Source organism: Ambystoma mexicanum, chromosome 5q (genome assembly GCF_040938575.1).
Source record: "Ambystoma mexicanum isolate Mex_15411 chromosome 5q, UKY_AmexF1_1, whole genome shotgun sequence".
Classification (NCBI taxonomy): Eukaryota; Metazoa; Chordata; class Amphibia; order Caudata; family Ambystomatidae; genus Ambystoma; species Ambystoma mexicanum.
The window spans coordinates 855,192,324-855,264,412 of record NC_090933.1 but is presented as its reverse complement, the minus strand read 5'-3'; positions in this window follow the sequence as shown (position 1 = coordinate 855,264,412).

Genomic DNA, 72,089 nt, shown 5'->3' with positions numbered 1-72,089 from the left:
TTATTTGAGAGAAAACATGCAGAGAAACAAAGAAAAAAGTCAGGATTCACAGTGTAGGATTTGTTATTTTCATAGAATAATAGTGGCCATTGATACATTGCACACCACAAAGTCATGTGTTTCTTTGCTGACTAATAGCAATACCACTTGAAAACCATAGCTCCTAACTTATATCCACAATCTCTACATTTTGTATACATGTTAGAGCATTTCTACATTTGAGACTGCTATTTTGAGTCTTCACTCTATGCTTGGGTTTGTGTGCCTTTTTCATACAGATACGTATGTGCCCTGCATCTGAACTGTATCTTTCTCGTGACTGCTGTTGCTAAAGTGTGTCCAGTAAATATGCTTGAAGACACCCTCGTCGTGGACTGAAAATGTTGCCCTTCAAATGCTGCTAGTTTATTATTCTGATTCCAGCAAGTCTGAAGAGGGTATGGGCACTGGTATGGCATACCCATTATTATTTGTATTGCTCCAGGACAGATTATCAAGCTGTTGGTTGTGATCATGATTGGTGGGAGGGCGCGACGAGAGATTCTGGATCCTGTAATTTTTTTGATTTAGAGGGGAGACCTCTCTGTGCCTCAGACAACAACATTAATTAAGACAGCCCTGTGGGCCTGATTCACTAAGTGTTGTCCAATGGGATTTCCCCATTGTAAAACTTTCTGTGAATCAAGTCTGACATGTTTTTGGAAGGTTTTGTGTACATCCGTCCAATGACGCAAAAGCTATAGGCCATCTAAAAAGTGCTCTTACTCTGAGAAGGCCAACTTAACCATAAATAGAGGGTCTCTATCACCATAACTGTAATACATATCCATGAATGTCCTGGAACATCAGTCAAGTTCACGAACATCACAGCTATGTCCCCAAACATCTGAGAAGTTCTTGACCACTGGAAAAGAAACACTGCTGTTTGTTGTCCTTTTCTAGAAATATTGCGCCTAATCCTCCCCACATCTGACCGCCCAGAGGCTGTTTCATTTGTAAGACAAGAATAATATTGTGATTTCAAATATTGTCTTACCCTGCTGTTCACAGACTACAGCTGCAGCTTGCGAATACAACATGACATTTGTTTCGTAACATTTTATTGATCCCCCACTTCTCAATGGACCCATCAGCAAGTTTATGAGATGTCCATGAACATTAAGCGGCTCCCTGATTGGTCAAAATGCTTTGTCAGACATCCAAGACAGAGGTCCAAGCTAAATGCTTGTCCCATTCAAGTCTATACAGAATTTGGATATGTTGGGAAATCCTGTTATGACTTCCCGCCACCTCGATGAAACAGGATCAAACTTTTCAAACTGATTCAGGGTTGGGTCTATATGTTTTGGATAGTTTTGTGCTGATTCATTAAAGAGTGCAAATGTTACGAGTCACTTAAAAAGTGTTCTTCCTCTGGGAAAGCCAACTTTCCCATAACTACAGGGAAGCTGTTGCCATCTATAATACCCATGCATAAAGTCTTCGAAAATGTGTTGCAGCATTGTCTCCGAATTCCTGAAATGTTTATGAACATTTTAAAAGAAACAACACTGTTTTTCTTTCCTTTATCTAGAAATGTTCCACCCTATCCTTACCCCCTAACCTCCCCAGAGGTTGTTTCATTTTTAAAACATGTGTAATATTGTGTTTTTTAAGATTTCCTCATTGCTCTGTTCACAGACTACAGGCGCAGTTTGCAAATCCAACATGGTGTCCATTTCAACATTTTTGATGTACGTCACGTTTCTCAACTGAGCAATCAGCATTCTTACATGAAGTTCACAAATGTTACACAGCTCCTGGAATAGTCCATTAATGCCTGCAGACTAGTCCAAGATATCACAATTTGTTTTTTACCTACTTTTTGGGCATTTTTAATACATCACCTAGATGGATTTCCAGCAAATTTACAAAAGTACTATTTCAGTTCCAGGCCGCTGATCCTCGCGCAAATCAAGTATATTTTCTGTTTTTTTTTAGGGTGGGGTGGTTTGTTTAAGGCACATTTATCAAACAGTGCCAAAGTTATGATCCACCAAAAAACTGCTCTTCCTGTGGGAAAACCAACTTAACCACCATAACTACAAGGTCACTATTGTCAACTCTGTAATATAAATAGATAAACTTGCACAATTTAAATAAAAGGCAAATTGTTTACATTTTTATGTAATTTACATTGCTAGAGACATTCCAAACATGTACTTAAAATGTATCATTATATGCTTAATTTAATACCATTTCTAATTGTTTTAAGAATAATGTTGTACTTACATTTCGAGACCCTCAGCTCGTCCCATCTTCCCGAAAGGGAAATCTAGGGTTTGGCAGTTAATAGCTTGACTGCCCAATGAAGAATACAAAATATATGAGCAAGCCAAACAGCTTTCAGTTCTAGTAGCTCCAGTCAATGCAACAGTACTGCCTTCTCTGAACCACCACACCCTGGGCCCTAGACAAAGTCTGCCATTGCCCTCCTCACTCTGTCTCTTCTTTTGTACTGTATTTGTAGAACCCTGTACAAGGCAAAAAACAGTTACCATTTTTGTAACCCCAGCATGCTCCATACCCACTTTCTATGTCGCCCAAACAAAGTAAAGAAAAGTTGAATAAGTATCATACTAGATCTAATAAATGTAATTAGTAATTACGTGCTTAGTATGAAAAATGCATCATCACCAAAGAATACATCCAGATTCATCACCCAAGTGTAGTCACAAGAGAAATTCTCAAAGTGCAAGTGACATGCTGTCGATTCTGCTTGTTTCCAGCAGTGCATGGCTCACTCGCTTGACCTGTAAGTAATTTGTTTGTGTGCAATTATTTCAGCAAACAGTGCTTTGTGAGATTATTTCTCTGCTCGGACTGGCTGTTTTAGCACACACTTTTCATTGAATTAGGTTACATCTCTTTGCAAAGGAGAAAAAAAACAGATTCTCCTGTGCACCATTTTCCACCCTAACATTAGCATGTTTAGCTACTTAATGACACCTGCAAAGTTCTTTTCAACTTCATGATGTTTGCAAGGTCCTGCAGTATATTTCACAACGCCCTCTTCTACTTCACTCTCTGTGTTATCAAGAACAGTAGTGTGAGTGTCATATTATTGTACTAAGACTTTCTAAAGAACATGGCATCTCTAACATTAATTCCATCTTTTGACAGTGGCCCTGTGCATTATCAAGAAAAGTACTCAAAATGGCTGTGGCCATTACCGGAGCAGAGCTAATTCTTGCTTGGCTAAAGATTAGACAACATTGCTTGAGGGTGTTTACAGAACTGTCATTGATAGGCCTAAAAGAAAACTAACTTCAGTTAGCCACTCAATCTTCAATGTGTATTAGATACAAACTGCAACACCAATGCACGTCATATTATCATATGATCTACTCTCTGCACTGTAGCAACTCAATGACATCTCCATGATTGCTTGCAGCGTATAGTGAAGTACTGGACTTTGCTGTGTTTAAGCTTCTATCCATTTGTTTGTGTTTCATACCCAGGTATTGGTAATGTTAAGGAATGGACAGGGACTTTGAAAAAAGGAATCAACCTTGTGAGCAAGGTGTGAACCTTTCCACCTGTGCTCTTCTTTTCTTTTTTTAATTGTAAACCTAAAATGGTAGAGTACACAGAAGCAAAACATATCAAATAAGCTATCTTATACAGTGCAAGAGATAAACGGATGCAGCTGTAGGAGCCATGCCAGGACCAAAGGTTTAGTGCCTCGAAGAATCATGAAGTGCAGCACTCCAAATAAAACATGGGTCATTTTTAAATCAGAGAAATGAGTGAGTTTGGGAATTATCAATAGAATTGATTTGAATGTATCTTTGCATTATCAAGTCAATTGCCCAGTGAGTCTGTTTATGATTAATATCAGTGCTTTAATATATTCAGAGGGTTACCTGAATCAGGACCCTCATTTACTCTAGGTATGACTTAGAATAGTGTCCTGATTAAAACTATGAGCAGTGACAGCCTTGAGTGACTCTGGGTAGTAACGAGAGCCAAGCTTTCAGTGATTCTGGTTTATACCGGGACCAGTGGAATGAGTGACATTAGGTAGTATTACAATCAGAGCACAGATTGCCTATATATATTATTGAGCACAGAGCTCAGAGTAAGCATCAGTCATATGAAGATGTAAGCTTTGAGAAACTCTCTAATTTGCCCTAGGCATAAACATCATCAATCATCTATATCTCCCTCAATCAGGTCACTTTCAACTCAACCCTCAAGACCAAACAAATCCTTCTGCTTATCAAAAAAACAACAATGGACGCCAGCAACCTCAGCAACTACTGCCCCATCACCCATATTCCCTTCCTAGCTAGGATCCTTGAGAAAGCAGTAGCCAAGCAATTTTTTGAACACATCGAAACCAATAACCTCCATCCATCCAGTAAAACTGGCTGCAGACTAAGATGCAGCATGGAAATGTCTAACATCTAGGTCCTCACCGATTTCCTTAAAATCTTTGATGATGGTCATCCTTGCCTCCTGATTCTCCTTGACCTGCCAGCAGCATTTGACACAGTAGACCAACTGTCACTCACCGACATTCAACATTGCCACATAGAGATCAGCAAAAGCATCCTCATCTGGTTCAAATCTTACCTGGTTAACCGCAACCAATGTTCTAAATGTTTCCAGATCACCTACTCTACCCATCAGCAGGGGGGTGCCCCCTCATAATCTTTAACCTTTACATTGATTTTGTCTCCACCATCCTGGCTCCACACAACATCCACAACATCGACATCCACCAAAATGCAGATGTCAGGCAGCTCTACCTCATAATATCCTCCATTAAAGACATCTACAGCCTCAAGGCCTGCCTCACATGGATCCATTCATTCCTGGATGTCCAGTGCTTACCTGAAGCTCAACCTCTCCAAGACCACATTTCTACTGCTGAACAACAACACTGAAGACCCTGACAACTGGAGGCTTGCTGCTATGAACCACCCGGGATTCACACCCCAGCTGGCCAGCTGTGGCAAGTCTGTTGGGTTTGACATTCACAGACATCTTTTCTCTAAGCAGAACATATCAAGGAAGATGCAAACAGTGGGGTACCAACTTTTCTGCAGAAAATCATGCCCTCCATCACAGAAAACAACTTCAGATCTTCTGTTCAAGCATTGGTCTTCTCCCATCTAGATGCCCTTCTGGAAGACCATGGGTGAATATCCTGGCACCCTGAGATATGTGTTACATGCTGCAGCATGGCTCACCAATGGACTCCGCAAATTCGACCACATCATCCTAATCCTTATCAAACTGCACTGGCTCCTGCTGAAAGCAGGTATCACCTTCAAATCCTGCCACATTATCTACAAGGCTGTTGCCCTGAAGTCCCTAAGCTACCTCACTGAGAAACTCAGTATCTCCGGAGGCCTACGTTTCACCAGAAATAAGGGCATGTGCAGACTTGAACTCTGTCGCTGTGGGAAGAAATTAACCAGAAGACCTGCCTTCCCTCTCTACTCCCCAGACTCTGGAAACTCTTGCCTATATATCACCAAAAAAGTGATGGGTGGTAGGTTTTGAATACATCTGAACCAGTGCCACTGTTCTGGGCAACCTTGCACACCACCATTTTTAGCCCGTCTGCCCCATTGCAAAAGGGGTCCAGCCATATGCAAATCAGTCAGCTACTGCCACCAATGGGAGCAGCCCAGCCCAAACTGCTAGGCCAGGTTCCCTCTGCATTGACCCTAGACATGTTTTGCCCTTGTTGGGCCTTCTCAGTAAGGTGCCGCATGGTTCCATAGGGTTCAGCCAATAAGGGACCCAGGTCTGGTCATACCCTCTCTCACATAGGGAGATAAACTATCAACAAAAAAGTGATGGGTGGAAGGTTTTGAATAAATCTGAACGACAAACACTGCTCTGGGCAACCTTCAACACTACTGATGTTTAGCCTGTGTGTGTCACTGCAAAAGGGCTTCAGTCATAAGCAAATCAGTAAGGTAATGCCACCAATAGGAACAACCCAACCCGAACTGCTTTGTAATGGCTTGGAAGCCAAAGAAATGATGGGCTGGAGAGTTGCCCAGAGCAATGCCAGAGGTTAAGATAAATTCTAAACCTTCCAGCCAGCACCTCTTTTGTTTTGCCATAGTCATCCCAATTGGGACAGGTATTCCCAGATGTGGGTCCCATGCATGCTGGACCTAGAGACCCAAGCTACTCCTTATTGAGGAGGCCCAACGAGACAAGAAACTTGTTTGGGGATGCTTGTGGTCTGGTGCAGCAGGGATGCGTTTCACCAACGCTATATAACATATTCACTAAGCCTCTGTTTGATGATTTGGACCTTCTGGGTATCACGTATACCAACTACGCTGACGATACCCAGATCCTCCTCCCACTCACAGGGGTTTACGAAAAAGATCTAGCAATGGTGAACAAAATATACAGCATCGTTCAGGCATGGATGGCAACCCATGGCCTATGCCTGAACGATGATAAAACTGAGCTTCTTATCCTAGGCACCGCACCCCTCATCAAAAAACTAAGCACAAACTACTCTTCCTTTATCACAGATGGGAACTGCATACAAGTTGCCAAAGAAGTTAAAACATTAGGGATCTACCTTGATTCTACCCTATCATTTTCCAAACAGGTAAACTCCCTAGCTTCCTCGACAGCCTACACATGTAAGCTCATTAGAGCAGGAAAACAATTCCTTTCCCAGCACAGCTGTCTAACTTTAGCCAGAGCCCTTATCATCTCCAAACTAGATTATTGTAACGCACTGTACATAGGAGCCAATAAATCTATCATAAACAAAATCCAGATACAGCAAAACAAGGCCCTCCGAGCGGCATTGAACATCCCCAGGAGAGAACACATTACAGTAATAAGAAGGAAACACAAATGGCTCTCCACCCACGAGAAAATTAGACTCAAAACGGCATCTCTCACATACAAATCTCTACACAACAAAGCCCCCCAATACCTTAAGGACAGATTCACCAGAACACACCCCACAAGACAAACCAGACTTGCCTACACCAATCGCCTACAAGTACCACGCTTTAAACTGACCACCATAGGCGGAGCTAGCTTCCCAGTCAAAGCTGCTCAACTGTGGAACGAATTACCCACTACTGCGAGGCTAGAACACTCCTTTTCCAAATTCAGGCAAATTGTAATTAACTGGCTAACGACAGCAACTGCTAATTGAACCCATGATAATGCTCACGCCTGTTTGCTACACAGTATCTGCATCATACGATTGTAAACCTGTATTGTAAACTTGCACCTGTAACTGGTAATTTCTGTAACTGGTAATGTCTGTAACTTGTAACTGTAACCTGTAACCTATGCTCTAAGCTGTACATATTCTTACTTTTTGCGCCCTTATACTTCAGGGTCCGGTGCGCACAATAAATTCTAAACAAACAAACAAACATGTGACCAAGCAGTTCGGGCTCGATGGCCTCTTTTTTGATATTGCATAAGGTCTTTCCCCTTTTGTAATGGCTTGGCAGGCAAAGAACAATGGTCTGGAGGGTTGCCCAGAGCAACTCCAGAGTTTAAGATGAGTTCTAAACTTTCTAGTCATCACCTCTTTTATTTTGCTGTAACCTACTTATCAACACCAAACGTTCCCCCTCACTTCTACATTTCAGTAAGGAGCTCAAGACCCCTGCTACAAGGAATGGCTCTGCCCTAACATCGAGGTCCACACACCCTCCACTCCCCACCTAACTTAAGATGGGGTCAACTGCTTCCCCCTGTTTTCACCCCTGGTTGCTTGCAGAGCCTTTGCTGCCAAATTGCCATCCCCCTCCCCAGTTGTTAGCCCCCCTTTTGTCTCTGCTTCCCTCACTGTGGTCTTCTCTCCATGACTTGTAAAGCTCTCCATTGCTCCCCAAAGCTAATCCCGTGCTTAAATACATCTCTGATAATAATAATAATAATATTGAACAAGAGTAGAGCTCACATTAGCCAAAGTCATGTGTAGACAAATATAATTCTATGTTTTAAAAAAGCAGTGGGTCTGTGTAATACAGCAACTGAGATTCTTGAGGTGCCCAGCATAGTTTTCTAAATAATGATAGGTATAACACATAGGGAGTTCTTGAAGATTCAGGATAAAACCAGTCCCAGAGATCTGCCCGACCATGGGTATTAATCTAACAGAACTCTCATTGATAATTGGTAATAACTGGAATTTTGAGGGAGGCTGCATAATAGCAAGGATCTTGGCAGCCTGTGTGCATTAGAAAAAATGTGCAATGGTTTCTTTTTATCTTTTGGAAACCATTGTGGTGTCCTGTGGTGGGATACTTGAGCCATGGACTCAACTGCTAGAGGGATCTGCCACGTATGCGTTCGGGACTAAAATTCCCAGCATTCAGATACACTATTACTCTGCCTCTAACCATACGGGGGAAGTATGCTGGCTGATAAGGCACTTTCGGATCACGGTGTCCTATGTTGTTCCTGCATCATCTCATACATAGACACGGTATAGAGATTTAGAATTCTATCTGCAATGCCCTTTAGGGGTGGACCAGCAAGGGAGACAGACCTCTCCTTCTTTAATGCTGCAGATTTTCAGCCTTTGGTGTGGCATCCTGGGAGTAGAGAAGGGAGTGAAGGGGGGAAGTGAAGGGGTGAGTTGTTTTCTGAATCACTACTATTCAATCTCCAAATCTAAAGTGTTATTGTATAGTAATACATACATTTACAATGTTAAGGTTGTCATACCTTTAAACAGTTCCCAATGTAAAATGTCCCCTTATGCAAACACTGTAAATCTATACAGATGACATATTGCATGGTGTTGCAAATGACAGACTGCACAATACTTATACAGATCGCTGCCTTGATAGGAATTACATTAGACTATCCTGAGAATAACAATTTCAGAAACCTCTCATCAATTGATCTATGATCTATGACTCCAGGTATTAGTAATTAATCTGCAAAACAATCTGTGTCAACTTGAAACATACTTTACTGAATGCCCTTGATTTTCTAGATGACTAGACTACCTCACATACTGATGAAATCCTATACTAGTTGGGAGACTAGAGTATAATTGTAATGAGCATTTCTTTTTTCTTTTTTATTGTGAATTTGGTTAAAAGAAAAACCTTTTAGCAGACATTAAAATACCAACAATCTAAACAATAAAATTAATATAAACAGACAATTGATAGCTAGATGTCTAAAATGTGTATCTTTTAAAAAATATAGCTCATGCAACCATACGTAAAATCCAGTCTTTACAATTTCATTCATAAATCAGTCTCTAAGTCATGTTAACAAAGTTTTTGGGCTTCCTTCCAAACAACAAAGGAAGCGGCAGTAAAAACCACTGATTCTGCACCATAGAAATTACTTCAGAACTGTTCTTTCTCAATAAGATCAAAGTGAGAGGTGAGTTCTTTATAAACCTTCCTATAGATTTATTTTAGTTTAGAGCAGATAGTTAATATATGTCGGGAAGGCTCTACTGTCAGAGCACATAACGAAATCTGTCAGTGTTTCGTTGTTTAGCCCCGTGTGTGGTTTCTTAATAAGCATTTATCCAATGTATGTGTATCATTTCACCTCTTAAAGGAGTTCCAAATATAGTCATGGAACGTAGAACCCATTCTCTGTGTTTCTTTAAGTGAGAAAAGCTTAGATGTTTGCTAAAAAACATGATATCCTCTACATGTTCTTGAAACGCACTTCGAGATAATGGGGGTCATTACGAGTATGGTGGTAGGGGCTTAAGGGCACCGTTAAGGATGGCGGTGCCCTTAAGCCCCTAGCGCCACATTCTGAGGTCCCTTAGCGGGTCCCAGCAGGAACGGCTGGTCTGACCAGCCGTTCTTTGCAGGACCTGTTAAGGGACCTTGGAGCTAATAACGGGCCCGCAATTTGCGGGCCCGTTATTAGTGCCTTCCCCATTCCCATTGAGCCCTATTGGGGCTCAATGGGAATGGGGAATGGTTTACTGAATGGGGACTTACCGGGTCCACATAGGATGGAATGTCCCAGTAAGTCCCCACTCAGTGACACCGGACCTGGACCCGGACCCGGGTTTGGAGGCAGCCATGACGCTAATAGCGCCATGGCTACCTCCAAACTCGTAATGTCCCCCAATGTGTTGCCTGTTCTATAAAGTTTGATGTAAACATTATAAACTGAGCTAGCCATCACCAAGTCAAATCTCCACAAGATTGCATGGCTGGATGGATTGTTCATATATTTCAGTAATCAATACGCTACTCAAGAAATACCAAACTGCATCACTTTGGGTTGATATGCCACAATCAACGATTTATGGGAATACCCCAATATTGTTTAACAAATCTATTTTGAAGCTTAAATGTGAATATACCTGCAAAAATGAAAATGTAATTCACACACGTAGAATAACCAACATATTGGCCTCATTACAAGTTGGGTGGTATTCCTGCAGTAAATCCGCTGAAATACTGTCCAACTGAATTACTGTTACCCTCCCTCTGCCCAGCAGAATTACCACCAGATTACAAGTGGTGGTGGTGGAGTTAATCCCCATTTATATAGAGTCCTTTGGAGTCAATGGGGCATTTTTGGTGGAATTAGCGCTGCAGGAATTTACTCAGATTCTGCCAATTTTCTGATGCTGGAGGTAAATCCCCCACTCCAGGACCATACTCATAGTATGCCAGTGAGGGAAAAGTGGCTGTAATTCCGTTACCAGCAACTTTTTTCCACATAGCCATACTTGTAATTAGGCACCATTAATGTTTACAATCTCCTCCTGTGGTGATTCCAGCATTGCACCATTTTTTAAAAATGATTTGTTAATATAAACAGCAGCAAGCCTCTCTTTTCTCCATGATAACCGTCTTTACAGCAGAGTTTTTCAAAGCATGAGTACTGTATGACCGCTTTCTACCATCTCTCTATCACATGGATCGCACGCAGAGCTGTAACTCAAATGGACAAAATGGGTACCCTTTTGATGCAATATCTGCCCATGGTGTAGGGAAAGATTGGGGTGTTCCCTCATTTAATCTTATTCAACTGTACAAAGAAAGCAACTCGAGAATCCCTGTGTCTTTATGCCATATAGATATGCAATATGTAAAGTTATACTGGAAATTATTTTGAGTTTGTTCTCCTTCATAAATGGTGTCAATGGGCCTCATTAAGAGTAGGACGGTAAGGGATACCGGGCACCGGTAAGGAGATTGGTGACGGTAATCCCTTACCGCCCTACTGCGAGTTCCCTTAGTGGGTCCCTCCTTTAACGCCTGGTCTGACCAAGCCTTATGGACGGGGCCCGTTAATGGAAATCAGAGCCAATAACGGCACCGCAATTTGTGGTACCGTTATTAGCGCCTTCCCCATTCCAATTGAGCCCTATGGGACTCAAATGGGAATGGGGAATGGTTTGGTGAATGGGGACTTACCGGTCCCGCCAAGGTCGGACTGGACCGGTAAGTCCCCATCTCACCAAACCGGACACAGTACCGTTATTGGTGGTAGTCATGGCGCAAATAGCGCCATGACTACCACCAACCTCGTAATGAGGTCCATTGTCGATGGTGGGGAAAACCTCAATGTAGAATACAAAAAACACTAAAACAGTATAATGTTCAAATGTGGGCCTCATTACCAGTTTGACAGTGCATGAGAAAAGTGGTGGTCATTCAATTACTACCACTTTTTCCACAATTACCGTGCAGTTATTCCACCAATGGTAAATCAGCCAAAACTCCCCATGGAGCACTATGAACTGAGCAAAAGGGGATTTGCCACCACTTGCAATACCATGGTAACTCCGTGGGAACAAGTGGCAGTAACGGTAATGGAGTTTTACTGTATCTCAGTAGATTTACCACCGGAATACTCCCAAATTCAAAATGAGGCCCAACAAGTGGTCTTTGGTTTGTATCATTGCACGTTTGGCAGTATTTCCTGAGGAATCACTGATAAACTTGAGTAATGGTATTGCCACGTGCAATTGTGCTAAATAGCCCTGATTAAGAACGCATTTTGTAGGAATTGCGAAGGGCAATAATATTCTCGTAAAAAAAATGTCTCTGTTCTTTGGAGGTAAACTGGCAGAGGTACCTCCACCTTCCTGCTGGCCGTAACTCCTGCACTCTTCCTTTAAATCTTGGAATTTGATGCTGACAAAAGTGGCAGTAAATCCCTAAGCTCCCGAAATGTTGCCACTGGTGGTTTTACCACTACTTTTGTATGTCACTGCCAAACTCGGAATGAGGCCCCTTGTCTTAACTTACCTTAGAATAGCGCGAGCCATGAGTACGATCATAAATTAAAATCCATTCACCAAGTGAGGTCTTAGGATTGCCTCTTCTCCACTGTACTATATTTAGGCAACACGCCAGAAGCAGGGTGGGGGGTCGGGGAGCATTACTGCTTCAGGTAATTCCCCGGGGCCCATAGTTACAGACCCAAGCGACCCGGTTTTGACGTCTAGGGGATCATGAAATGACCCTGTTTGTATCCTGGCACATTCTCACCACCTTTAATCATCCCCCTTACATAAATGATGCCCTTTAGAAAGACATATCAATATAAAATCTTGCATAGTGGTGGTGTCTGTGCCCCAATAGGGAATTAAAGGGAAAGGAACCGTCTGCTATAGTGGATGGTTATTACTATGTTAACGTTTACCATAAGAGAAAGGGTCCTGTCTGTTGCAAATGTTAATGTGGCTGATGCCGATTCAGCAGACGGTCTCCGAAAGCCTTCTCCGCAGACCTTATATGGTATGCAATGCATGAAACAACAGTGCATGTGGCTTCCAAGAATTGTAAACCGTTCTACTGATCATTATCCCACAAGGTAACACATATTGCTATTCATGTTCAGCATTGCACTCATTGCATTTGTTGTATGCCTTTCTAATCACTGCCAGGTGGCATATCACGTCTGATAAGGTTAAGTCAGACAAATTGAAAAATCCTTTCACAACAGCCCCGAAAAAATGAAATTAAACACATTTTGATTAAATATAGGTCATTGCCTCTGCAAGAGACGTGTGTCTACATTTTACAAAGCTTCGCCCTGGGAGACCATCATTACTCAAGCATCAGTATTTAAGAGAATACGAAAAATTATATATTAAGGAAATGGCCGGAGGCTCCCCTGCCCCTGTGTTCTGTAATATTTCCACAAAATAACCCAAACCCCATCGATTACATAAGACAGAGGATGCTCTAACATCCTTCATTTTTAATTTGCAAAAATGTCTCGTTTGCTTTTCAATAGTCACAAAATAAAGGACCCCATCACATTTCACCTCATGCACCATGGCTCGTAGGTCAGACATGCTGCCCCAGTGCAAGTCTACATTCTCGCAGTATTAGCACTCAAGTACCATTTGTCCTAGTGCGAATCCCTAATGTTTCAATGCATTTTTCACCCAGTGCATCGTTTGCCCTTGTGCTAATACTGTTCCTTTATAGAATCAGGGAACGCATTAAAACCTCGGCCTGGAGCAAGCATGCATTGAAAGAAAACCTTTGGCACCACTGCAACATTTCTGCAAGACTGGAGCAGGTGTGATTTCATATAAAACATGACTATAATAATGTGCAAATAAACACCAGAAAGGACAGAAATGAAATGTACAGAGTAGCTAATATGTCCTGTACATCTCTTAGACTTCTGGGTCTTCATTTGCAGAACCTTTGCAGCAGTGCATAGTCACACTAGCACAAACATGGTCTGGCTGCAAAAAATATATTCCTTTAATAGATCTTTGCATTAAGGCAAGGTTTACCCAAGTGCTATTACTGGGTGAAATCACACTTTCGCAAGTGTAAGGTCCCATGGTCTCCTACTAAACTAATAATGCCTCCATTTAGGCTTCGCAGGACAATTAGCATCTGGCTTACTAGTCACTTCAGCTATGTCTATAATCACAGGATCCTTCTGGCAAGCTTTTAACAGGGCGGTGTCAACCCTAGAGGGCATCAATACTTTGCATAGCTCATTCTACATAACATACTTCATTCTATTACTTTATGTAGGTTAGGCAAATGTTTCACCTACCTTGTTATGTTATGTTAATATGATTTATAACGTGCACCACTGCTATTTTCATAATGTCCAGCCGCTCTGGCACACCTGAAAAGAAAGACAGGGAGAGTTTTGGGTTTATTAGTTGGAGGAGAGGGAGTGCTGAAGAGTGTTTTTGCTGGTATTTTCTGTTCTGAAAAACTGGTTACTGTGTGTTGGGGTTGCTTCCAGATGGTATGGGTTGGTGGATGTTCAGGTGTGTGAGTCTGCATAGGCTGTCCTCAGTGAGGCACAGCTCCACCCGAGTAGGCTGAAAAACGTGTCTGAGGTTGCTGTTGGTACTCTTGTTCAAAGGAGGATTGTCTAGCATTTTGGTGCTGCACTGCTCAAGTGGGCGAGACAAATACTGGTATTCTTCCTTTGTGAAAGGTACAGTGAGCAAAAATGTGGATGCATACTCTCAAGTGTGTACGTTCCAATAGAACAAGTCGCTAGGCCGTGTTTGTTCAGGTGTGCGAGTCTGCATAGGTTGTCCTCAGATAGGCACAGCTGCACCTCACTAATGAGGCCCGAGTAGGCCGTAAAACGTGTCTGAGGTTGCTGTTGGTACTCTTGTTCAAAGGAGGATTGTCTAGCATTTCGGTGCTGAACTGCTTAAGTGGGTGAGACAAATACTGCTATTCCTCCTTTGTGAAAGGTACACTGAGCTAAAATGTGGATGCAGACTCTCAAGTGGGTACATTCCATAGAACAAGTCACTATGCCATGTTTGTTCTCGCAGAGGGGCACCCGTACCCTTTATTTCTATGATTAAGGAACCTTGGCCTTGTCACCCTAAGTTACCTAGGGTTATCCAGACGTGGACCCCTTGCTCCCTGTGCTCAGAGAGGCCCAGCTCCAACTCACTGATGAGGCCCGACTAGATCAAAGCATGTGATTGAAGTTGCTGTTGGTACTCTTGTTCAAATGAGGATTTCCTAATATTTTGTTGCTGGACTGCTCAAGTGGACGGGACAAAGACTGATATGCAAATGGCTATTCCTCCTTTGTGAAAGGTACAGTGAGCTAAAATGTGGCTGCAGACTCTCGAGTGGGTACCTTCCCATAGAACAGGTTATTAGGCTGTGCATGTTCTCAGAGAGGGGCGCCTGTACCTCTTTTTTCTTTTTGGTATGTAGACGGAGAATTTTGTTGTAGGTATTCTGCTCATTGGCCATGAATTGCTCTGTAGATAATGCAGAGTTGATTGGAAAGAAATCTTGATAGGTAACCAGTGTAGGGATCTTAGTGCTGATGTGATATGCTCGCTTTCATTGAGGCCGAGGAGTAGTTTTGCTGTTGCATTCTATATCCATTGAAATTATTTGGTATGGTAGTCAGGCATTCCATGTTAGGTACTGTTGGCATAGTGCATTCTTTACATGACAATAGAGATGATGGCGAGTGCTCAGTGCAGGAATGTGAGAAAGGTAGTATCTGTTTGATTGTGCATAGATGGAAGAAGCATTTATTCTTTACTTCATTGAATTTGGTTTCTAGTTTTACGTCATTGTCCATCAAAATACTGAGATGTTTAGCTACTTTGGATGATCCCAGTCGGTTTCCCATTTCAGTAGGCCATGATATGTGCTCTTGAAAGGAGGGGATGTTGATTTTTTGATGTAATATCAATTTCTGTTCTGAACAGATTGATTTTAAGGCTGTTGCTGCTTATCCATCCTTTGATTTGTGAGAGCAGTTGGTCAGGGGTTGGTCTATTTCTCCTCTGGTGTTGATTTCGTAGATGATTTACATGTCATCTGCATAGTTGTAGCAAGTGAGACCATGTCCTTTGATCAGTTTCATGGTGGGGATAATTAAAATGTTGAAGAGTAGTGCATGCCTTGTTAAACCAGACAGGTGGGTGTGCAAGGTTTTGAACTGAAGGGTGGCAACCAGGTGGCTTCCATTATTTCTGACAGGAAGGATTTTATCCAGAGCGGTGTTGCATATCCCTATTTCTTGGATTCTTTTCATGAGGGTTGCATAGCCAACTGTGTCAAAGGCCATGGACATGTCTAGTAAAATAAGTGCAGAAGTAATTTAACAGTTAGAGTTCATTATTAGGTCATACCAGATGGTGAGTAATGTCAATTCCATTCTTCTCACAGGCTTGAAGCCAACTTGTGCCTGGTCCAGCAGATGGTTGGTTTCTACGTATGTCAAGATTTGTCCATATATGTGTGTATCTAGGAGTTTTGCTGGGTAGGGAATGCTTGATTTCGGCCGGTGGTTGGCAGGGCTGGCTGTGTTTCCTGAGGGATCTTTGAGACGTGGTTTAATGTTTTCCGATTTAAAACTCCTCAGTACGGTTCCTGTTCCCAGAAAGTAGTTCATGAGGTTTTGGAAATGTTCTGCAGTTGTTTCTTTGCTGAGTATGTTCTTGTCCTTGGGCACCTAGGTATCCTAGTCAGATCACCATCTTATCTCCACAAAGCACACTAGACAGGGCAACACCTGAAGCCTTTATCAGGATCAGTTAGTGATGTCCCATTTGATTGCTGCCTCTTTTAAGTTAATTTCCATGGTGGATGTACGGCTAATGCATGCTGGCTGACGCTGACTTCCTGGGCTGCGTGCATTAATAAGACCTAGAACAATATGGCATATCATGGCCGCTTCAGTGACTGTAGCTACACTTGGTCAGTTTGCACCTCACTGTGATGGCAAACATACATAGTGATGTCTGGACAGTCAACCTCCTGTGCTTACCATGGTACTCAGAATTGTGAATGGAGTGTCGGGGGGAAATTCTGCCAGGGTCGGCTGGGCCGTCCGCAGACCTCCGGGCAGGGAGGCCCCAACTCCTCCCGTATATCCCAAAAGAGATAGAGTATGAGACACACGCAAGAAGCAAGGTGACTCTGCTGTTTATTAGACAAACGGCAGGGATGGGTCAAGGAGCGTACGCGTCCGTCCTGACACACACACAATCGTGGGGCTCGCAGGCCCTTTTTACCTTAGTATGACGCGCTACTTGCGTCACTTGGAAAGTTTAGCAAAAAACCTATCTCCACTCTGGATTGGTTACACGAGTGGTAGGGTTAGTATAGCATACATATAGAGAACGATGTTAGTGGTTGAGGGTTAGTCAGGTGATATACTTGGGCTGTTCCTTCAATTTGATACATGAAATTTGTTACATGAAGACCTCTGAGGATTGGTCAATGTTAATGGCGTCAGTGATAGGAGCCCCATGTTCTGATTGGTCGGCTCGCGAGCCTCCCAGTCTGGGACTATCGCTGTTCCCAGCTCGCGGTGCACCTGTAATTTGCAACAATGTTTTACTACGGGTAGGTGTAAACAATGCGAGGATTTATTTATATGTTGGGAGGTCGACTACTCCCACTGCTGCAGATGTCCAATGAGTCTTTTAATTGTGTCTGCCTGTGTCTTGAAACGTGGGATTCAGGCGTCTCCTTCCTCCTGGGCTTGGCATCTTGTCAGGTTTGGCTTTGTCACGTGAGGTGGGACCGTGTTTGAGGCAAAATTCAACACAATTAATATTGTTTTTCCTACTGTGTGCCTGGTTTATCTTGCAGGTGCGACCTTGGCGTTGGCTTGCAGCGTGCGAGATTGCAACATCGTGCCCTTGGCGGTGTGCTTTCGCCGGGCTCATTTTGCAGGGTCAGCAACCCAGTTCTTGCTCATTCAATGTTCATGGAAGCTTTTGCTTGCGGCCTACTTGGGCCTAGTGCATAGGTGGAACCGTTTGATGCAGAGCGCTTTAGGTTACGGTATCATATTGCTCTATCCTCAGTATCGTGTCTCCGTTATATTCTCCATTATGGTACATGGTTCTTAGAAGAAGCATGAGCAAGCCTTTTTAGATAAGTTCATGATGCGTCTTGCGTTTCTGCATTTTGAGAGCCTATGTGGAAAATAATAAAGATGCACGTCCGTGAGTATGTCTGTCGCCTACGTCATAGCACTGAGTATATTCTTCGTGTGGATTGGTGTGGGAGTGTCCGGTGTGCATGTTTGCACAGGTGTGCTGACCGTTGGCTAGGTCGTCATGGCATCTCTAACGACATGTTGATTTAGTGCTGGATGGTTCAGTCGAGTCCATCCATGCCGCAGGTGTCGGCATGGACAGGGCGGGCTGCTGGGCAGGTAGATGGGCACATCCGTATGTTCCTGTACCAGGGTATTTGGTCGTCTGGTAGATAGGCAAACTCCTCTCGTGGAGGGTGTCTAGGCCGTGATCCTCTGGGCCACGCGCGAGAGGGGAAGGGCGGGAGCCTGTTCTTCCATTCTCCCACTTCAGGAGGATAGCACAGGTGCAACGTGCTGGTCTTGGAAGCAAGACCATGCAGAGAAACAGAGGTTTGAATCCCAGATCCACGCTCAGAAACCAAACTCAGTTATGGTATTAGGTGCGTTATAAAAAAACAATTAAATATATAAATACTCACAGTTCAGGGTGTGTCATGTTTCAATTCAAGTGAGTGAGCCTGACAAGCAGCCACCACATTCAGGGAAGGCAGCAGGCATGCTAATTTGCCACTCCCAATTTGGGTAGGTGGTGACTTGAATCGTTGTCACTGCATTCTTTTGCGATTCTCTGTGAATGGAATGTGCTCAGTTCACATCCTTTAAGAGGGAATCATTGGGGGCAAGTCTGGTGGCAGCAGTCATGGTGAGTCTGGATCCACATGCATATGTTACAGATGCTGCACTTGTCATTGGCCCAAGTTGGATCTTGTGATTGGCTGGTGGTCTTGCACATAGCAAACATATGTGTGTTGCAGCCCCGGCAACCATCACCATGTGAAGGGCCATCATGCTGCCACAGAGGACCCCAAGCAGACTAAGAGAAAGTGCACCAGGAACACTTTTATTGTGTGCCACGATGTTCTTGTTGGACTCCATGCTGTGGATGCTGAAAAGGGCATGCGCCCGTCTCACCATGCGGGTACAAAGTCTTATGCTGCCTCTCCTGCACCAGCAGGTTCTGTCCAATATCTGAATGGAGGAAAGTTCTCTGTGACTTTTGTTGATGGATCCCTCAGCTCACACATCAATGAAGAATTTAGCTAGCTGCAATTTGAATGTGTGATTTGTAGTAAACTTTGATTATCGCCACTTCAATCTCACCTTGCAGCTCTGGGTTCCTCCTGAGGCTACGCTGGTCTGAGGGTCAACCAAAGTGCAAATGGGCCTGTCACTGGGTCCCAGTTTCCTTTCATCCCACTAAGCTGAGACCCTGATCAGCACTGTCACCGGATCCATGGGCCTGGTGCAGTCACTTCTTTCTGGGGCCTCCTGATCTCCCACATTGTACACCTTATGGGGTCAGATGAGCTAAACCCAAAACATTCACTTGGTGGTGGTGGTAGTAGGCTGATCCCCCCAATGTACATGCTCCTACCAAGGGCAGCTGGCTTTGCCACCTGTTGCTGTCTGTGGTGTTACACAGCTGCCAGAATGGGTTCACAACCATGGGCAAGGACTCCGCAGGTTGTGTTTGTAGCAGTTCAAGACAGCACCCACTTGACAATGAAAGGGATAGCATGCTGGGGCAACACCCCACCGGGCCAAGGCTTCGGCCCAGCCACCCAAGTTTCTGTTCACCCAGTATGTCCTCAGAACAGATGTGGGGAGATGCGGAATGTGACCATGTCACTGGGCAGGAATGAAGTAGCTGACCAGGATTCCCTCAGTAACAGCAGGTGGAGAGTGAAGAAACCAGCACTGCATACACATCTAGCGGTGGGTGCAGAGAATGTGGTGTACACTAAACCACCTTCCCAACATCACTCAGGGGGCCCTTGTCATTCAGTTCAGGGCACACCACATGGATGGTGTTAGACTGGTAGCATCCATCGGCACAGTGGGATCAGGTAAACTCTGAGTTGGGTACTTGGGAATGCAACACAAAGCGGGTGGTTGACTCCATCTAAGGGTGAGTATGGTTGTGGGACCAATATCCAACAGGTACCATGAGTGACAGATGAAGTATACTTTGATGAGTGAGTTGAAGGGGCATCATTCCATCTAGAGATTTACATGAAGGGCATTGACACGGTGCACAGCCTGCTTACCCAACAGAGCAGATCATCTTGCAGGACCACCACCTGGGTGCATCCAGCCAACACAGGGCAAATTACCTCTGTTTTGGCACACTGCAACTGACTCCAGCTTTGCTGAGGAAGATCTGGGGGCAGGTGGCTATCCACTCTGATGAAGGGGGTTACTGACCCCTGTGCACATGGCCAAGGGTGATGACCACCAGGACTCACTCCCCTGGCTACCATCCCAGCATCTTTCCAGGGTCAACAAGGCAGAGACAGGGCAAAGAGGCCATAAGCTCACAAGTGCGACTGTCAATTGTGGTGGACTGTGCCCTCAGTGACCACAGAGCACTGTCAGGTGGGGAGGCCCGCAAAGGGTGTCAGGGGCCTGCAGGATGTATTTTACCCACCCTACTCATCTTGTGACACAGACCAACATGTACAAGTTAGTGAGCCAAATCAAAGCCTGTGGCACTGTGTAGATGAGGGCCAGTGTACACCAGCTTAAGTATGGTCACATTGCACTGTGCATGCTACCTGCACCTCTCATCCACTCTGTTGTGGAGCCGTTGCATGAGCATCTGTGACAGGACCCGAGACATGGTGCACTATGCCTAGACAGAGTGATGGCAGAGGATCCCCGCTCCTCTTCCCCGCACTTGTGCGATCTGAATGACACAAGGCCTAGTAAGATCGTTATTATGTCCTCCCTTGTTTCCCCCTTCTTGTCTTGTCATCCGTATAAACACTTGTGTACAGGTGCGTTATAAATGCAACATCATATAATTTCATACTGTGGTGGTGGTCCATATCAGTATTTGGGCCAGATGAACATTCTGACCATCTGATGCCTGGTTCCCTTTGGCGTTTCACTCAGAATAGCTGACACTTTGATACTCCTGTTTAAACTGGTGAGGCAAATGATTAAATGTTACATGGCACTCAGGGTGCCCACAATGGTTGTGTTGTGGGCAGGTATGGAGTCACTGTGTGGGGTGTTTTTCAGTGCATTGGCCTGAGTAGAGCAGATCCAGCTGCATGGGTGCAGAGAGAGACATGTAGATTTGAGGTTTGTGAATCATTACTTGCAGTTGTTGCATGGCATTCAGGGGGGCACAGGGCACAGTGTTATCGGGTGAAGGGTTGTGTTACCTTGCATTTTACTTTCTTCTGAGGCATTCTGCTGGGGGAGATCTTATAGGCGACAGGTGAGATTTTATCTACGATTTCAAAGGCGCTGCGCATTATGGAAGGAACTTCCACTCTTTGGTTTGGTTCCTTTGAAAATTGTACAGGTAGACCCTGTCTCCTACTCGGTAGTCATTCTTGGTGGTCTTTAAGTGGAAGTGGAAGTGGGTTTTCATCCCCTCTGCTGACTTTTCTAGATTTCGCTGAGCGTAAGTAAAAGCATGCTGAAGGTGTTTTCATAAATTCTAAATACACTCATGGGTCATGGATGTGTTGATGAGGGTCTGCTCTTGAGTTCTGTCGAGCATATGCTGAGGTAGGACCATTTTTCATCCAGTCATGAACTCGAATTCTGACATTTTTGTCACAGAAGATGGTGTAGACATGATGGCCATCAGAACAAGCGGTAATTGGATGTACCAACTAAGCCCAGAGTCTGCGATGCCCACAGTCATTTTATTGTACCTTTCAGCTCTCCCACTCGAGGCTCGGTGGTAGACAATGTGGAGTTTTCTCTTCACCCAGAGTATCTCCCACATCTATGTCATCATCTCACTGGTAAAATGACTTCCTCGGTCCGACTCAATCCTTTTGGGAAGGGCGAATCGTGAGAAGGTGTGATTGATCATTAGGACAGCAGCTGTGTTTGCCTTGCAATTTGGGCCGAGAGACATTCCACCCGCTTGGTAAACAAGCATGTCACCGTCAACATGTACTTGTTTCCTCTAGAGGAGCGAATCACGGGCTTGATGAACTCTACTTGCAAATCAGACCAAGGCAGTGTCATTGCCCTTTTCTGTAGGGAAGCTCAGTGTGTGAGGGTACTTGGCTGAAACTGAGCACACAAAAGACACCCCTTCAAGTATAGGTCGAGGTCCTGACCCATGTGTGGCCAGTATGCAACCTCTCACAAGATTTCCAAAGTTGCATGAAATCCCCTATGACCAGCAGTGGCCGCGTTATGGGTATCACTTAATATCAGGCTTCAGAATGAGGCAGGTACAACCCACTGGTCACATCCAGAGATGAATCTCCGTACCAACAAACCATCTTGGATTCGGAACATTTTGGAGAACTTCATCAACACCCGGATATCCTCTTTCCTGATATAATCAGATTTGGTCAGAGGAAAAGTCACGTGTTCTTCAATATGTTGATAACATTTCCCAATAATCGGGTGCCCTTTTTGTGCTGTAATCAAATCAGCATCTGGGGCTTCTTTACACCACTGGGCAGTTGAGAATTCATTTTGGGCATGTGTTTGGGACCTGGTGACAGCAGCAACCTGGATTTCCCCCAACAGGGATTCGGTTTCTACGAGATCCCTGTGGATGGCTCCGGTTTTAGCCAATTGGCCAACCAAGTAATTTCCTGTTTTTTCTGGTCCCTCTATTTTGGAGTAACCCTTGATCGTTTTCCAGTAAATAGTCGTGTCATTAGAGGTGACCAGATGATCAATGGCTTGGATTAACTTTTCTCAGTCTGTATTACTGTTTCTATGTATATGTGTTTTATGAGCTGTATTGTTGGCAGGGAATGGAATAGACACTTCACCTGTATATTGGAGTTTAGATATGCTTAGGGTGGCCAGAGCAGTCCTCACAAGTGTTTGTTTCTGATCAAATTACATGTTGTGCCTTTCTACTTGTGTTCTCCTGTGTGTTGTTGGGTGTCTGAGTTCACAATTGTTGGTGGTGAGCATGTGGAAGTGATTACAGTTTTCATTGATTGTGTTGTGTGCTTTTGTGTGAGCGACACTGATACTGTTTCCACTTGCTATGACTGTGTCCATGGTTTATGCAGTTGATGTAATGGATATGGACGCACCCAGTTTACCTCTCCCAGACACACATTCTCAGGGTGTTGTTATGGGCAAGGTGGATTAGCCCCATTTTATCAATGACGACCAACCTGATGGTTTCTCGGGAGCATGGAAAAAGTGCACAGCCAACCAGTCGGGATGCACTTCACTAGTAGCGTTTAACCACACGGATTGCTTCCCCCACTACAGGACACACCTTCTATCAGCAACTTGAAGGGTAGAATAAAGGAGCTGTAGAGAATGACAGGGGAGTAGGGTGAGTCAGAGAATGGCAAATAGCATAGGCAATAAGGATATTGATAGATCAACATATGAATATGTGCAACATTGAAAAGGACATCAATGAAGTGAAAGAAAAGTTTTGATCCTGTCTTTATCATGTACAATCCACATAGAAAAACAAAGCCTTGAAAGGACCTAATTAAATACCCAAGTAAATGTATTAACAAAGAAAAACGGAATACATGACTTCCTGGGTCCAAAAGCGAGCGGGAACCATTGCGAGAACACTACTGCTCCATCTCGTAGAGCCATATTTACTATTCTTTTGAAAACACAGTGATCAGGTGATGCCCATTGCTGCTTTGGAAAAATGGACCATAGCGTGTCGTATGGGTCGGCATGGTCACCACAGAAATGGCACATCATGTCCAACAATGTATAACACAGCAGGAAGGCATGGATGCTGCGGCATTAAACCGCAACGATCAGCCTCGCCGTGAGAGCAGCCTCCATGGCAGCCGGTGAGCCTGAACATAGTAGACTAGGTAACACTGTTTCCTAACATTCCTATTCATCATTGAAGGAAAGCAAGGATGTGGCTTCACTGTGTCTGCTCCACAGGGGCTATTGAGGTGAAGTAGGTTTGCACAACCTTATTGTGTGTATCCTGCCCCTGTGTCCTTTGGCCTTCCAAGGGCATGGGTAGCGCCTTTGGCTGAGGGCAATGTCCTTCCTGCAGCTCTACTGGTATGCTACACCATGTGGCAACATAGTGCAGGACACAACACTCCATGATGATCTTGCATACTACTGATGGAGCATATAGCAATACCCCTCCAAAGTGGTCAAGGGAGCGAAAGTGTGACTTAAGCACCCCAAAAATGAGCTCCACTATGCCCCTAGTGGCTGTGTGTGATGCATTATACCTTACCCCAGCTGGAGTGGCAGCATTCCTGCATGGCATGAGCAGGAATGGTGAGAGCGGGTAGGCACTGTCCCCTACAAATGTGGAAATGGTTGCTGTCAGCATTGATTTTCATGGTCTGTTATTCTGTGTATACTATTATGGGGTGGGGAATCCCAAAAATCACTAAATCAATAGTGATATCCCTATCTTTTTTGTGGTGAAAGAATCAGAACAATTACTTAGAAGATAGATGGATAGTACAACAGTTCACCTTAGCAGGAGTTGAGAAAATATATCAATTTTATTCAAACATAATAATTAAAACATGATTAAACTCTGCAATTTGATATACATCATACCATACATTTAAAACAATAATAAAACAATAGTCTTGTGACAAAAAATAGTTCCAGTAGAATTTGCTGTTTTCCATTTATAAGGTGGTTTATAAACTGACCTCCAAGGTGTGTTAATATAGATTGTCCAATGGTGGTTATCTATATCAGATTCTGATCACAGTCTAGTATACTAAATTCTAGAAGGTGAAGCTCAACATGTTTCTGTTCTCTTGTTGATTAAGGATCATTCTTCAGGAGCGGTGAATTGGGTCACTTTGACTATGAGGGTATACAGACTTTGTCTTCACTTCTTATTAGCTATTCTCAGGTTGAATTCAGATGAACTGATGAAAAAACACATGTTGCAGGTGTAAGCTATAAATGCTTTGTTACATTTTCTCAGTCTAGTACTGAATTCTTGAATCAGTTATCAAATGTACCTGATTCAGTAAGTGGAAGCAGTCCTTGAATGGATTCCTATTCCCTTGGAACACCATTCATTGAGATAGTAGATAAATCAATTTGAGTAGATAATTAATTGTATTGGACTGCTTGTTCAGGTGGTACCTGCATTCCTCTTTTTCTCTCTATTGCTCTTATAAAATGTTTCACATATGCTTCCCTGAAACCTATCAGGTTATTGTGATTTAGAAGGCTGGTCTTTGATAGATAAAGGTGTTGATAAGGAGATGGAAGTTTCTCTGGCTTTTTCATGTGGTTGACTGCTTAATCGTCATGCGGTCTCTCCTGTCAATTCATAGCTGGTGAGGGGATATATGTGATGGGTGGTTAATCTACTATCCATATGGCATGGTGTAAATACTAATACCCCATGAGGGATTAATGATATATCTCGTAAGAAAGAAAAGTTGCTTACCTGCTAGTTAGCTGTCTTTCTATCTTTATTTGCGTGTATAGTTTTTATATTCAGTTTTAAGATGAAGGTTGAAGTCCTCTTGGACGGTTATTTCAATCTGCCCTCTTCTAAGGAATACTGTGATGCTCATACGTAGGTTCCAGGAAAAAGAGAATCATCTTCGGTGTTTGGATAGTTTAGATTAATGGGTCAACTGTCTAATAAGACCTCGTAGATCAAAATAGACTGATTCTCTAATCTACTGAAAACCACGCAAAGAGGCATATCATTCCGAGACTTAAAATCTCTTACAGTGCTATATTTTCGTGGGTGGTGTAATGCCCATATTTGAGCTCTGAGTTCCGCTAGTCGGAAAAAATGAATTTTCTTACCTGTTCTCAGCATGCCGTGCTGCAGTGGACTACATTAGCTTCAAGTGGCTCCTGGTATTTCGGTTTCTAGCTAGACGAGGCACACAAAGTGCATTGTTTATGTTGATTAAATAATTCAGAAACCGAAAAATGCCAAAAAACCTGATCCTCCATTTTGGAACGTGAAGTGAACATTCAAGGCAATTAGGACCATACCTGATTGCTGAATGCAAGGATAGTAGTCTTGCGTTGTATAAAGTTAACAACGCATTGAAATGAAATCTTCTGCATACCCAATGATAATCTTTTATAATGACCTCATGGTATGGTCAATAGCCCCACTTCTAAAGTGGTAGCTCTGTGGTGGTCATTGGGATTATATTAAGATCCTATTGGGGTCTCTACGCCTATCTTGTTAGACTGATGGCCTAATGAGGGGTCTAATTCTCTTACTAGAATGACACTGTTATTCTGTGTGTCATTTGACTGCTTGCATGTGTGTGATTCTTGATATTCACCGATGAGCCAGGTGTTGCCAAATGTTTCCAGTGCCAGGGCCTGGTATAGTGGTGATTGGCGGTAAATGCAGCTATCAGGTGTGCTTCCAGGGAAATTGGCATTCACATGCATGATGACCTGTACATTTATTGAATGCCAATGCTTCCGGTTGCAGTACATCAGCTCGGTTGCTCGTGGGGGTGTAGCGCAACATGCATGCTATCAATGTCTTGCAGTACTAGTGGGAAGTGTGCTATGACATAAAACTCCTTGCACACTCTTTGCCATGCCTCTGGTAAGTGGTGTGCGTTGCAAGTCGATGTACCTAGGCACCCATATACCTACGCACATGTCATGTTTTGCAGCACAATACCTGGTGCAACATGACATGGGGAGGGAAGTTGTACGTTGCATATACCTCGTCATCTGGCATCCCAAAAAGCATTGTGCAAGGATGGAAAATCCTGTCCCTCACCATCCTCCTTCTCTTTCTCCTTCTTCCTTGAACAGGTATGATCGCTGGCACTACAGTTGGAATCTTTCTGAAAGTGCAGTTTTGAAATGTGATTCTAACCCAGGAAACGTATAGAAAGAAAATGAATTACAATACGGAAAACACACGATTGGAACCTATGGTAAGAGACACTTAATTTGATCAGAAATGGATTGCAATTGGTCAAAGAGTATAATGGGAAAGGCTGGAATGCTCAGGCCAACAACATTTTAAAACTTATATGTTAAAGTGAATAGAGGAAAATACTGTATAAAGGCTGAAGGGATGCACTGGTGTACTTGTGTAAGACAACCTTCTAAGGACAATAATTTATCAAAGGGAGAGTTTGGAATGGTCAAGTCAATGGCATTTGGAACTCATAAGTAAAACTGAGAAGAGAAAATAATGACTAATGTTTTAATATATGCACTAGTGTGACCCATGTATAATTTAATCACTCTTATGTCAAAACCATATTCATTTGCATTCTTGATTTTTCTTGTACCCTACTTATCTCTACCTACTACCCCCCTTACTCTCTGTCTTTACACAACACAATATGTATGTTTATGTTTGCATGTGCATATGAAGCTAACACATAATATGCCCTGATTTGAAAAAGGCTCAGGAAGAGCCGAAACACGTGTCATGTAAAAAGGGCTGTCTTTTGGGAGATCTGTGATTCTTACTTACAATTCTCTGTGAACTATAAAAATTCACAATTGAAACTGAACTAAATCTGTGTGTCGCAGTTCATGTGTGGAAGTAACATACCTTGAAATGGTATGCATTACGTGCTTATGTATGTATCCTTGGCGCTTTGTACATTGTACATTGTGTCATGTATCATATGGCAGTGAGATTTGTGTGTGCCTTTTTGCTCCGGGAAGTTGCGGTTAGTATTCCATGATTTGGTTTATGTTTGCCCTTGACTGGGCATGTAATTATTTTACTTGGCGCGTCCCTCAACATGCCCAGGTTATTCCTCGTTCTTCCTCATTTTGCGCAAAGAATGAGTAATTTATCTGTTCCGCCTCATATTTGTTTCTTTCCACTGGCCCTTTCCAAACCTTGCTCTGTGTGTTGTGCAAAGCGCTCAGCACCATGTACAGTAGGAAAGGTGTGCGCAAAGTGAGTGTAGACCCACGCCAGTCCGATCCATGAATCAGCAACATGAGTTTTGCACGTCGCAGGGTGCATTGTTTCGGTGCAAAGTGCCTTTGCAGCACGCAAAGCCTTCTATGAATTAGGCCCCTTGTCTATTAGAATTTCACTTGCAGGTCAGGGAGAGTTATTGGCCCACCATCTGCCTTTTAAAGGGGTTTCCCAAAGCTGCTCAGCTACCCTACGCAGTTGACTCCGTATCTCAGATTCCGCATAATTTGCTCTTCCTTTCTGATCTCTGTGATGGGTAATTATCAACAGGTCAAACATAACCACATACTCTCAAGTACTTTGTTCTCAGTGCCTCATATTTTGGGACACAATCATTACTCAAGGTGAATGTAAAGACCTGCATTAGCTGGACAGTTACTCAATGGTAGATAAAATCCATCATGCTTCCAAAATGATTTCCATTTGAATCCATTTCCCTCTGAAACTGGGAATGCTTGCTAACCTCTTCGTTGACGGCTGTGGGTCTCCTGCCGGAGAGTGACTGTGAATCGAACATTAATGACACCTAGTCACATCACGGCATTGGCTGAAGCCCCAGAGCATCTGCAGTCTACCTTGTGTCTGCCTCACGAACAGATGTGTCTTCCACCGACTTGGCAAAGAGCGAAGGAAAGAATAAATAGTTTACTCAAAATTACTCTCTTGGGGTCAAGCCGTTCTTAAAAAACACACAAGGCACTTTTTTGACAGCTCAGCTAGGGAAGTTCTGGTATCACCAAATTGCATGCAGAGTCTGGGCAGGGTGATATGTGGACACCAGGTCATAAAATCAGTAACGTGAACACAACATCGTATCCTTGACAATGTTCTGTATCACTTCGAGGGGGCAAGTTCGTGATGCATGTTGATGATTCTTCCTGAGCCCCTTCTTCTGCAATGGAGCGGTTGCCTTTTGGGAACTGAAAGCATGAGTCAGAGTTTCCTTTGAGAAATGGAATCACATCTGTTATTGCTTTCATTTTGGGACTGAATAAAAATGCATTTAGCCTTTAACCTACTGAACCCTTTTACCATAATACATATCATCAGCGATTGGAATTTCATTATGAATTTTAGAAGCAACAATAGACAGCATTGTATTTCAACTTGGCTTCATGTGACACACAACAACAATTTCTGCTTTGAAAAACAAGTAAAGCTGCTAACTGTTATGCCTGATTATTATTACAACTAGCATCTGTTTGGAATCATTTGGGCTGCTGTTGCCAGATACTAATACACAAGACGTCCATAAACCCAAGGTAACTGTTTCTGATTGTCTAAATGTTTATTGTATATATTTCAGTGCTTCATTTCAATTCTTACTTTCAGAGGGGATACTTATAAATCTGTGGACTTGGTGTGAAACCAAGCATTTCTCAAATACGAAGCCAACATGTTAGCAGGAAACGCTACTCTGTGACATTAAATACAAATAGTGAGATTCCAGTTATAAGAAATTCAGAACCTCTCAGTGTTGGCTTCAGGTATTTTTCTGTTCATGTTTCGCGCACTAGTAAGCATCTATTTTACATGTTATTAAAAGAAGGATGGCAGCGTTTTTACTCCTAAAGAGGTATGACAGCATTGCTTTTTTTTCGCAAACGCTACTTTACATAATGATATAACTGCAACTATGTCCAAGTGAGAGTTCATGTGAATCGGAAGTTTGGCCTGAAATGTTTTGCAGGTTTCTGAAGTGTATTCTGCAAACTTGTCATTAGATGAGAACAGTTGTTTCTCATTTCCGGCCATGGTGTTGGTTGGGGGAAAAAAAGAATGCTGCGCGTAATCCAGTGCAGCACATCTTTTCTGCATGTGTCTTTCCCGTCAGGAGGATGCAGGACAGAGCAGGCCAGTGCTGCCGCTTTAGGCATATGCGACAACGCGAGGTGCAAGATACAAAATGGGCCATGCAAGGGGGCAAGCAGACTAGATAGCAGGGGGTTGCAGAGGAGCGGTGGAAGAGGTGCGAGGGGGGAATCTGAGGTGGACCCTGGTTTCAGAGAGAGGAGAGCTGGGGTGGGATGAACGAAGGGGTGAGCGGCTCTACGGGTATCCCTCAGATACGTGTTGGGGGAGGGGTAGAACATTGTACAAAGGCACTGTTCACATTAGAGATTTGCGGTGGACTCCTTGTGGGCAAGCCACATAGGACCCTTGCCTGCTCAAAGCCTTTCAGGAGGGACAATACTTAGTGGAGACATTTTACAAATCAATATCCTCCAGCAAAACAGGTCTGTAAAGTATTTTCTATGAAGCAGCAGTATTTGGGAAGTTTTTTCAGGGGAAATGCTGTTCAGGTCAAAGGTTATGGGTGGGACCATACAGAACTGGCCATGTACGTAGCGTGATAGATTGTCTACGACTTCCTGTTTTTCGTCATGGGTTCCAGACTTGTCTGTGTGAGGATGGAAGGAGACATTTTCTGTCTTTTGTTTTCATGTGTGTTCCATTCTTAGTACCCATCTCTTGGCACAGGTGCAGCTTCGACTACATCAACCACACCAGGGGCCCCGTTACTAAAAGTATGTGGCAGAAAAAATAATTTTGCACATGTGCAAGTATAATTTGAGAAAACAGAGTAGAATAATGTGCACTAGTGCTAATGCACTTGGGAAATAAATAAAAAACGGTGTTTGTGCAAGCACTCCAAATTTTGCAACTACCAGTGGCATGTGTTCTTCTCGTGATTTCTTCAGCTGTTACATCTTTTTTAGAGTATGAGGAAAGCCTGTGGCAGGAGACTATGGCCATGCAGGTGCATATTTAAAGGCATATTTAGAGGGACCCTGATGATTTTTACTGACAGCTATGTTGTCATATGTGAGCTTCCTTTCAGAATCCTTGACTATGGGCTGCAGATGTTTGATAAATAGATGCGATGCAGCCAATACGTGTAATGTAGTCGCCTGTAACAAACAATACCATCATTGTTTGAAATATGGGTGGCATCACAGTCGTGCTATGGAGTACTGTTGTCCGTTGTTTGTTTCCAGTATTCTCTGTGACCTGATCCGTTTACTTATATCACCCCTTGGTTCCTTTGCTTGTCTCCACTGTTGTCAGTCACTTTTGATCAGAAAACATATGACATCTTAATCCTGAGATGACTGCTGCTCTGACGCTCCGTTATCTCATGAAATATGAACCCATTCAAACCCTGCTGCCGGATCTTCCCATCCCAATGTCGAAGGTTGCATAATTCCACGAGATTGAAGGACATTGCCCTCTTCTGCATGTTTCTCTGCCCAGTGCTCTGACAAAATGTGGTGAGGCCTGGGGCAAAACATTTGGTGAGGCCCCCTTACAATGTTGTGCACTGGCCCAGCGGTGGCTCCTATGCAAACAGGAGACTCGAGAAATCTCCCCTTGTGTTTGTGTGCAGGATCCCAAAATATAGATTATTACAACAACTGCAAAGTTAGATGTCTCTACTGAAGAAAGGTGTAGGCCAGACTAACTTTTGTGTCATATGCATCAATGTGTATAGGATTGCATAACGCATGTAGTGCGTGATGCCAGCATTAAGCCTTGCCTCTGTGTGCGCATTAAAACACACATCATACACAGATAGATGATCTACAGTGGAGGCTGGTTCATTTCTGAACTTAAGAGACTTAGGGGCCGATTCATGGAACAAACGTGCGCCGAAAATCTACGCGCAAGCAGGCGCAAGCAGGCGCAAGCAGGCGCAAGCGGAAAAAAAGAGGCGCACGCGCACGCGTGCGATTCATGGAAGTCCCTGCGCGTGTTTACCTCGGGATGTGCGCCAAACCCGTGCATGGCGCACACGTCACTGCAACATCCCAAAAGACGTGCGCGACGCGCACAGTGAAAGCGCACAACCTCGGCGCATACACCAGAAAGTGGGCGGAACACGGGGCGTAACGCGCGGAATGGGGAACAACTTGCGAAAACAAGGGCGTAACTGGGGATGTACTGCAGGGAAGCAGACGGAACGCCCACACGCACCCGAACCACACGTATTCATGGAACCGAATAGGGCAAAGCCACGCACAGCGAAAGACACGCACAAGCCCGCACAAGCCGATACACGTCCGCCACACGAAGGCAGGCGGTAGCGTCCCGGCGCATTACGAAAGTGGCAAAATACAGCAATTGTGCGAGCAGGGCACGTGTATTTCGGGGTTGCGTGGGAAGTTACACACGCGATTGAGCGGGATACGTGTATTCCGGGGGTTCGCGGGAAGTCACACACGCGATCTGGCCGGGGGGAGCGTGCTACGTGTATTTCAGGGGTTCGCGTGAAGTTTCTCACGCGATCGGGCCTGGGGGAGCGGGCTACGTGTATTTCAGGGGTTCGCGTGAACTTTCTCACGCGATCGGGCCTGGGGGAGCGTGCTACGTGTATTTCAGGGGTTCGCGTGAACTTTCTCACGCGATCGGGCCTGGGGGAGCGTGCTACGTGTATTTCAGGGGTTCGCGTGAACTTTCTCACGCGATCTGGCCTGGGGGAGCGGGGTACCACTCACCGTCTGCCTTGCGTGTAGAAGACGCGTAGCCAACACCCGCTGTGAAGTAATAGCGTGTGAACCCCAACGGATGGAAAACACACGCACCGCACAAAAAGCATGTACAGAACATAAATGCACGCGGGATCACCAAGCCCTGCCAGGGCAACGCCCGTGCGCAAAACGTCACAGACGCGCTTACGCTGCAAGGGCCTTGGGTCCAATGAAATCGCGTACGCGTGCTGACGCGCTTACGCGCTAAGGGCCTTTCCTCATTTTTCACGCTGACGTGCAGGATTTTCACGTGCCAAATCACTCCGTATCAAGCTGGCCACGCGAAAACACACGGAAGACCACGCTCCTGCCCAGAAGGCCGAATCACTGCCCCCCAGTGCCCCGAGCAGCCTCCCACGTGCCATCTGCTGCTGCCTGCCTGCCTGCCTGCCTGCTGCCACCGTGCCCTGCCATTTGGTGCCTGCACATCAGCCATCTGCAGGGGTCCAGTTGCTGTGTCCACCCCTGCTGGTACAGAAGACTCCCGACTCGAATAACATCGCTCCACAGCCCAGCCCCAGGACCCAGTTGCCCACCCACTCCTGCCCCTGGGGTTGCCATGTCGGGCACATCCACATCTGACCCCAGTGGCAACCCCCGGCCAGAGGGGCAGAGGGGCACCAGCTTCACTGCCACCGAAGTTGGTGTCCTGGTGGAGCAAGTCCTGGGGCAGTATGATGCCCTCTTCGGATCGTCCCGCGCCAACAAGGAAGGATGGGAGAGGATCTGGGCCGACTGTGTGGTTGCCATCAACGCGGAGGGGGTGGCAACCCGCACCATCCAGAAGGTCAAGAAGCGCTGGGAAGACTTGAGGTCCAGGACCCTCATGAAGGCCCGGCGCCTCGTGGAGGGGGGCCGGGGCCGCATGAGTTCCATCCAGTTGAGGGTCCTGGAACGCGCACACCCAGCGCTCCACGCCCAGGTCCTTGAGAGGGAGACCCGTCTGGAGTTGAGCGGTAAGTGGCCAAGCATTGCTGTGTGAGACAGGGCATGTTGCAGTGTGCTGGTTGTCTGATACTTGCCTGCATGTGTGACATAGGCCATGTACGCATGTATGTGTGCAGGGACATCATGGGAATGCATGTGCGACCTGTAATGTGTGAACCGCACAGTTGTTGCATGTGTTTGAATGCGACATGGGGAGCCCTGTGCAGATTGCACACATGAGAGCATGGCAGTCTCTGTTCCTGGACATGGGTGGGGGTGAGGGATGGGTGCTGATGCCAGATACATATGTGGTATCCATGTGTGTGTGCCTGACCTGCGTGTCTGTGACTTGTGAGTGCCATGGATGCATGACACATGTCTGTGACAATGTACAGATTCACTGATGCAGCCTAGTCATCCTTGTATGCACTGTGATTGGGGTGTACGGGGCCAGATGGATGTGACTGAGGTGAAGTGTGTGCATGTGATAGGCATGACCCATGATGCATGTGAGTCCCATTACATTGTATGATTCGAGAGTCCATTGGACATGCATTGAAATGTCCATGGCACGCACCATGACTGTCACTGTGTGTGTTTTGCCTGGACTGACACATGTGTTGTGGTGTGACATGATGGAAGTGTACTTTGACAGTGGCACTCATCTGCTATTGCTTCCTGTCTAGGGGACCATTGTTCTATGTCTCCCTCTACGCAGCGGCTAGTGAAGGAGAGGGCGGAGACGGCGCTGTGGAGCAAGGCGGCGGGGATGCCCCCACGGCTGCAGCGGAAGGGGTGGGTGAGCCCCCACAGGGGCCTGCTACGGCAGTAGACGGCGAGGAGCCATCCAGGTTGGTGGTTTCCACAGAGGAGGAGGAGGCCGCCACTGAGGCGCACATGGGGCCTGGTGGGGGCATCCCTGCTGGTGCAAGTGGTGCAGTCCAGGGGCAGGGGCAGGAGGCAGCACAGGTCACCGTGGAGGGGCCTGTGCATGTCGCTGTCCCTGAACCTGTGGGTGCACCACCTTGCACCAGCAGGGATGCCCCGTCCCAGGCCCGTCCGCAGGTAGAGGGGATGTCCATGTCATCTGACTCCCCTCCACCTGTGGACGAGGGGACCCCTGGCCGTGTGGAGAAGGTCCTGATTGGGGTCGCGATGCGCACGGCTGTGATTCGTGATGCCGTGCGTGCTTCCCAGGAGGAGCACGCACGTCATCACGAAGAGCACCGTGCCGACGTGGCCCAATTGGGATCGGCCATGTTCGGGGGTTTCCTGCATGTGTCGGCCAATCTGGCGGCCCTCTCCTCCTCTGTGGAGACTATACGCCAGTCGTTCTCCTTGCCGTCTTCCGGCCCAGATGCCACCAGGGCCCCCTGTGGACCTGCCCTGACCAATGCAGCCAGCTCGGTGGGGATCCCATCCCTGCCACAGTCGGGAGTCAGAGGTCCAGCAGGGGTGGACAACACAGCAACTGGACCCCAGCAGATGGAGGATGTGACGGCATCATCGGGCAGGGCACGTGCACGACGGCGTCGGTGGTTTTCATCATCCTGGATGCCGTCGTGCTGGCAGAGGCAGTGGCGTCGGAGGCAGCAGCAGGCTCGACGTGGGAGGCATCATGGCTCGGGGCCATCAAGATCAGAGGGGCAGGCATCGGCCGGAGGGCAGGAGAACCCTGGGATGGTAGTGTCTTCCGTGTGGGAGCAGTTGGTCCAGCGGATAGGTGCGGAGCGGCAGCGGGCGGAAGAGGAGCGGCTCACCATGGTCAGGGCGGAGTTCTCCATGCGTCGGGCGTTGAGGCGGGCTCCGTGCCTCGAGGAAGCTCGCAGGGAGTTTGAGGTGAACATGGGGTTATCCCTGCGAGACCTCGGGGACAGGACAGAGTCCCGCCTCCAGGACATCGACATGGAGTTCGATGATGGCCTGGCCGGCAACATCACGGAGTGAGCCGCAGGACTTGCCCGCTGCCATTGTATATAGTTATATAGTTAGTGGTAGGTTTCCTTTTAATAATTTTTTTTTATTTGGTTGCGATTGGACAATGCGCCACTTTTTTGTATATAGTTCTGTTTTTAGTTAGTTGACATAGTTAGGTTTCATTTGGTTGGGCTCATGGACCCGGGATTGTCTTGTAAATAGTTCTTCTATGGATTTTTTGATTTTTTGGATTTTTTTCATGGACATTCTTCTTCTTTTTGTTGTTTTGCTTTGTGGTTTTTCTAATTTCATTTCCATTCTAGTTGATTTTCAATACATTTTTATTTTCATCCTTCAATGTGTCGTATCATCTCATTACTTTCATGCATGTCATGTTGGTTGTTTTGACATTCACTTGCAGCCATTGTGTGTGACAGACATGTGTTCATTTGCATTATTTACATTGGGTGTGTAACATGTAATTGCCTTTGATATGTGGGTGGATGTGATAGTTGGTTGGGCCTTTTGGCAGGGGGGGATGGCCATTACGGACATGATTGGGGATTGTTGGGACCCAGGTGCAGGGGGGCATGGATGGGACATGGGCGAGGGCCTGGTGGAGGGTGCCCCGCAATGCTGGGGGGAGGGGGTGGTGGGGGACATGAGTTGGACATGGGTGGGGGCCTGCTGGCCTCTTTTTTTCCGCTTGCGCCTGCTTGCGCCTGCTTGCGCGTAGATTTTCGGCGCACGTTTGTTCCATGAATCGGCCCCTTAAATGTTGCGCCAATTATGCAGGATCAACAGAGTAAGATAAGCACAGTGAGGGGGCCCAAACCAAACAAGGGTTTCTTGAGGGGGGGTTTCACTCCCAAGAATGTTTGAAACATTGGATTAAAATAATGCATTTTACAGCACTTTCTTTGCAAAATTTGGTAGAAATCCATACAGATTTCAATTGGTTTTATATGGAATCACATGGAAAATCCCAATAGTTGCAAATCACAAACCGTTCCACACAACATATGCTAGTATAAAAATAAATTCATGCTGTTTGTTCCCATGAATGTCCATGCAGGCTGAATCAATATATGTCATTATTACCATGTACGGACTCCCAGCCAGTAAACATGCCATGCCACAGAAAGCATGTCCAGGCTGACTGTGCACCATAAGTGTTACTACTGGCTAGATTGGCTTAAATTCAATGCGGGGCAATTTAGATAAGTAGTATGTCTGCTTTAACTTTGATGCATAGTCCTGTGCGTCAAGGGTAAAGCAAAAAGAGCATTAGCAATGCTAACAGTTTGGCATGGGAAAGGCACTTCTGTATTGCTATTAGCTGACTGTTGATGGAACCAGGTGCAAAATGGTTTGAGTAGCAGTGCGTGGGAAATGCCTAATACTTGTGCACAAGCCAAAACTGTTGGCTTTGCCAATGCTTGTTTTTAACAGGACTTCAGCGATAGACATGCCGGGTGCTTTTAAATCGAGTGGCTGAAGACAGACCTGATCAAGACATTTTTATTACACCAGTGTCAGGTTTACAACTCCAATGAAGTCATTAACTCTCAGAAGACTCCTTTGAGAAAAGACTTGCAGGCACATTGACGGCAAGGCTTGATTAAATCTACCTCAACAAATTCCAATGAGGTGGTGTTTTATGGTGGGGAGGGCAGCAACTGGGTGAGAATTGCCATATGGATTAGCCTGGCCATGAGAAGTCAGTGGGTGGGCAAATAATGAAACAACATCTACAAGCTTTGTGTCCCTCCTCATATGCCATTTCTTCCTATCTGTACTCAATGCTGTCATTGGGAAAGATCTTCGCAGATCCAGGATCTGGCAAAAAATGACTCACCAGATATCAGATACAGCTCCACAATCTGGGAAACCTATGTGCAAAATGGGCCTCATTACACGGTATGCGGTAACCATGGCGCTGTTAGCGCCATGGTTGCCGCCGGTATTTTACTGTGTCCGCCTTGGTGGATGGCGGAATTACCGCCCTACTCCAAGGTGAGCGGGGGTGGTAATTCCCCATTCGCCAAGGCACTTCCCCATTCCCATTTTTGCCCCCATAGGGCTCAATTGGAATGGGGAAGGAGCTAATTACAGTACTGCAAATTGCGGTACCGTAATTAGCACCAAGGTCCCTTTGCGGGCCCATTCCTTAACGGCATGCTAAAACCAGCCGTTGAGGTCGGGTCCAGCAAAGGGACCTCGTAGTAAGGCTGTAAGGGTTTACCGGTACCGGTGCCCTTACCGGTACCCGTAAACCCTTACCGCATAGCGTGTAATGAGGCCCTATATGTTTATTTTAGAATGCTGTGGTGTGTTTGTGCTTTAAACTATGTTGGGCAGGGATATGAACCATGGTCGCTAGGTTCCAAAGTGAGACACTTCCCCACAAGACACTTGAGGGTTTGAGCGAGAGCCCTGTGAAATCCGTTGTAAGTCTTGCACTATATGGAAAATATTGATGTGCATTTTCTATGTTTAAAAGGGGTGCAGATTTGGAACTTTGCTGATGGTAAGAGGCAAATGTTCATGGGGGTGACTAAAATACCTGCCCTATGCCCACCTAATCCTCCCGTCGCTGGACCCGGCCTCTCACTGCGGTGGGAGGGATGCCTCAGACAGAATAAAAGTCTATTTCCACCACTGAATCGTTTTGGCTTATTGGTGGCACATCTAAATACCCAAACAAAAAGAATGCCATGCAGTGGTGCAACACCATTGAGCAGATCAGGCTCTAGTCCCCTCCTGAAATGTTGGGCTTTGTTGACTCGACCAAGTTGCATGGCCGGTGCCAGCCCCTGCCCACTTTGAGGCTGAAGACCTCTTTCGATGCGTCTCCAGCCCTTAGCACTTGTTAAGGAGCGGCATCAACATCAAACATGCAGAGCACAAAAACCTATCCATGCGATATCAACACGCTCACTTTGATAAAATCAAAGTCTTAACTTCTGGTCTCAGCTTTTAGATGGCCCACCTCTCCAGAGATTAGCATAGCATTATGAAAGTAAACAGCCTCTGAATTGCAGTGAAAGGTCCCACTAGTGGCCAAAGGGAACGTGCAATAGCTCAGGGAATTGGGAGGGAAATGGGAGCAGGGCTGGCTGAAGATGTTTCAGGGCTGGTGGGGGCCCATTTCTTTTTGATGTTTGGGGGCACACCTTGCCTTAGTGATTGGAAAAATAGACCAAGGCACCTGTGGAGTGCTTAAATTACTAATGAAGTCAAAATAATGAAGCCAGGTGGTTAAAAGCTGCAGATTATCAGTAGGTTTCCGTGTCATAAGACTACCAATGTAGGGGCAGCTGCAGGGGGAGCCCATTTCAACTGTAAAAGCGGAAAGGCCCAGATGTCATCCCTCGGTGGGGAGACCGACAGCGAAATCAGTTTTTTGGCCCCATTCACTATCCACTTTCAAAACTGTCAACCAACAGAGCCGTGGCCAGACAGAACAGGACACAAACAGTAAACAGTGCCTGGGCTTCGCTGTTAACAAAGGCCCTGCAATTACTAACATAAAACATTTCACTGTTAGCACCTGCATTCATATGCATACATTTTTAGGTAAGTGAAATTGAGATGTGAGGTTAGCACTTGAAAGCAAGGCGAGTGATTAGAAGGGAAGTGGTGACATGAGACATCTCATTCTCACAGCAGTCCTTAAGTGTGACGTTTCAGAAATGAAGGTAAGAGTTAGCAGCTTGTAACATTGAAGCTTCACCAGAATAGTCTAATTTGAATGTGGAAAGATGTTAGATGCCCCCACACAAGTAAGTTTGCAGCTACCTCTCTGCCTCTGAAGTTAGCGCCTCTCCTAACATTTCAAGTGTTAGTCCACCTTGCCCCTGAAATTTTATCCTGGGTGCACCTCTGATGCCATGAAACCACCCCTTCATGAAGTGGCCCGAAGGGTGGCTACATTTAGTGGTGGGGCTGCACATACACTCACATACAACACTTTCCCCCATGCATTCATCCACAAGTCACACAACTTGTTGCATGCATGCATACATAAAACCAAACACAGCATTGACACAAACACCAACATGCACGCATGCATTCAAACACATATACATACTAATTTAAATACACAAATATACACATTTAATTTAAAATAAAAAACATTTACCTTACCTCCTCCTTCAAAAGCAACCGCGCAGCCACGGGGGACCGGACTGCCCTCCCTTCACTCCAACACGTAAACATGCTGCCTGACAGGAGAGAACTCCTCTCTTGTTATTCAGCATGTCCACATTGTTAGCTGAATAACGGGAGGCAGCAGAGCTCACTTCTGAGCTCTGCTGTCTCCCATTATTTTACTGTTTGTTGCGGAGGGAAACAGTTTCTCAACGAACAGCAAAATCATTGCAGGGGCAGAGAGCAGACAACACAGTCCCCGGTGTGAATAAAGGACACAGGTGGACTGTGCTGCCTTCTACCTAGGAGAGCGTGCCACAAGGCCCCCTGTAAGTGCAAGACCCGGGGCAGTTTGCCCCTCCTGCTCCCCAGTTGTGACGGCCCTGTCTCTACCTAGTGCTCTTCCCGGCCGGGCATGCACTGCTTACATGCTGTTACAATGGGACATGTTTTTTTTTTTTTAAGCAGAAGCCTCTGAAGATGGATATGCAGTGGAAGGTTGCAAAAGAGCCTGTAGGAGGATCACCACCCCAGCATAGGCTTACAACAGGCGAGGGTGGCGCAAGGTGTGCCTTAACAGCACGTGTTTGCACAGTCCAGTCCCACAGTGTATGCATTCACCACCAATCCCACACGTTAGCCCATCACACTATAATGGAACACCAAACTGTTATACTACGCCTGTGGCCAGTTGACTCTATCCTCCCCTCTCCACCACTTGGGGTATGTATATGTCTACATTTATAAATACTGTTTGGTGATTATTGTTAAGATCAAGATGTAATTATTATGTGCCGAAAAAGCATTTTTATGCAACACAAACTCTCAGACTATAATTGAATTTTGTTAAGAGAGCTTAGCTGTACCATTCATCCCAGAACTGCCTAGGGATTAAGCACTTCTTCCATGTTTTCAGAACCCTAACAATACATATGAATAGTAAAACAATTAATGATCTTTCCAACCCTTCATGTCACACTTATGAAAATATTGGAGGCATCCAAGCAGAGGCAACACCCATGAAATATTTCTAACATAACAAGATCACATATTTTTCCCTTCCAAAATCGTACTGGTCCCCAGACACTGATGGGTTCTATTACACTTACGTATTTCGGTCATGCTATAGAAAGCTTAATTCTGACAGAACTCTTGAAAATAAATATTAGAGAGGGCTTTGCTTCTAGTCATTTGCTCCGTGAAGCAACATGAGTTCATAATTCTAAAAGCTCTGTTTTTCAAACTGCGATTTTATAGGAGTAAGTGGAAGAGTCTTTAAGTTGTGGAGAGCTTTTTTAACTATACTTTTAAAATCATGCTTTATTTCCCTGTGGTTTGGTATATTGTTGTGTTTTTTCAATGTGTGCTGCATTCAGTTGTGTTCCTGTTTATTTTGCATGGTTGTTATGTTTGCTCACACAGAATTGATCAGAATAAGAAGAATTTTGTCCATGTGGTGAACAGAAGTCTTTCTACCATCTCTATTAGTTCTGTTGTATGTGTACAAATAACATTGTGCATATAAATTGGGGCCTTTAGAAGTAATTACTGGATGTATATGGTCTATAAGAGTAGCTACAGTGTCTTCTCCGTACTTTTTGAGATAATGTTATCACCATCTCAGAGTATTCAGTCAAGTCACCACGTTTACATATATAGGTCCCATGTACCTATTGATTACTGCCAAAGGCCAGAAGATATGTTCAAACTATTTTTCAGTTAGAGGGCTTTTGCTAGTATAGTGTAAGATTCAGAAATATGTATTTCTGTCAATTTTGGTTGATAGAACAATCATACATATATACATTAGTGCATACAAATCATAAAACAAATATAGCATTATGCTTATTATCAAAATCTCATGCTAATCACCTGGTCTATCAACACATAAAATACAACATATGAAAACAGGAACACATCACTTAACATGTAATTATTTCTCTAATAGACTAAAACCACAGTCATATATCTTCTGGTGTAAGATGTAGCATATTTTCTTCTGGAAAACTTTATCCAGTATATCTATAATTACACAGGCTCTGAATGTTCAAAAACTTCATTCTGCTGTACAGTTCCCCTATTTAATTCAATCGTAAAATGCTAGCGATTGATACAATACCACCCTAATACTGTCATGCAGAACAGATTCCGCTGGCCATTATGGGACAGATGGAGGCAGGTGAGTACTGCCCTGTGGTGTCATCTCAAGATGGCGCCGACTGGTGAGGGTAGCATTGCAGGCATTCTGAGTTCCCAGGGATCCTTGGCTCCACCCCCTGCTCAGGAGTACGCTCTTTGGGCTCCGAGGATCGGTGCTACTTGCTTTAGTGGATGCTCCGTAAGTTTGCCCACTCTCTGTCCTTACTTGTCCCTTTTGATCTGTCTCTACTTTACAAACTTTGATCTTACCTCTCTCAAAGACACACGCCACCCGTGTTGCAGCTCCTCCTTCCCAGGCTGATCATTCAGAGTTTTCTGTCTGCTTGCGGGTATAAACGTGTTACATGTTTCCTAGCAACAGTTAGTTTCCCTTTCACACAATAAGACTAGATGTTTTCTACCTGATGATTTACGGCGTAGAGGAACGCTGCAGCTCCGGGGCCATTGTGAAGCCAGAACAGGCATTGCTGTGCAACGGGTAGGTAGGGCTTCGAATCTTGGATTTCCTTCTTTGTTTGTAATTGCTCAACCTTTCACTCTCATACCTTGCAAACAGTTACTGGCTTATCTCCATTCCACGTACAAAGTTGATCTCCATGATCTCCCTCTGTGGATTCTTGATTAGGTACACATTCCTTACTCTGAGGTAGAAAACTACTTTCTGCTTCTCTCTGAATACTAATCTTTCCCCCATGTCATCCTCAACTAGTATCCACATACCATACTAGCGACATGAAGGATTCCTCTTTAGCACACATGTACACGTCCTGCACATTGCGACTTGTCTCCAGAGGGAAGTTAAGCTGACCAGAGAAGAACTACAGGTTTTTTTTTTTACCCCAGAGGGTTTCCCTAGGAGTCCTGTTCTCCTACCACCATTTACTGAAGCAGAGGCATAGGATTACCAGGGTGGTTCTCACATCCAATGACTGCTGTCTCTGATTCAAGACATCCCTAAGGTGGGTCTCAGCCCTTATTAAGTATAACAAAGTATGACAAAAACAGAACTCATCTAGTACTTAGATAGATGCAAATGTGCTATGCTAAATAGTGCGTGAGGAGTCAGAAATGAGAGGCAGACACGAAGTTGTAATGTTTTCAATAGCCATGTTTATCAAAATAAAATAAAAAGGGGTTTTGCATAAAGGCCTATTTGTCCCTTTCCTAACGAGAGTGTCCCTGCCTATGAAACTAAAGCTAAAGCAAGCTGACCCTGTGTTCAAAGATATCTGACCCTCACACTAAAAATAGACAATAAAAAAGGTGCAAGGCAAATCCAAATGTGTAACTCCAACACACACTTTTTGTGTGTAGGGGTTGATTCGCTTCCCCTAAACTATTTCAGGAAAACGTTTGAAAGTGTTTTGTTCCAATAATGTCTGTTAAAGTCAATGAAAATGTCCCTTTTACAAAATACTTTTCTCAGAATGGCAAAATAAATATCTTTTCCATACAACACTTTTCTCAGTATGGTAAAACAAATGTCTTTTCTAGAGAACAGTTTTCTCAGGATGGCAAAATAAATGTTTTTTCTATATAACACTTTTCTCAGCATGGCAAAACAAATGTCTTTTTTTTAAATTGTGAAATGGCTTTAAGATATAAAACTTTCACAAAGTCAAGAAATAGTTAATAAAATCCAAAGAAACCTAAGAAAAAGAACACACAGAAAAAGATAAAAGAAATAATAAACACTTAAGTAAAACAAAGATAGTATCAAACTTAATGTTTCAATTGTGATCGTCTGTCAATAAGCCTGGAACTTCTGCAAGAAATATGCACAAAGCCAAGATCAGTGATACGTTTTCACCCTACATTAAACACACCAAAAAGAGGTGGACAGAACAAGGAAGGTCCTCATGAATGGTGTTTTTGAAATGAAATGATGGAATCCGGTTTTCATGAGGAGAGGAAATACCAATACTAGATTCTAAGACCGTCTAAGACTGTCTCTCGTGTTTGCAGAGTCTGCAGTTTAGCATTTGATTAGAATATTCTGGCCGTCCAGCTAAATGTTCGAGTGTTGGGAATTAGTTTATGCAGAAACACATGTAAACAGTGTGAAGTGTATTGCATGGAACCAAGTAGATGTATTGTGTTAATCTGTCTCTTTGCCTGACAAAGCTTGCATATTCTTTATATGTTTTGTAAGTACTGGGGCTGTCCGCATTGACTACCCAGTCCATATTGAAAAGTTTATGTTTAGCCTTTGCTTGGTTGTTGATCAGCTCCTCTTCCGACGGTTGGATATGATGCAGACGGTTCTCCATCTTGGCCCTGAAGATGGCGAGAGATTGTAATGATTTGCACTTGATGATCTTACTCAAGTCAATGTGTAAAGAGTTTAGAGGGGGGTTAAGTATCTTTGCGTAGCTTGATAGTTGTCTCCAAGATACTCTGGACTTAAGGAAGATCAACCCCAACTTGTGTCTAACAATCGGACTAGGAATTGAGATTGATAGGCCGAAAGTCTCCTTCCATTTAAGGCCTTGTTTAGAGTGCTTAGATATTGGCCACAGTCAAACTGTGTGATGGCCAAGCCATATAATAGAAAAGGTTCCACTTTAGTCGGATAGAATTTCATTAGCTAGTTAGAGTACTTGCACAGTTGGCTAGGGAGTCTTTTCAGCTGTTTGACTAAAGTACGTGATTTCTTTCTCAGGGTAATACAGCAATCAGTTTTGGAACTGCAGTTAGTCAAGGTGTAACCCAGGTATCTGATAGATGATACCCTTTCTAGTCTGCAGTCTTCCACCCTCCAGTACATTGTTTTGGGTTTCCTTTGGTGGTAAAGATAATGATTTTAGATTTCTCTACATTCATCAAAAGGTTGTTGTCAACAGGATATTAAAAAAATTGTTCCAACTTCTTTTGGAGGCCCAATGGACTTTGGACGAATAATATAAGTGCATCGGCAAAATTCAGCCAATTAAGTCTGAGTGGTCCAGTTTGACTGGATGAAAACTGTTGAGAGACCAAGTTTGTCTAAGTCAGATATGTAGATAATGAAAAGTGCAGGGGAAAGTACACAGCCTTGATTAAGACCTACAAAGGACTGGAATGCCCTTGACATTGCGCCATCTCTTGTCAGATATACCTTGAGCATAGTTTCACTGTGGAAAGCTGCTAGAAACTGTACTAGCTTTAGAGGCACTCCGCAGTCCAGTATTTTGTTCCAGAGCAGTTCTCTGTATACTCTGTTGAACGTGCTACTCATGCCTACTGTTTCCATATTTATGGTGCCTGTTGTGCCTCTCTTCACGGTTACTTAAAAGTGAGACATTATGGTTGCGTTCGAAGCTGTACCATGCAGGAACTAAAGCTGACTTGAAAACGAGAGATGATATCTGAGTTGGATAGCCAACTGTTTAAGTCTCTCAAGAGGAGGAATGCAACCATTTTGCTAGAGGTGTCCTAAAGGGCTCTGGGTTTGTAGTTGGTTAGCTTGTTTGTATCACCCTTTTTGTAAATAGGGACTATAAGAGATTCAAGCCATATCGATGAAAGTTTGTGGTTTGCGAAGATCGATTTAAATAATGTTGTCAGTGGGCCGAATCATGCCTCAGGATCACTCTTGATGACTTCAGGAGCAAGCTGGGCTGGGACTCTAGACGCCTTGGATGTTTCAATGGGCCAGAGACTATTGTTGTCTTCCTAGATGTAATCTGCAGCTTCTATTTGCCCGACTAGTCTTGAGATTTCCTGGACTTTCTTTGAGGGTTTAGCATACTTAGTTGTGTAATAGTCTCTCCACATTTGCTCTAGGATGCTCTAGGATAGGGCACACTGTGGTCAAAGCCCAGCCACCCCCTTTTTTAGTTAGTTAGGGTCCAGAATTCAGCAGTGTTACTAAGAGCGAGTTTTTCCGGCATTTTTTGATTATCTCTATTGAGTGTCTTGAATTTCAGTAACTTGACAATGTTTTTGTGGCTCTGTTGTTTACACTTCTTGTACTGCTTGTGAGTTTCAGGCACAAGTTGTAGGATTCCCAGGTCTCGCAGACATTTTCTCTTGTCCCTTTTAGCTTCAGTGATAATTTTGTTGTGGATGTGCTGGTGAGTTCTTCGACCTGTTGGATTCCTCCTGAGCTCAAGGGTCCCCAAGAACTGTCATATTGTGTGATTAAAGTTGGCACTAGTGAAGATGTCTAATGTCTTGGTACTCTTCGCGCTGGTTAAGCCACTAGTTTCCCTAAGAATATTCATGAAGCTTGGACAATTAGTGGTGTTTCATTTTACTAAGAGACCACCCCTAATGGGGTTGACCATGGCCATAATAGGATTACAAGTAAGTGACTTGATTGTCAGGGTTGTTTCGACTGTTAGTATTGAATGGTGGCTGACAGTTGTGGTGGTTACAGTTATGGGGTTACATGCTGGTTTTAGGCTTTAGGAGACATATATGTGGTCAATCCACAACGAGATCCGTTTCCAGGTGGATATTTGCTTTTCCTAGGACGCTCTTTCATGTACACATAGTTGCCGCCCCCAGTTGTGCATGTAGAAATCCCACTGATGTCAATTAGTCGCATTGGTGGAGGAGCTGTGTTGGAATGATTTGGTCTTCTTTGAGTGTATACCTGGGTGAAGAGTCTGAGTTACTTTATCCACCTATCATGATTCGAGGTGGATGACCTAGGTGTAGCCAATTAGTGCCATTTGAAAAGTGGGGCATGATTTCTTCCTGGGGTTCCAATATACGTGGATATCGGTGGTTGAGGATTCCGTACAGAGGCCTAGTGCAGGTATGTCGCCATCTGAGGAGGATATTTCATGTATACTGGCCTCAATGTTCAAGTCTGAAGCTATGGTTAATCCTCCAGTCGGACGCCTAAATGTCTTTTTAACTTCAACAACTACTTCAAATAATAAAGTAGCTCTTTCACACAATTACTTAAAATATATATGATTTACCGGTATACTCTCCTGCCAGGAATTTCTCAAATTAATCTCTAGATATCCTGGTGTACTCTCCTGCCAGACATCTTTCAATTTATCTTTTCCTTCCCACTATTTTATGAATTCCTGGTGTACTTCCTGGTGTACTGCCCTGCCAGAAATAGCCCCTTTCTGATTCATGCAGATGTCTTGGTTTACTCTCCTGCCAGCTATCTCTTTCCAAAAAGGGCTGACTGCCTGATGCGTATCTTTCATCAGGTCTTTTCTACAATGTTCACTTTCCTTTGAAGTATAACACAGTTGCACTCCTCACTGTTTATATCTTGTTGATTGCAGGTACAACTTGTTCCATTTTCCCCCTTATTGATATCCCACATATAGGGGTCTGTTCAAGTTCTGTCTGTCAACTTCTTTCTTAGTGTATTTTGGCTAAGGCAATGCTTGTTCCAAGTTTCCCCAAAGTGACATCTCATATAAAAAGATTTGTACAACGTTTGCCCTTTACGTTCTTCTTTACTGTCTCTTGGTTTATGGCAATGTGGGTTCCAAGTTTCCCCAAATTGATATCTCATATAAGGAAATTTGTACCACTTTTGCCCTTGTCCTTCAATTCTACTTATTCAGTATTTAAAATAATTCTGCAGGTGTTTGTTAACTTGTTGGCACATTCTGGGGCCCCCAACTCCTTTGGGTTGACTCACCGGTGTACCATGCAGCTGCACCAGAGGGCTTTTGTTGGGCAGGCTTCCTCTGCTAGGCAGAGTCTCCTGGGTTCCCACATCAGCCTCTCTTCTGCGCATGGAACCATTGCCATTCCACATGTCAGTGTCTCCCCCAGTGCCGCAGCAACTGACTCGCTTCTAGTGATCACACAAGGGCATCCACTATAACTTTATCAGAGTTCCTCTCCTCCAGAATGATACTCCTCCAGGCAGTCGCCTGGAAGCATATTCCTCTTCCTGCTTGGCTCGTTTCTGTGAATCTGCCTCTGCCTCTGGGTTTGCTTCCCACTCCACGCTCGCTGCAACTTTCCTTTCCTTTTCTTATTTGCAGGTGATTTTCAAGTTTAAATGTCCAACACAGCTAATTGTAAACCTGGCAACTAGACCACACGTTGTACTCGGTTTATAGTCAAAATCTCGAATACAAAATCTCGAAAAAAAAAGCACAAATTCAAAATCTCGAAAAAAAAAATATCGAATTTTTTTTTCAATGCGTTTTTTTTCGAAATGGGGGGGTTCCCCCCAACCCCCCTTTTTTCATTTTTTTTTTATTTTACCCCTTTTTTTTACTTACCTGACCCCAAAAACATATATAAATAAATAAATAAAAAATTCGATATTTTTTTTTCGAGATTTTGAATTCGTGCTTTTTTTTCGAGATTTTGTTTTCGAGATTTTGACTGACCACCGTTGTACTCGGTATTACTTTCCTTCACTATTCACTCTTCACTATTCACTGCTTCTGGCCCCTTACTGGCGCTGGCTCTACCGCCTGACTACGGCATCACACGATGTGACTGCCCTACTGCCCACTCTAGAGGTGGGGGTGTAGCCTTTATCCACAAAAATGCTCTTGACCTAAGAGTGATACCTGATGCCAAACTGGCATCTGCTGAGCTGCTGTCAGTCAAACTAGCACTCTCCCCCAATCAAACGGCCACTGTGCACCTCATTTACAGACCTCCGGGTCCGGCACTGTCCTTTGCCAGTGAAATCTCCACCCTCCTTCTGGATAATACTAAAAACAAATCACAAATTATCGTCCTAGGCGACCTTAACTTAGGTCTTGGAGACCTAAAGGATCCTGCGGCAACTGACGTGGAGAACATACTAACCGATCTTGGCCTCACCTTGTACATCCAAGAACCTACCCATACTAAAGGTAGAATACTTGATTGGTTAGCTGGCTCCAATTGCAACATTAAGGTTCTCAGCAACACCCCTTGTTTATGGTCTGACCACCACGTCATAACCTTCAACATTGAAGCATGCCCTCGTACCTCGACTCCAATAGCCCCAGCACTCCCAACTAGAAGCAAAAAAGATATAACTAAGGAGAAACTCCTCCCGTTGCTACTCCCAGCTCTTGATGCAGCCATCAACACCTGCCCTGACCCTACGTCCTTAGCAGACACGTACAACCAAACTATGCTAACGGCTATTGACTCCATAGCACCTATCAAACTTAGGAAGGCCAAATTACAAGCTCACCTTAACTCATGGTTCACCCCACAGTTAAGAACTCTCCGCAAAGCGAAATGCTGCGCTGAAAATCGATGGAAAAGCCATCCCTCCGACGAGCACAAAGATGGTTTCCTTCTTGCCTCACTCTCCTATAAAGATGCTATCATCACTGCAAAAAAGGAATCCCTCAACAACCGCATTATGCAAGCTGACCCGAACACTAAGGAACTTTTCAAAATCTTAAAAGAGCTCGAAACTCCAGTCGCCCCCCCTGACACCTGCTTGAAAGATAGCAAATGGTGTGCCAACATCCAAGCAGCATTACTAAATAAAATTTCCTCACTACAAGCGAAAATTAAAGATAAACAGGACAACCTGATGCGCGATAACCGTGCTCTCTCGCCTGCCATGGCACCCACTCCAGTCTCTACCAACACCTCACCATTTACATTCTCACCGCTCACTGTCACCGAGGTAGAAAACATAATCATCAGAATTGAACCCTCCAACTGCCAAGGTGATCCATGCCCAGCCCCTATTATCAAGGATTCGGCGCATGAGCTAGCCCCATTCATCACTGCCTTCATTAACTCGTCATTCAAAACTGGTACTGTCCCAGATAACCTGAAGGATGCTTGGGTGATCCCTTTGCTCAAAAAACCTTCCCTCGACCCAAGCATTCCTACTAATTTCCGACCCATCACAACAGTACCATTTCTGCTTAAGATTCTAGACCGTGCGGCGTACCTTCAGATTCAAAACTACCTAGAATCCAATAACATGCTAGGTCTACGACAATCTGGCTTCCGCCCCAGACACGGGACAGAGACTGCGTTAATAGACCTCAAAACCCAAATCGAAGACCTAAAGGATCAGGGTAAGCTAGCAATGCTACTACTTCTCGACCTTTCGGCCGCTTTTGATTTGGTTAATCATCAGATCCTTTGCAAGCACCTCCACACCGCTGCCAATTTCTCATCGTCCGCTGCAGCATGGATCAAATCCTTTTTTGAGCAACAGATCCATGAGAGTCTTCGCCCCATCCGCAGCTGCCGACCCTTCCCCAATCCACTGCGGCGTACCTCAGGGCTCTTGTGTGTCACCCACACTTTATAACATCTTCACAAAACCACTCTTTGATGTGCTTGACTATCTGGGTGTCTCCTACACTAATTATGCGGATGACACCGAGATACTCATTCCCATTACTGGTGATTATCTGGCTGACACCAAGGCCCTTAATGATGTCTACCTGGTTATACAAGCCTGGATGGCCCAACACCAGCTATGCCTTAACGATGATAAGACAGAGCTTCTCATCTTGGGCACCGCACAACGCCTGAGCAGACTTGAACCGGTATACCAATCTTTCACTATAGATGGCAATAGCATTCGAGTTTCTAAAGACACTAAAACATTAGGGTTCTACCTTGACGCTACGCTATCATTAACCCGACAAACGAATGCTGTCAGATCTGCGTCAGCATACACATGCAAACTCATTGCAGCCTGCAGACCTTTCCTGACCACCTCCAACAGTGTCACACTAGCAAGAACCCTCATCATGGCTAAAATTGACTACTGCAGTGCTCTCTACCTTGGCACTAGTCAAGAGAACTTAAACTCCAAACTACCCAACATAATGCCATTCGTGCCGCCTTAAACATCCCTCGTAACCACCATATCTCAGAAACCAGGTCAAAGTTAAAGTGGCTACCTGTCAAGCAAAGAATCTCCCTCAAAGCACTCGCCATTACGCACAAATGTCTGGCCAACAAGGCCCCCATCTATCTCAGCAGTCGACTATCGCGACACTCGACCTCCCGTCCTCTAAGAACTGCCCAATACCATTGCTTAGCAATCCCTAGATTTAAGCTGCAAAAAGCAGGGGGCTCAAGCTTCCCGGTCCTAGCCTCCAAGCTCTGGAATTCTCTCCCTATTACTATCAGAGCGGAAGAGTCTTTTCACACCGTCAAAGCCAATACCAGATCCTGGCTTTTTGACCTGCCTTAAGTCACACACAGCGCCTCTGTCTTATTCTCTCTGCCCTGCTGACTGTTTACCTGTATTTAACGTCCTGTTCATATCATGTAATGTCATTTCCATGTAAATTCATGCATCTTGACTCCTGTATCTATGCACTTCTGTAACCTTCAAATTGCGCCCTGATGCCCCCGGGCCTGCGGGTTTTGCGCGTTATAAATAAAATAAATACAAATACAAATACAAATACTCCTTGCTCCTCTTCTTCATCTCATTACTTAAGGCTTTCTGGCACTGAGTCCAAAGGAATTTTAGACTGTTTTAAATTACATTGTTGGAAATGCTTGTTTAAATAACAACCATCATAAACATTAGATGTTCTTTAGAGGTGTTACGTATATTTGAGGAGTCAATATAGTTCTGTTTGGAAAGTTTAACAAAGGGGGTTTTCAGGGTTTTACCACTGAAGGGTTCTGAACAATGATAGCATGCCATAAAGGATTCTGGAATTAGTGGTTCTTCTTCACTGAGTCATCACCCCAACAGCCATCTCCTCCTATGTGATCCAACATCAGAATACCACCAGTGTCTGTATTTGGAGGCGACTCCAGGCTGGGGATCAGTGATGACTCTGAAGGATTCATAACAACAGTCCTGCACTAAAATAATGTAATAATCACATCCCGTGATCCTTAATATGGTTCTATGTTCTTTTGCCCACAGTAATTATTTTGTGGTACTTTACCACTAAGTAACTATTTTTAATTTTTTCATCTGATTCTTTTTTACAATTTGGTGGGGTTTCTCCCATACTCGATCTTCCCCTTCATTACTTGCCCTATGCAAAACCCTCCTTTGTATCCCTTACTCCACCATTCCCTAAAAAGTAAATGACAATTCAAAGTAACTACTTTGTGGCAAAGTACCACACAGTAATTACTGTTGGTAAAAGGACACAATACCACTTAATATATGATATAGGTTTCAGCTGACAATATCTGGCTATAATAATATGTGTTGGCAGATATATTTTCCTCCAGATACGTTAAATAACCATTTAATTACTCAACATGTTGTTGCTCTTGTCTAACAATGAAGTTGAAAACACACACGTGTGCCTTGTTTTATAACAACATTTAGAGCAAAAACCTCTCTTGAATCTGAGTTAATCTGGGTAACCTCCAAGCAAGCCTCTGATAATACCCATGCAATCACTCCCCCACTATGTCAACATTGTGGCATTCTTAAAGCAGTGGCATAAAAACAGTAATATCCCTAGTAATGAAATGGGACAGATGCCCATGTTTCTTGAATGCTAATAATTTCATGAGATATGAAATAACAATTCAATCTAAGTCTTTAATGTTACTGCTTAACCCTGGCACATTCTAGGAGATTATTTTTTTTATGACTTACCAGTGCTTCTCTCACAACACAGGTATCACTGTTTCTCCCAGGTGGGGGCTGTCATATCAGTCTAAGACACTTAGATCTGATACCTCATTTTCTGACAACTTTAAATTAATATGGGGGTCTTTGACCAGATATGATTCCAGGTAGTACAATCTGAATACAAATTAATTGAGGTGCACACCTATGTTGTTTCATTTTGGTGATAAGGCTCTATATTCAATAGACAGACATCTTTCTACCATTGTATGATTATTTGTATTGAGTGTGATGATATCAAATCTTGCATCATGGTTATCCTCTTTCTAATTAACGCGAGGATTATCATCTCATACCACTGAAAGGAATCTTGTTCATCTATTAACCAATGTATCACCTTGTTTTCTTTTTGCCCATTGCTTATCCTTGGATCAGAATTATTATATTCTCCCTACAGCCATCAAATCCTTATTTTAGCATATATTTATTTAAATCAGGATGCTATTATCAATTTTTTAAAACCTACGACTAGCCATTTTTGCGATAAAACCCATACTTTGCTAATATTTTGGGGGCAGATTGTTCTCGGGAAAAGTAGATATTACTGATATTAAATCTGTCTTTGGAGATAACATAAGCAATTGTGCTGGATCCTTTCTTTTTCTTCATTGGCAACTATCATCATCTTCTTACTTGATCTCTTATGTCAGTTCCTTGCCAATCATTCCACCTTGTTTTCTCATAGTACAATTGGGAGTCTTCCTTAACTGAGTAGGGTGGCCGTGCTCTCCTCTTCTTGACAATATATCACTAATGGTTGTTCTGTTGATAATCTGTCTCTCCATTGTTTCATGAAGACATAATTTTCCCTAAAGAGCTTAAAATGCAATTTCATTGTAGACAATGGGCCTCATTATGACAGTGGCAGCCACGGCATGAACGGTGGCGGTAAGGCACCTGCACCGTTCATACCGGGTCACCACATTACGAGTGCTGCTTGCGGGTGACTCTCTGCACGCCTGGTCACACCAGGCGTGCAGAACGGCACCCATGAGCAGTACAGGATGGTAGCAACGGTACCGTTATGAATGGTACCGCTGCTACCATCCTCCCCATTCCCATTTGAGCCCTATGAGGGCTCAAATGGGAATGGGGACGTACCGGCTCTGGGTCCCACGAAAGGAAATTACTGGGCCCACCAAGGTCAGAATGGCCTGGTAAGTCCTCTTTTTCATGACCCGGACCCGAGTGTGGGGGTAGCCATGCTCTTATTAAGGGCATGGCTACCTCCAAACTCGTAATGAGGCCCAATGTCCTTACTATCGAAGTTGCATCTCCAAAAAACCTTTGCATTTCCCTCATGTACATGGATTAGCAGCTTGAACAATAGATGGAAGAAATGGCACCACTTTTCAGGCATCAATTCCGTAGTGGAATCATGAATTGCCAATTCATTTCATATCTCTTCTGCATGTTATTGCCCATCCCCATGCACAAAAGTAAGTCTTGAATCAGCTATATTGTGTGCACTTTAACTATCTTTTAGGGTTGGGCAACACCCTCTCACTACTTGTATGACATATCATTATAATTTCCTAGTGTTTTTAATGGTTCAAAATGATTAGAAGTACTAATGTAATAGGTATTTATCAGGCAGCAGTCCCTCTGTGGTAACATCCTATCCCCTGTTGCTGCCTCACACTCGATTATTTCCAATAACTTGAATTATAAACACTCACTTCATACCACTACAAATCAAACCTTAACAAGCATTTCAATTACGGTATTGATGTAACCTGCCTTATACTTGAAGTGAGTGCTAAGGTTTGATTTGTAATGATATGGAGTGTTTAAATTTTGAGTTTCACGGTTCAACTTGCAGAGATATACAGTGACTGTTTCTACCTTAACTCTCTTATTTCCACTCTTTGTACATCTCACATTTGCTAGATTAACCTTAACTCTTGATTAAAAAGATGTTGTAATCTATATTTTAATTTTATTTGGTGGGGAGTACAGTGTATAGCAGGTGATTTTGTGTAGTGTAAGTGAATGTAGAATGAATGTTTTCCAAATGACTCTATAAGCGTATGAGCTTATGGCGAATGAGCAATGCACTTTACATTTACCTCATGTACACAATAGCTTTTATATGTGTAGTAGCGCACGTGCATGAAATGTACATCTTCTACATTTACCTGTACTTTTTGTTTTAATGGTGTATATTGATTCTCAGAGTTTGTCTTAAAAGCATGTGTTGTAAGAACATGTAAATGTGTGTGGTTTAAGAGGGTAACAGTACAGGGTTTAAGGGTATCTGTTGTAAGTGCGTGTCAGAAGAATGTGTGTGGTAAGATTGTTTGCTGTCTGTGGTACAAGATCCTGCATCCTAAACCCATGTGTCATAGGTGGTTGAATTGTCGGAGCGTTTCTTGTAGGAATGTGTGTCCAATGAGCGTGTTTCACAGGATCATGTGTCATATAAGCGTGTGTTATAGGATCCTGTGTCATAGGAGCGCTTGATGTAGGAGGATGCATAGTAAGAGTAGGTGCCATTGGTACTTGTGTCTTTGGAGCATGTGTTGTCGGAGCATACATTGTAGAAGTGTGTGTCATGGCAGTGTGCTTTATAAGGGTGTGTGTCAGCATGTGGCATACGTGTATGTGTCATAGGTGTCTGTGTTTTAAGTGTGTGTGTCATACAATCATGCATGGTAGGATTGTGCCTGATAGATGTGTGTGTCATAGTTGCATGTGCTGTAAGATTATGTGTTATGGAAGCGTGTATGTCATAGGAGAATTTGTTGTAGGAGCATGTGCCATAACAGTGTGTGTCATAGAAGCACATTTTGTAGGAGCTTGCATAGTAAGAGTGTGTGTCATTTATTTTTTTATTTATTTCATTTGTTTAGAGTGACCAGACCCATAGGTATCATGGTGTTAGTACATGGTATGGTAACATAGGAAGCAAATTGTGCCATAGTCAGGTATAAAATGTTTGTGTTGTCAAAGCTTGGCATAGTCTTAATTGTAATTATTGAACAACAAGGTTTTCAGACGTTTCCTGAAGAGGGTATACAAAGGTTCTTCTTGAATGGAGGGTGGTAAGGTGTTCCACAGTGTCAGTGCAGTGATAGGAAAGCTCACTCACTCAGCTTGCTTTCTATTGTATATGGGTGTAAATAGGACAAGGGAGGATAATGAGCGAAGACAGCAGGGTCTATCTTTTTTTTTTATATGTGCTGGTTGAGGAAGAGGGTGCAGCGTTGTGAATGCAGCAGTTTGTGATTGATAGGATCTTGAACTCAATACAGGCTTTGACTGGTAACCAATGGCCATTTCGCTTAGCTTAAAAAATGCGATCTGTGCGTTTCCTGTCCCAGGCAGCACAGAGGGTGTTGTTTTGGATCAATTGAAGTTTTGTGATGTTTTTGGTGGAGGTGCCAGAGAGGAGGGCATTACAGTAGTCCAATTTGCTACCAATAATGGCCCTGGCTAGGGTAAGGCACTTGTCAGAAGTAAGCCATTTTCTGCTGAGATTGATCTATTCTGCAGATGAGGCCATGGCATTGACGTGCTTTGACATGGATATTTCTGCGTCAAGGTAAACGCTCAGGGCTTTCACATGGCTGGAGATGGGGGTTGGGTTGCCGTCCAAGGAAAAATATGCGAAGGCAGGGTCTAGTAGTTTGAGCCAGAGAGGGGGCCCCACAAAAAGGAGCACTGTTTTGTCCTCATTGAGACAAAGATGTGTTTGGACATCCAGGTCTGAATGATGCTGTAGATTGATGTTAGCTGAGTCTAGAGCATGACTTCAATTGATTTCCAGAAGGATTTGCCTTTCATCAGCAAAGTTAGTATATGGTATGTGAAGTTTGTCAAGGTGGTCAAACATGGGTCTTGTGTACATGATGTAGAGTGTAGTGGAGCTGCAAGAGCCCTGAGGTACTCCATAGAGCACAGAGATAGGGTCAGCAGCCTCAGGACCTATGAATACCCTGGAGGTGCGCTTATTGAGGAAGGATTCAATCCAGTTAGCGGCTTCTCTGGAGAGGTTACATTTGGAAGTAAGTCATGGTCAACCAGATCTCACTTGGAGCATGTGTTGTTGGAGCATGTGTCATAGGAGCAAATGTCATAGGAGTGCGTGTGTGATGTTATAGGACCAATTAAGTTTTCAGGAGATGTACATTGTGGAATGTGCTAACTAAAATTCATACACATTGTTTTACAGTTCGTATAAAAGATGTACAATTTATAACAGCACGTGGCATACATTTATGTGTTGTAAGTGTGTTTTGTGTCCATCGTAAGAGCATGTGCGGTAAGATTGTGTGTTGTGTGTGCACAGAACAGTGCATCATAGAAACATGTGTCAGTGGAACATGTGTCATATGAGCGTGTGTCATGAGTGAATATATCTTAGAAGCAAGTGACATGGGAGTGTGTGTCATAGGAACATGTCTGTTTTGCATCGTTATGGCCCTATGGGAAAATCACTAATACTTACGTCTCCCCAGCCTCTCTCGCAAAAACGAGTAATTTGACTCAGACTAGCAGAAACCACACCGATACATTGTATGAAGTAATAAAACGGCTCATTATTTATACCATGTAAATATATAGACACCAATAAACCTACTCATTTGAAGACACATATATATCACACGGTCCGCGGTAGCGGGCGTGTAGTTATGGTTAAGTTGCTAAACTCATAGGAAGAACACTTTTTCATCGGCTTATAACTTCGCTCAACCTGGAGGAATCCTCACCAAACTTTGAAAAAAAAGTATATGGCCAGCTCTGAATTCTTTCGCCAAGTGTGGTGAGGTTTCATCCAGGGGGGGCAAAGTTACAGGGGGGGTCCCTAAAAATGTTTTTACCCATTCAGAAGAACTTTGCGCATGGCTACAGCCCGAACGACTGGACGGATTTTCACCAAATTTGCGGCGGGAGCAGAGGATTGGGTCAGAAAGCGTGTTTTTGTGTCTTTGGTGGAAATCTGATCAGTACTTCTGTTGGAAATGACTGAAATGTACCTCTCTAAAATGTAGTGACATCTGGGTCCGCTCCGCGGACCCTTTTCCCTGTTCGCTCCGCGGACCGAAGTGTCATTGGCTTGCTGCACATCGTGCTGTCTGAGAACTTAGGATGCGGCCGGTGGTTGGCTGGAGGGAAGCGTTCTGTGCATCAACAATTTTTTAGAAATGCCGCCATGGTGTCTCGGAGGACAGTGCACCAGCGAAAGGGTCTGCAATATATACCACACGCAATGTGTTGGCCGCAACAAGGGAGGGACAGGGTAGGGGAGTGAGAAGTGGTTAATGTGACATATGTAAATAGGTGGAAGAAGACGGAGGAGTGGCTGCAGTATTGGTGTGTATTGCGCCAATTCGTTGGTACCTAGACAGCTGACAACTTTGTGTGGTGATTTGAGGAAGTTGTCATAATGGCACGATACCTTCTGCCGTGACCTGTTTGTGGCGACCTCTTTCCGTGGTGAGTGGTGGCAGATGAATTTTGGAATGGGAGTGAATTGCACATGGCACAGGGTGGGTGCATGAAGTAGCGGTGGGTCTGTTGAAGGATTAGACTATTGGGTGCATGGCTGAAGGCCGTAGCCGCAGCCCATGCTCTGAAGAGCCTATGGCATGGGTGCACAACATACGGCCCGCGGGCCAGTTGCGGCCCGCCATGCTCTTTTGTCCGGCCCGCGAGGCACAAAGACTTTCCTAATGGAGGGCGGCCCGCGGCCGCCCTCCATTAGAAAAGTCTTTGTTGTCTTCCGGGCCGGACAAAACACTGGCCGTCATTGGCTCAGCACACATGCACCACGTTGCTCCTACAAGCCACGTAGTGTGTGTGTGCTGACCCAATGGAGGGCCAGCTCTACGGCTGGCGTGGTCCATAAGGCTTGATGCCGGAAGGCATTTCAGCCTTGGACCACGCCAGCCGTAGTACGATTCCAGCTTTCCTGCTTACCTGCCGCTTACCTGCCTTCCAGCACGTCTCCGGTAAGTGGTCTGTTTGCGTTTGTGTGTCGGGTCTGTTTTACTTTATGTTTGTGTGTGTATGTTGCGATGGGGGGGTGGGGGGGTGTCGGATGTGTATGAATGTTGGAATTTGAATGTATTTTGTGTGTGTGTTGAGATGCGGGGATGGGTGTCGGATGTGTATGAATGTTGGAATTTGAATGCATTTTATGTGTATGTTGAGATGCGGGGGTGGGGGAGTGTCGGATGTGTATGAATGTTGGAATTTGAATTCATTTTATGTGTATGTTGAGATGCGGGGGTGGGGGGGTGTCGGATGTGTATGAATGTTGGAATTTGAATGCATTTTATGTGTATGTTGAGATGCGGGGGTGGGGGGGTGTCGGATGTGTATGAATGTTGGAATTTGAATGTATTTTGTGTGTGTGTTGAGATGCGGGGATGGGTGTCGGATGTGTATGAATGTTGGAATTTGAATGCATTTTATGTGTATGTTGAGATGCTGGGGTGTGGGGGTGTCGGATGTGTATGAATGTTGGAATTTGAATGCATTTTATGTGTATGTTGAGATGCGGGGGTGGGGGGTGTCGGATGTGTATGAATGTTGGAATTTGAATGCATTTTATGTGTATGTTGAGATGCGGGGGTGGGGGGGTGTCGGATGTGTATGAATGTTGGAATTTGAATGTATTTTGTGTGTGTGTTGAGATGCGGGGATGGGTGTCGGATGTGTATGAATGTTGGAATTTGAATGCATTTTATGTGTATGTTGAGATGCGGGGGTGGGGGGGTGTCGGATGTGTATGAATGTTTTGATTTGAATGTATTTTGTGTGTGTGTTGAGATGCGGGGGTGGGTGTCGGATGTGTATGAATGTTGGAATTTGAATGCATTTTATTTGTATGTTGAGATGCGGGGGTGGGGGGGTGTCGGATGTGTATGAATGTTGGAATTTGAATGCATTTTATGTGTGTGTTGAGATGCGGGGGTGGGTGTCGGATGTGTATGAATGTTGGAATTTGAATGCATTTTATGTGTATGTTGAGATGCGGGGGTGGGGGGGTGTCGGATGTGTATGAATGTTGAAATTTGAATGTATTTTGTGTGTGTGTTGAGATGCGGGGATGGGTGTCGGATGTGTATGAATGTTGGAATTTGAATGCATTTTATGTGTATGTTGAGATGCTGGGGTGTGGGGGTGTCGGATGTGTATGAATGTTGGAATTTGAATGCATTTTATGTGTATGTTGAGATGCGGGGGTGGGTGGTGTCGGATGTGTATGAATGTTGGAATTTGAATGCATTTTATGTGTATGTTGAGATGCGGGGGTGGGGGGGTGTCGGATGTGTATGAATGTTGGAATTTGAATGTATTTTGTGTGTGTGTTGAGATGCGGGGATGGGTGTCGGATGTGTATGAATGTTGGAATTTGAATGCATTTTATGTGTATGTTGAGATGCGGGGGTGGGGGGGTGTCGGATGTGTATGAATGTTTTGATTTGAATGTATTTTGTGTGTGTGTTGAGATGCGGGGGTGGGTGTCGGATGTGTATGAATGTTGGAATTTGAATGCATTTTATTTGTATGTTGAGATGCGGGGGTGGGGGGGTGTCGGATGTGTATGAATGTTGGAATTTGAATGCATTTTATGTGTGTGTTGAGATGCGGGGGTGGGTGTCGGATGTGTATGAATGTTGGAATTTGAATGCATTTTATGTGTATGTTGAGATGCGGGGGTGGGGGGGTGTCGGATGTGTATGAATGTTGAAATTTGAATGCATTTTATGTGTATGTTGAGATGCGGGGGTGGGGGGGTGTCGGATGTGTATGAATGTTGAAATTTGAATGCATTTTATGTGTATGTTGAGATGCGGGGGTGGGGGGGTGTCGGATGTGTATGAATGTTTTGATTTGAATGTATTTTGTGTGTATGTTGAGATACGGAGGTGGGGGGTGTGTCTGATGTGTGTGAATGTTTGTATTTGAATGTATTTTGTGTGTATGTTGAGATGCGGGGGTGGGGGTGGGTGTCGGATGTGTATGAATGTTTTGATTTGAATGTTTTTTGTGTGCTGAGTTGGGGGGGTGGGGGTTCGGGTCTGTATGGGTGCATGTTTGTGTGTGTACTGAGTTGGGGTTGGGGGGGTTCGGGTCTGTGTGTGCTGATTTGGGGGGTGGGGGTTCAGGTCTGTATGGGTGCATGTGTGTGTGCTGAGTTGGGGGGTGGGGGGTTCGGGTCTGTATGGGTGCATGTGTGTGTGCTGAGTTGGGGGGTGGGGGTCCGGGTCTGTAAGGGTGCATGTGTGTGTGCTGAGTTGGGGGGTGGGGGGTTCGGGTCTGTAAGGGTGCATGTGTGTGTGCTGAGTTGGGGGGTGGGGGGTTCGGGTCTGTACGGGTGCATGTGTGTGTGCTGAGTTGGGGGGTGGGGGTTTCGAGTCTGTATGGGTGCATGTGTGTGTGCTGAGTTGGGGGGTGGGGGGTTCGGGTCTGTATGGGTGCATGTGTGTGTGCTGAGTTGGGGGGTGGGGGTTCGGGTCTGTAAGGGTGCATGTGTGTGTGCTGAGTTGGGGGGTGGGGGGTTCGGGTCTGTAAGGGTGCATGTGTGTGTGCTGAGTTGGTGGGTGGGGGGTTCGGGTCTGTATGGGTGCATGCTTGAGAATGTGTGTGCTGCGTTGGGGGCGGGGGGTTCGGGTCTGTATGGGTTCATGCTTGAGAATGTGTGTGCTGCGTTGGGGGCGGGGGTTCGGGTCTGTATGGGTGCATGCTTGAGAGTGTGTTTGGGGTATAGTGTTTGGTTGGGGGTGAGGGGGCCATGGGGCATAGTGTTTGGTTTGGGTGAGGGGGCCATGGGGCATAGTGTTTCGTTGGGGGTGAGGGATAGGGGGCATAGAGTTTGGTTGGGGGGTGAGGGACAGGGGGCATAGTGTTTGGTTGGGGGTGAGGGACAGGGGGCATAGTGTTTGCTTGGTGGGTGAAGGACAGGGGGCATAGTGTTTGCTTGGTGGGTGAGGGACAGGGGGCATAGTGTTTGCTTGGTGGGTGAGGGACAGGGGGCATAGTGTTTGCTTGGTGGGTGAGGGACAGGGGGCATAGTGTTTGCTTGGTGGGTGAGGGACAGAGGGCATAGTGTTAAGTTGGGGGTGGGAGCCATGGGGCATAGTGTTTGGTTGGGGGTGAGGGGGCCATGGGGCATAGTGTTTGGTTGGGGGTGAGGGACAGGGGGCATAGTGTTTGGTTGGGGGTGGGGGCCATGGGGCATAGTGTTTGGTTGGGGTGGGGGCCATGGGGCATAGTGTTTGGTTGGGGGTGAGGGGCCCATGGGGCATAGTGTTTGGTTGGGGGTTAGGGGGGTGAGGGGGCCATGGGGCATAGTGTTTGGTTGAGTGTGAGGGGCAGTGGGCATAGTGTTTGCTTGGGGGGTGAGGGACAGGGGGCATAGTGTTTGGTTGGGAGCCATGGGGCATAGTGTTTGGTTGGGGGTTAGGGGGGTGAGGGGGCCATGGGGCATAGTGTTTGGTTGGGGGTGAGGGACAGGGGGCATAGTGTTTGCTTGGGGGGTGAGGGACAGGGGGCATAGTGTTTGGTTGGGGGTGGGGGCCATGGGGCATAGTGTTTGGTTGGGGGTGAGGGGCCCATGGGGCATAGTGTTTGGTTGGGGGTTAGGGGGGTGAGGGGGCCATGGGGCATAGTGTTTGGTTGGGGCTGAGGGACAGGGGGCATAGTGTTTGGTTGGGGGTGGGGGCCATGGGGCATAGTGTTTGGTTGGGGTGGGGGCCATGGGGCATAGTGTTTGGTTGGGGGTGAGGGGCCCATGGGGCATAGTGTTTGGTTGGGGGTTAGGGGGGTGAGGGGGCCATGGGGCATAGTGTTTGGTTGAGTGTGAGGGACAGGGGGCATAGTGTTTGCTTGGGGGTGAGGGACAGGAGGCATAGTGTTTGGTTGGGGTTGGGAGCCATGGGGCATAGTGTTTGGTTGGGGGTTAGGGGGTTGAGGGGGACATGGGGCATAGTGTTTGGTTGGGGTGAGGGACAGGGGGCATAGTGTTTGCTTGGGGGGTGAGGGACAGGGGGCATAGTGTTTGGTTGGGGGTGGGGGCCATGGGGCATAGTGTTTGGTTGGGGTGGGGGTCATGGGGCATAGTGTTTGGTTGGGGGTGAGGGGCCCAATGGGCATAGTGTTTGGTTGGGGGTGAGGGGGCTAATGGGGCATAGTGTTTGGTTGGGGGTGAGGGGGCCCATGGGGCATAGTGTTTGGTTGGGGGTGAGGGGGCCATGGGGCATAGTGTTTGGTTGGGGATGGGAGCCATGGGGCATAGTGTTTGGTTGGGGGTGAGGGGACCATGGGGCATAGTGTTTGCTTGGGGATGGGAGCCATGGGGCATAGTGTTGCACTCCAAGAGTGAACTCAATAATAAAGCTAAAACAGGCACAGTTAGGAGATGTACATCCTTTGCTTTTTTGAGGAAACCTGACTCAACGAAGGCCATACTCCTCTTGGGTAACCCAAACAGCAAACTATAGCAGTCCAAAATAACGGAATGTCCAATCAAGGGTCAATAAAATATATATAATTTAATTAAATAGACGATATACAATAACTAAATCGAAATAAATGATAGCAATGGAAAATGTGTAGTACAAAATGTAAGTTTGAAATGCAATAAAAATCGTTACCCCTCAAAAACATCTTTTTCCATGTGTTTAATACAAATTGGGGGTTGAAAAAGCCTCCTGACATGTCCCGCCTACCGCCCCGCCCACTTTTACTTTTCGGCCCACTATAGCCCTCATGTAAGGTACTTTCGGCCCTCTGTCAAAATCAGTTGTGCACCCCTGGCCTACGGCTTCAGCTCACCCACCACAGCTATGCATGGGTGACTTTGTATCCGGTAGAGGTGGGTGCTTGCATATTGTGGTGTGTGCACATTGGTTGGATTAGGGCCAATGTTGCAAACAGTATGTGGGTAGGTTTCCAGTGAGACAATACTTTGTGAATGGAAGTGAGTACGGCTGTAGTATGCAAATGATTTTTACATGGGCAATGATATCATGCACAGAATGTGTATGGTGTTAGATTTCCTTAATCAAAAAATATCGTCCCGGCTAGGTGGGCCTGCACCTGAATTTGAAGACAAGAGAAAGGCTTATCATTGCGCACAATTGGTCCCATATGTAATTGAATTGCAGGTGAGGAAGGATATTACTATTCCTGCATTCACCAAGCAGGTTAACGCTAAAGTGCAAGAATGGACAGCAAATGAAAGATTCTGATGCATTTGTGTGCCTGAATGAATCCATGAAACAGCAAGGCCTGGATTATGAATACACCCCATTGATAGATGTTGGAGAAGGATCTGTCAAAATTATGGTGAATAATAAAGGGTGTCAGGATGTTCATTTAGAAGCGAAGTGTTTTGTTTGTACATTATGGTAATTGTTGCACTTTTTTCCTGCATAGCTCCATGTTGGTGTGCAGGTTGGGTAGGAGTGCTGGTGGCAGTGTTGTGTATGTGGATTGCCGTAGTTGGTGAGATGGTGACATGTATGGTGGTATTATATTGCAGTGGGTGTGTGCAAGGCATAGACTATTGGGTGCATGGCCGAAGGCCGTAGGCCGTAGGCCATGCACTCAAGAACCTAGGCCTTCATCTTACCCACTGCAGCAATACTTGTCTGACTCTGCATTTGTATTTGTAAAACAGGCACGGCTACTGCCAAACTCATAATGAGGCCCAATGTATCTGTTTCACGGGCCATGGAAAGGCAAGCAGCAGATAAATCAAAGTAATGCAACATTTAACATGCCCACGAGGCACTGCAGGTTGCTGTTCCTTGTTTACCAGTGGCCGTTATACAGTTAGGAGTGCTTTGGCCACACCTTGGTTGCTTTGCAGAACCACCCACGAAGTCGGCAGCAGTACTTTAAATGCTGTAGCCTACTGCATGAATCCGTAGGGCTGGTGACAGGGGGGTGTTACCAGCATACAGTAATGACCTATGCATGAGTCTAGGTGTGGAACAGAAACATGTGCGCTTCCACAACTACTTAAAAGTGCATTCGGAGATGCAGACATGCAGTCATTTATGGAGCCCTACGGATACTTGCAGTGTGATTGCACATACACCAACCACGTGCAGTCTCCCTAGGAACCGTCCATATTTCTCATCTGTAGTCATCCCGGCCAGTAGTGTGCACTGTTAACACAAAAAGAGAGTCTGCTGACATACTAAACAACATTTACTATGTACATCTGTAATTGCTACGATGCACCAACACTATTCGGAAAGGTAAGGGGTAGCGCAAATGGATACATACACCAGACAATTTTCCCTTTCCACACGTTTATCATGAGGCAACCAAGGAATCAGTAAAACACTGTTGTTAACAGGATGTTATGGTTATCTTGCCGTACCAAATATCTATCCTCTTTACAGAAAATGCTGTGCTAAAACAATGTTCGGCTTACAGTGCCCTACTAAAAACCTATGAAATTCACTAACAAAAACATTGTTAAAGGGACGTTATGGTTAAGTTGCACTAGCAAAAACCTATGAAATTCAATGGAAAAACATTGTTACAGGGACGTTATGGTTACAGGTAAAACTGAAAACCACCCAAAATTCGACAGTTATGGTAAGTTAAGCAACCATAACTCATGCCACCAGTGTGTAATGCAAGGACTAACACCCACGACATCACAAATCTCATTCATGAAATCACTGATGACATCACATGTGTTGCTCGCTCTGTTTTGTTCACTACCATCAGTAGGCCAGAGGCTTTTCTTCACTAACAGTCAGGAACAACCAATTCAAAAAGTTCTATATTTGTGTACAGCACCCTTCTCATATGTTCTTACACTACTTTCCCCATGGTTAACTCACATCATATGATACACATACATATAGGGGAAGAGCAAAGCATAAAACACAGCACTGGTTTCTATCCATGAAGATAATCAGTTCTGTTATGAAAACCTTCTGGTAATACTGCTCCTTTTTAGCGTACTTTAATTCCCTTGTATCTGGTCATGTTTGTATACATTGTGGTGTCTTTGTTTCTGTGCAGTAGTGCAATTATGTAGTTATAAAGGCAATGGTAGCTATTTCTTACATGTTTCACAGTACCCGGCTCTGTAAAATGAATGCATTCATGATTTCATGATTTGACTATGTAACATGGAAAGATTTTGAAGGTTACACTTCCATGAGGCATGGTGCAGACAATTACTACGTTTGCATTTGAGTTCCTTCATGTACAGTGAAGAAGTGTGTAATACAATGGTGTGTATAGCACTGCATTCCTCCATGACCTACTTACCTCATGATAGTTCTTCCAATAATCTTTGATAATTTTCAGCCACCATAACAATCCCTTGTTGAGGCTTCCTATTAAAACTAAATGCACATGTGATGTCATCAGTGATGTCATGAATGAGATTTGTGATGGTATCTTTGATGTCATAGGTGTTAGTTCTTGCAGTACACACTGGTGGCACGAGTTATGGTTGCTTAGCTTACAATAAATGTCAAATTTCATTTTTTTCTCGGTTTTACCTGTAACCTCAACGCCCCTGTAACAACGTTTTTCCATTGAATTTCATAGGTTTTTGCTAGTGCAACTTAACAATGTTTTTGTTAGTGAATATATACATATATAGAGAGACATTAGAATATAGGGAACTTCACTGTTAGGAAAAAGGGAATAGAAAACTTCATCTTGGCCACCAGCAACACTGCTTAGTCCCCTCAGTAAGTAGGCAAAGAGATCACTGCATCCAACGGGTTCTGAAGCGGGGTGTCCTCCCTTTCAGCAAGACTGCATCACCCGGAGTTTCAACATCCAACTAACTTTCTCCATATAATGCTCTCTCCTTTATGGGAGCATCCCCCCACCCCTCCCAACTGCACTCTGCTCTCGGCCGAAAAGCAGATCACAAGTCGAGGGGACAAGGGGTGTAAAAATCCAGTTAGAAGTGGAAAAACCCAGCAGCCCCCTCTCTCACATGCATTCCCATACCCCTTATCATGCAACTGCAGTGCGCTCCGACTCCCTTTCTATATTCATAATTCAATGGACAATTCAATAACTATTCTCCGCAGTTAGCCCATTCGAATACTGGTTTTGTGACCTTGCTCTGTTTTCCCTGCTACTTGTTTATTTTGTGAGGCCCGCGGAAATGCAGACTTTATTGCTGTAATGGGAGATGTGTTCAAAATGGCTGTGCATCAACGCCATGTTATTCTGGCTTGCATTTTTCACACTAGCTTTACACTCCACCCCTTGAACACTCAACTGCCATACCCAGAAGGTCATTCAGATGAAGTCCAAAATCTTCAAATCAATCTCGATATATTAGGAATACAAGAAGCACAACAGCAAAGACCAATTAAAACTATAACAATACCAAAAAGCCAAAACAAAGCAGAATGTAGTGCTTCAGGAATCCATGATAATAAGTATGCCCACCACGTTTCATATCGATCTTGTGTTACTTGTGCCACAAGGCCTTTAATGTTTTAGTATGCTTCTCAATAGAGCGGGAATGATCACCTAAGTCAAAACAACACATACCTTCCATTGCTTCACAACCCAAAATATGTTTCAGAAACAAATAATCAATAGCTGCCCTGTTCTGCAAAATAGCCTTTCTAAAGTGTCTACTGTCTAATAGCAAATCTGTTAATGCTTGTGAGGTTTCATTAAGCCCTTTAACCACTAAACAAGCAAGCTTAATCATGGTTTTATAACCACCAGCTAAACCCCAAACTCCAATAATAGAAAGAGCTAAGGCTATTACTTCGGCTTCAGAAAGAAAATGCACCTCAGAATTACAATCTGGTGTCAAAATAGTATATGAAGCAGCACGTATAGAAAGTGAAATAACAGATTTCAATGGATACATTATCAAACCAAGTCGTGTCAAAGCGCATGGACCACCTGAAATATTAGCAGGTATATAGGAATATGTAAAATTACTGCAAGAAAATAACCAACCAGGTGGAGGTTTTACATGGTTCAGATGGCTAGCAGAGACAATTGTAAAATTGCATACCATATTATTTGAAATGTCAGCACATACTTTTACAGATCTAGTACATAGCCGGTTTTGAAAATCAGTCCTCTTGAGGTGTTTATCGAGTTTCAATTGTTGACACTTTTTGATATAAATAGGATTGCATGTCATGGGGTAGCAGACATCAGCAGTAGCAATATCATGTGTCATAACATGGGTCATGTTTATCCATTGGTGAACAGTGTCGTCGCAGAACCTGCAGTATTCATATACAGAGAATGAACTTTGAATATCCGAATGCTGTACCATAGAATGAGTGTGTAAAATACCAAATAGATTTTTCAAAGTAAGAGTAGGTGTTGGAATCGCCACCAGACAAGTAGAGATCAAATCCACAGAGCTTTGGACATCTGTCAAACAGAAATGCAAAAAGTTCAAAACTCTTTGGGCAAAAAAGACCCAAACATGTTCAGGTTGCCTAACTAATGCTGAATATCCATGATGGGAAAAAGAAGCTGTAATTCCGGGAGGAGACAAAGGCAGTATTTTATTTTTGTGTTTGTGCCATTTCTTGAACGCAATACAATATGCAGCAACAGATGCATCCTCAGTCGCATAAGTAATGGGTGGAGCGTCAGTCTTCATCTATATGCACTGATAAACTTGATTAATAGAGAAGTCTGCCACATCCTTTGATATGAACCCTCCTGAATGGACTCCAATGTGCCACACACAGGCACTCAACACACTCAGAATCTAAGACAAAATTTCAAAAAAAGAAAATATCAGTGAGGTATATCACTCACGCAAATAACATTTGTCAGCTGGGGTATGCACCCATTTCTTCTTTCCGTGTTCCATCACCAATACAAGTTGATCATCTCCAGCTGCAATTACATCAGCTGGCACAGGCGGACCAGTAGGCTTCTCAACCCGTACTTTTGCACCCGGAACCATTGTATCCAATGAGCCAAATCCTTTATCCCCACAAATAGTTAACAACATGGGAGGCTCACTCTTCATTACAGTGGACATTTTAACAGGTACCAAAATCAATTGTGCAACTCTGTCCCCATTAGGAATAGGCAGCACTTTTTCACCTCTATTTAAAAGAATTACTTTAATGATACCTTGATAGTCAGCGTCAACAATACCACCTAATACTTGAATGCCTTTTAGGGCCAGGCCCGATCTTGGTGCAATCAAACCCATTTGTGCAGAAGGAATATGTACACCAATCCCAGTGTCAATTATAACTATGCCTTTTGGTTGTAGCCCAATCTCCTCTCTTGCATGTAACTCCACCCTGCATATTCCGGAGTGGCTCGGTAAGGAGCTAAGGCACCAGGAGAAATTTCCCAATATAACAGTGTTTCACTTGCATGGTTTGGTTTCTTTTGCAAGGCTGGCGTTAACATATGCATCAATGGAGTTTCACTGTTCGCAATGGGACGGTTATTCAAAATTTGAACAGCCTCAAATATGTGTTCTCACCAGCTTCTCAAAGTACCATCTCCAATTTTGCACAACTGTTGCTTCAATAAACCATTCATGTGTTCAATAAGACCAGATGCTTCCGGGTGATAAGGGACATGAAAGATCCATTCTATTCCCTTATCATTGCAGTAATCAATAACCATTTTGCCTTTAAAATGGGATCCATTATCACTCTGAATTTGCAATGGGACATAGTGCATGGCTACTTGGTCTAGTAATTTAATCGTGTTTAGTTGAGTAGCTCTCTTGCACAGCAGAACCATTAGGTAGCCGGAATGTGTGTCTACAATAGTGCATGCATATTGACAACGTTTACCTGTGGGCATAGGACCAATATAATCAATTTGCCAAATCTGACCAGGCAACTTTCCTCCTTTCAATGTACCATGAATTATATGTGGGACCAGTCAATGTTTCTGATTTTGGCATACAGGGCATTGCAATATAACAGTTTTCACCAGTTCCGATGGGATACTAATACCTCTGTCTTGTGCCCACCTGATAGTAGCCTTCTCTCCAAGATGTCCACACTTTCGGTGGGCCCATTTAGCAATCCCCTCCAACTCATCTTCTTCAGCCCTCGAGTCCATAATTTCAATCTTTGCATGTTCCTCTGCAACAGAATTGAATCTGTTGCGCAATGCACATCCGGTGATACACAGTCACAGTAGTATGCATTAGCATGTCAGCAATATCTTGCCATATTTCCTTTCCCCACACTTCCTTAGAATGAATTTTCCATCCATTCTTTTTCCAAGTTGGTAACCAAACAATCAAACCGTTACCAACAGACCATGAATCGGTATAAACATGACATGTAACACGAGATTCTTGTTTCAATGCTTGACATACAGCATATAATTCTGCAAAGTGGCTACTTCTCCCTTTACCTGAAGTATTAAGCACCTTCTTTGTCTTGGGATTGTATGCAACCGCTTTCCATGAACGTTCAATCCCTACATATTTTCCTGCACCATCAGTAAACCAGGCATGTACTGCTTGTTCAACAGTCAATTCTCCATATGGGATCCCCCATGTAACCAGAGAATTCTCCATGGTTCTCTCACCATCCGGTTAAAGATCAATAAGCTGCACCCCTGCCACTTGTTCATGCAGTTTTGCTATGCCAGTTTTACCAGGTTTAGCATGATCTTGTATGTACCATTTCCATTTTATAATACTGGCTTCTTGAGCATGTCCAATCCTTTGGGTTTTGGGGGAACTAAGCAGCCGCTGCATGATAGGTATGTATGGTCTAATTATCAGATCATGCCCGACAGTCATCTGTTCAGTATCTACTAGAGCCCAATAACAGGACAGCAATTATTTCTCAAAAGGGGTGTATCTATCACCTGCGTCAGGCAGCTTCCTATGCCAAAACCCCAACGGAATACGTTTTCTGTCAGTTTTTTGCCACAGACTCCAATTTGCATGTGAATCTTGAGTAGATACATTCAACTCAACGTCACTATCCCTCAGAGCCATAAATCAAGCACTCTTTGGATGGTACGCTTAGCCAATTGAAATGACATTTCTTGTTCTTCACCCCATAGAAATTCAAACTTCTTACGTGTATTCTTGTAAAGAGGTGCTAACATCTGTCCCAAATATGGGATGTGCTGTCTCCAGAATCTGAATAAACCAATAAATTGTTGTGCTTGCTTTTTGGTTTTTGGAGTTGGAAATTCAAGAATCTTTTGTTTAGCTTTAGGCACCATTTCATGATGTCCATTGTACCATTGAATTCCCAGAAAAATAACCGTTTCCACTGGACCCTGGGCCTCATTACGACCCTGGCAGAGTGGGTTTACGCCAGCGTTATTCGCGGCGGACCCGTCCGCCCGACTACGAGTTCCCGTAGCGCCATGGAACGTTTTCCGCCTGGTTTTTCCGGGCGGAGAAATCCATGGCGCTACGGGACCTTGTTGTTAATTACGCCACCGTATTTTACGGTGGCGCAATTAACGCCTTCCCCACTCCCATTATACCCTATGGGGCAAAAATGGGAATGGGGAAGGGTAAAATGGGGAATGGGGATTTACCGCCCCGCCAAGGTCGGCATGGGGCGGAAAATCCGCCAACCTCCATGGCGCTATCGGCAGCTTTCCGCCGTGCTCCGCGGTGCATTTAGCACCGCGATTTCCGCCAGGGTCGTAATGAGGCCCCCTGTGTTTTACCATCATTTATTTCCCATCCTTCTATGGGCAAACCTTCAGTAATGAGGTCTAAATGCATTTGTACACTCTGTTCAGTTTTGCCTTGGATTAAAATGTCATCAATGTAATGTACAATTTGTACATCAGGTTTGCATGGAATTTTATCCAAATGCTCAGGCACCAGCTGGTGACAAATCGTTAGATTATGCATATAGCCCATAGGCAGACGATTAAAAATATACTGCCTCCCATTCCAAAAAATGCAAATTGTTCTTGACATTCCGCCTCAATAGGCATGGTAAAAAAGGCGTTATCCAAATCCAACACAGCGTACCCGATGCCTTCAAATTTCTGTATATTCTCAATCAACGTTATGGCATCAGATACCGCTGGTTCTAAAGGAGAAGTATATTTGTTTAATTCACGATAATCAATAGTCATTCTGAAGCTACAATCCATTTTTTTGACAGGCCAGATGGGATTATTTCAAGCCATAGTAACAGAACGTAATACACCTGCCTCAACATATCCCTTAATCATTTCCAAAATTTCTTTTTGCACACCATGCATCTGATATTTTTTCATGGATACTCTCTTTGTAGCAATTGGAACCTGTCCAGGGGGAATTTTTAGTTGACCAACCACTACTGGTGTAAAAGTGAAAGCACTGACACCAAATTGGTACGTTTTACTCCCCAATCCAAGGGTCAATCCTTCTAAAATATCAAATCCAATAATGTATTCAGCCAAGGGAACAATCAATACCTGGTAAGTGTTTCTTTTTCATTGCCCAATCTTCTTGTCAATTTCTGTTTGTACAGCAGAAGTTTCCTTGCCACCCAATCCAGTAATCATAAAATGTTTGCCTTTAAATCTGGAAGGGTTTCCATGAATTAAAGAGGCCTCCGCTCCAGTATCTATTAAGGCTCGGACCTCCTGTCTGTTACCTGAATGCAAAAATAACTTCACTTTTACATGGGGTCGTCCATCTACCTTAACATGGGCTGGAGTTACCGGAGTTTGACCAATATCATATTCATCTTTAGAGTGTGATATGTTATGATATGATATGGCATTTACAATGCGCCTACACACGAGTGTTTCAAGGCGCGACGAGGCAAGGGAAGCGGAACAGACAGAAAACAGACAATGATCCTACTAGGCCAGGTGTCATACAGATCGCGCAAGTGTATGGGATGGAGAGGGAGGAGAAGTGCGGGGGGAAAGGGGATAGGACAATGCAGTACATTGGATACGAAAATAAATAAACAATACGTAAAAATACGGCCAGCAGGTGACAAGTGCAAGGGTAAGTGCAGACATCAGGTGTCAAGTGCTGTTAGTGGGACTGTAGGGATACGGAAAACAGTCCCCAAGTACG